The 65,838-nt window shown below is 62.6% G+C and overlaps 6 protein-coding genes across 6 annotated transcripts; 2 read left to right on the plus strand and 4 right to left on the minus strand.

Moving 5' to 3' along the window:
• Positions 1-2,433: 2,433 nt before the first annotated feature.
• On the minus strand, positions 2,434-12,558 carry TMPRSS13 (transmembrane serine protease 13). Its single transcript, XM_074162395.1, has 13 exons — positions 12,538-12,558; positions 7,765-7,936; positions 7,299-7,400; positions 6,402-6,524; positions 6,191-6,320; positions 5,810-5,902; positions 5,677-5,720; positions 5,238-5,397; positions 4,970-5,142; positions 4,446-4,544; positions 4,016-4,158; positions 3,728-3,880; positions 2,434-3,599 (listed from the first exon to the last, which is right to left on the minus strand). The coding sequence occupies exons 1-13, from the start codon at positions 12,556-12,558 to the stop codon at positions 3,585-3,587; spliced, it is 1,428 nt and encodes a 475-aa protein (XP_074018496.1). The 3' UTR covers positions 2,434-3,584.
• A 3,871-nt stretch (positions 12,559-16,429) lies between these two features.
• IL10RA (interleukin 10 receptor subunit alpha) lies at positions 16,430-20,193 on the plus strand. The gene is made up of 7 exons (XM_074162507.1): positions 16,430-16,496; positions 17,450-17,570; positions 17,694-17,872; positions 18,142-18,308; positions 18,612-18,762; positions 18,948-19,072; positions 19,201-20,193. The coding sequence occupies exons 1-7, from the start codon at positions 16,430-16,432 to the stop codon at positions 20,191-20,193; spliced, it is 1,803 nt and encodes a 600-aa protein (XP_074018608.1).
• A 3,495-nt stretch (positions 20,194-23,688) lies between these two features.
• On the minus strand, positions 23,689-26,678 carry SMIM35 (small integral membrane protein 35). The gene is made up of 4 exons (XM_074162418.1): positions 26,484-26,678; positions 24,380-24,496; positions 24,039-24,072; positions 23,689-23,819 (listed from the first exon to the last, which is right to left on the minus strand). Exons 1-4 carry the CDS (start codon positions 26,497-26,499, stop codon positions 23,714-23,716), a joined length of 273 nt encoding a protein of 90 aa, XP_074018519.1. The 5' UTR covers positions 26,500-26,678; the 3' UTR covers positions 23,689-23,713.
• A 3,240-nt stretch (positions 26,679-29,918) lies between these two features.
• TMPRSS4 (transmembrane serine protease 4) lies at positions 29,919-38,356 on the plus strand. The gene is made up of 13 exons (XM_074162419.1): positions 29,919-29,927; positions 33,471-33,501; positions 33,585-33,698; positions 33,861-34,013; positions 34,137-34,266; positions 35,337-35,438; positions 35,557-35,597; positions 36,175-36,337; positions 36,588-36,754; positions 36,932-37,027; positions 37,161-37,300; positions 37,854-38,007; positions 38,142-38,356. Exons 1-13 carry the CDS (start codon positions 29,919-29,921, stop codon positions 38,354-38,356), a joined length of 1,515 nt encoding a protein of 504 aa, XP_074018520.1.
• Positions 38,357-41,702: 3,346 nt separating this feature from the next.
• SCN4B (sodium voltage-gated channel beta subunit 4) lies at positions 41,703-47,460 on the minus strand. The gene is made up of 5 exons (XM_074162503.1): positions 47,346-47,460; positions 43,375-43,538; positions 42,452-42,677; positions 42,041-42,170; positions 41,703-41,924 (listed from the first exon to the last, which is right to left on the minus strand). Exons 1-5 carry the CDS (start codon positions 47,383-47,385, stop codon positions 41,831-41,833), a joined length of 654 nt encoding a protein of 217 aa, XP_074018604.1. The 5' UTR covers positions 47,386-47,460; the 3' UTR covers positions 41,703-41,830.
• A 6,888-nt stretch (positions 47,461-54,348) lies between these two features.
• Positions 54,349-58,074, minus strand: SCN2B (sodium voltage-gated channel beta subunit 2). The gene is made up of 4 exons (XM_074162476.1): positions 57,904-58,074; positions 55,315-55,481; positions 54,748-54,958; positions 54,349-54,548 (listed from the first exon to the last, which is right to left on the minus strand). The coding sequence occupies exons 1-4, from the start codon at positions 57,971-57,973 to the stop codon at positions 54,349-54,351; spliced, it is 648 nt and encodes a 215-aa protein (XP_074018577.1). The 5' UTR covers positions 57,974-58,074.
• Positions 58,075-65,838: the final 7,764 nt, after the last annotated feature.

Raw genomic sequence — 65,838 nt, forward strand, 5'->3', positions numbered from 1 at the left:
GAGGAGGTGAAATCCGTGGCAGAGCAGCCGGTCCTCCATGCGCTGAAATGGCACCGTTACCAGGAACATAATTCCGGCAAGATCAGCTCTTATTAGGTTCCAATTTTTGTTTTCTTCTCTCTCAAAAGATCTGTTTCTCCGGCGTGCCATGGCAGACGGCAATGAAACGTTATGAGCTGCTGCTCGGTGCTGAGCGCTGTGACTTTTGTGAGCAGAAACCCCGAGATCCCGGAGAGCCTTTGGACAAACGCGAGCTGGGTCTGTAACTTAAGCCCCGCGGAGTTCACAATTTAACCAGACCAATGTAAAATGGGGAAGTCATGCGGGGCCCCCCCCCTTACTCTGCTCTCAACCGCTTTTTGTTTGTCAAAACCACGTTACCTTCTCCACCGCACATGCAAAGGGGTCAGCAGAGACACGGTGCCTCTGTGTGCCAGGGAGCAAGAGAGCCCCCGTTCCTCCCTGCTGTCCCTCCTGTGACCGGGGGCAGAGGTGGCACTTAGTCCCTTACGCAGGGCACAGATTGTGCCTGGGTCACCCGTGGCAGGAGCCTGCATCCATGGTACCCGGAGGGAAGCCACCACCGCCGCCGTTCTTCTGCTGCCTCCGAGCCGGACGTGCAAACGGGTGACAGCGAGCGGTGCCACCAATGCACACCGAGCCACGTGGCTGGCAACCCCCGACACAGCACACTGGCCGGGGCAGGAATGTCCGCTTCCCCGAGGCCGGAGCCCTGCAGCTCCTCAAAGCCACAGAAAGGGGAGGCTGGTGGCTTTGCCACCCGCTGCAGGTCGGGCACCAGCCTCCCCGAGTCACCCCCTCTCCTGAGGAGCCCCGTCCGCAGCGGGGCACCCCAGCACCCCACCTGGGGAGGACGCTGGGGCTCACCGGAGCCCCACCAGCACGGCAGCCCCACCTCGCACCCCGTCGGACCGCAGGGCTGCTGCAGCAGGTCTGCCCTGGCCCTTTTCACACTTCCATTTTTAGCCGTGGTTTCCAGTGCTGTTCTCACAGCACCGGCAGCTTCTGGTCTGGCTCAGCGTTTTCCCCTCCGAGCAGCCCCCCTGAGCCCATACCCTGCCCAGCCAGCCCCTTCCCACCCCCAGGAAGCTGAACCAGCCTGGCCGTGACCCCCCCGCTCCTCCGGCCTCGGGATTCACCCCAACTTGGGGCAGAGCTTTAGGGCATGGTCTGCGCCCCTGCACAGCTCTGCAGCTGAGCACGATGGAGCTCAGCACCTGCACCTCCCTGCACCCACGGGCTCCGCTCTCTCTCTCACTACCGCCGTTAACCCCACAGCTTCTAGCAGACCATTGCCCCATGACAGTGGGGAGCCTGACCAGGCTGAGGTTTGCCCCACAGCTACAAACCCCCTCCCCAGCCTGGGCTACGGGCAGCTTGTTTGTTGCCAGCAACAAGTTATTCCCCCCCCCCGAGCTCACTGAGCAGCAAAGACCTTCTAAAGCAAAAGCGGTCCCTTGGCCTCTGCACCACCCCCCTTCACGGGAGGCTCGCACACGCCGTGGGAGGTTTCTTGGTTGCTTCTTTGAAAAGCTATTTGAGGTCAGGCTGACTCAGTGTTTCCCAAAAGGCAACAACCCCTTATTGCCTCGGTGCAGGTCTCGAGCAGCCGCCAAGCACCGCCCTGCGCGCCGGGGCCTGATCCCAGTCCATGGGAGAGGCAGGCGCTTTCTGCCCATCCAGAGCCGGACTAGAGCCGTTATCCCGGAGTTCAAATGCTTAACCGCAGCTCTCTGCCTGCGGATAACCTTTCCCACAGCAGGCGGGCCATTCTGGGAACGCGGGGGATGCTCCCAGGAGGTGAGGAAGGGACGTGCCCGGGACAGCCGACGCACCCCGACAATTTCCCATCCTCACTTTGCAGCTCCAGAGCCCGTGCACGGTTGGAGATGGCACTCGCCAACACACACTTATGGGGAACGAGCTTTCCCGGTCCAGAAAGAGCCCAGTGGCCTCACTGTAAGGGATACGGGCCAGAAACCAGGCTGCCTGGTCCGTGCAAAGCCCAGTACTCACATCATTTGGGGAAGTGATGTTCCCAGTCCCTCTGCAGGACACCACAAAGCCCTCTGCTGGGGTTTGCCCCCCACCCCAACCTCCTGCCCAAGGAGGCAGGGGGAGGCTGCAGCGGGTGGCCATCCCACTCCCGTGCCGGGAAGAGAAGGGGCCACCGTGGCTGGAAGTGGCAGAGACAGACTTGTGAGGCAGCTTCAGACTATTTCAGAGACAGCGAGTGAGCTCCCCAAAGCACCGGTCCCTCCTTTAATGTTTCCAGCTGCGAGAAGATGGGTTACAAAGAACCAGTGCCAGTAACCTTTCTTCCTCCTCCTCCTGAGGAAAATTCAAGGCTAAAGGCTCATTACTGCCATTTCGCTAACGTGGGGCAATTGCAGAGGCTGTACAGCCTTTCTTGGGAAAGTGTTTTATTCCGGTCCACAGCATTCACAAGCCGGATTTTGCTACGGCTCTCCCCTGGGCTCATGCCCATGGATTCCCACCCCCCCAGGAGGCTTTACCCCGTACAGCTCCATCCCTACATCACTTCTGCTGCCAAGCTTCTGCTACCAATCATCTACTGCCAAGTGCCCACAAGACCTAAACCACCCCCTTTTCTCCGAGTCATGAGCAGCAACCCAGAGGGTGAGGGGCAGGGAGGGCTTTTGCAGAAAGCCATTCCATCACACGCGCCCACGCGAACGGCAGCAGCCGCAGAGCAGCTCAGGAGCGGGTGTGCATCGGGGTGCTGGGCAGGCGGGGGAGCCCAGACCGGCTACAGGCGGTCCTGGGGGCAAGTGCTTGCTCAGTGCTTGACCACAGCCACGGCACAGAAAAATAGAAAAAAATTTCTCGGGGATTTCTCTCACAGGCAGGAACACGGTTTAAAAGCTGCTTCCTAAGCCCATCCACAAACATGAGAGCGGCCACTGCTCCTCCTAGAGCGTGGTGTAGCCGTATCTCGGAGAAACCAGGGAGTGTGGCCCGCCAGGACAGCTGCACCGTGCCAGATAAGCCCTGTCCCGCGCCCTGGGCATCATGGCTGTGACCCAGCAACATGCAAAGGAGAGCTCTCCCTCGCCATGGGAACCCCACCACATTCCCGCTCCTCGCTTCCATCCGCAACCTCCTCCGGACGGAGGGGGAGCCCTCGCAGCCCCTCGCCCGCCGAGTGTGCCGCACTCCTGCCAGGAAGCACTCACAACACCCCCGGTCCGGACACGTCTATTTACACGAGGAGAACCACAGACACAGGGCGAGGAGGCGTCTGCCAGCCGGCACGGCCAGCCGCCGGCACAGGCTACTGCCTCCTGCGCGCTGCAAGCCCGGGGCCGGCTGGGTGCTGTGCCCAGCTGCCACCAGGCCACCTCCCTGGCACTGGGCAAGGGCAGAGTCACTTTGCAGACACTGTATTTTCAGAGGCCGGGGCAGCGACATGCCCCTGGCTGCACGGACAGTCCAGAGAGAGGTGAGGGGATCTGCTGGGAGCATCGTGCCCTGGTGGCCTCCGAGGGCAGGAGCCCGTGCCAGCCAGAGAGGCACAGTCCGGGCAAGTCTCCATCCCGGTCTTAGTCGTTCTCACTCTGCAGGGGAGAGAGGGGAGAGAAAGGGTGAGGTGCCATGGGCTGGGGGGGATACACCCCCCTTTGATGCACCCGAGGCCACCCGATAAATCTCCCTGCCCCAGCACAGCCCTGCCGTCCCACCTCACCTCCATTTTGCTGTATATCCAGCTGAGGAGCTTTGTCACGCGTGTGTAAACACCGGGCTTGTTCTTCTGGCCACATCCTGTCCCCCAGCTCGTCACCCCGGCCACATACCAGCGGCCGTTGTCCTCGCAGACCAGGGGCCCTCCGCTGTCACCCTGGCAGAGGGGGGCAGAGCAGTGAGGAGACAGGAGATGCCCCTCTGCCGGTACCCAGCCGACACCAGCGTGCTGGAAAAGTGGCCCCGCTGGTCCCACATCACTTGCTGGTGGGACCGTGTGCCCCCGGCTCACCTGGCAGGCATCCTTCCCCCCCTGCAGGTACCCGGCACACATCATGCGTGGGGTCAGGTAGCCCTCGTACACCTTGTCGCTGTTGCAGATCTTGTAGTCGATCAGCTTCACCTCCGCCTCCCGCAGCTTCGGGGACGTGTTATCTGCAAGGCAGGAGGAGCCGTGGGGCAGGGTGGGCCTCGTCCCCACACTGTCCCCCAGCCCCTCCGCAGCACCAGGCGCTTCTGTGGCAGTGAGGAAGAAAGATGGAATTTCTTGGAGGCCTTAATTCTGCAGAGCCGTACAGCCAGGAGGGCAACCACTGCCAGTCACCCCTGCGGGAACGGCCCTCGAATACTGCAGGAGAGCCACGTTTGCTCCTCGTGCTGCGTTCGCAGGTCAGGCTGTGGCTCACAGGAGCTGCCTGCAGAGAGCCAGCATCCTCCCTCACCTTCGTTCTCCCTGGTCTTCCCGAAGCCGGTGATGAAGCAGGACCTGCCGGTCTGGAATCGCTGGCCGTACATGGGGAGGCAGGCTGGGCGAACCTGAGCTGGAGGGAGACATGATGAAAACCAGGCGAGGAGAGAGGCATGAGTCACCCAGGAGCAAAATAGCCACTGAAGTCACCAGCCCTGTGGCCGGGGAGGAGCGTGGTGGGCAGGAAACCCTCCCCTCTGCGCCCACCTGGGTAGGGTCCCTGCCAGCCCACCACCATGTGGGGCACAGCGAGCGGCACGATGCCGGCTGCACAGCCGAGCCCGCGGCTGTTTGCATGCTGGGCCAGCTCCCGACCACAGGACAGGTAGAGAAAACCGGTGTGGTCATAGCAGAGCAGGACGCTCCAGCTGGCAGCAGCCCCAGGGCTGGTTCCGTGGGGACCCGAGCTGCCATTTGGCTCCTGCCCATCCCCGGGTTCTCTCTGTTCCCCCACACACCAGCCCCAGGCGAGCGGCACGGCGAGCCGAGAGGTCTCACCTGAGAGCGTCAGGGGCCTGGAGAGCTTCATGAGGGCGATGTCATAGTCATCATGATCGTCGCTGTAGTTGGAGTTGATGATGACCTGGGAGACGGGGATGCCCTCTCCGTGCTGTTTCAGGTCTGAGACCCCGCCGTACACCTTCCAGTCGTCGAGGATCTTCATGCTGTTCCTGGGCAAAGGGAGAGGTGGTGACGTACTGTAGCGGGGGGGGCAGCAGGGAGTGAGACGCGGGGCACGGGGCTCAGGCTGGATGGCAGCACTCACATGAAGAAGCAGTGGGCTGCGGTGAGGACCCACTGCGCGTCGATGATGGTGCCGCCGCAGATGTGGATCGGCCCGTACTGCACGCTGACTTGCCAGGGCCATTTGTTCACCGAGGTTTCCTTTCCCCCGATGATCCGGCCGGAAATCCTCTGCCCGCAGGCTGGAGGGGAGAACAGGGATGAGAGAGGAGCTCAGAGAGGAGGCAACGCGGAGGGGGGCGCACGCAACGTCCCCGCCACCCGCAGGCGCTGGCGGTGCTCGGTAGTTCACAGGGGCCAGTGGAGACCAAGCAATCTTTACGGTTTTCTATTAGCCAGAAAGTTTGCTGGAAAACGCCCTATTTGCCCAACCCTGTGCAAAGAAAGGAGGAAAGTGCTCCCGAGCCTGTGTTTGGCCTCGCCCGCCCTCGGCCAGGAGCCCTGCCGGCCAGCCCCCTTACTTGTGCATCGGAGGGAGACGTACTTTCCCGTGAGACACTGCGAGCTGCGGGAGAGAAGAGGGAGACGCAGCCTCAGCCCTGTCCCCGTGGCACCGGAGCAGGGCCAGGGCCAGGAGGTGACGCCGCCCGGTACCTGTTGAGGCTCTGCTGGATGGTGTCTCGCTCGTCGGTCACGGCGAGGCTCTTGCCGGGGAGGTGCAGGGGGATGTATTCCGTCTGCGATGCACTGGAAGGGGAGAGGAGAGAGGCAGTGAGGGTCCCCCCTGGCTGGGCACTGTCTGCCTGGTCCCTGCCTTCTATAAGGGGCTCTACACCCTAAGCCTGGGGGACACACACACACAGAAAAACGCCCAGAGCAGCGCTGGACACACAGCCTTCCACCAGAAAAGCACAACGTTGGAGGAAAAAGCACAGTGGATTGTGCAGCCAGCCAGGGCAGGAGGGCCAGAGCAGCGCCCAGGGAGCTGGCAGGGCCCCAGCGCCCGAGCGGGATGACGCATCCTCAGGGAATTACTTCTGAAATCCCAGCTGCCGGCAGGTCTTTCTGGAGAAGGAGTCGTCCCAGGCGCTGCTGCACACCGGCAGCCACTGGCTCTCCGCGCTGGAGTAGACGTGGAGCAAGGACTCGTCGGATGCGAAGCGCACTGTGGGGATGGAGCCTGCGGGTCAGTGGTACCCAGCGCCCCGGGGGGCTCCCATCGCTCCCACCGCCCCCGGTGCCTCACCGCAGCCCAGCTCGTCGCTCCTCTGGGAGCAGTCGACGACGCCGTCGCAGCGCACAGGGCTGTCCTTGCAGCTCTCGGCGGGCTCCTTGTACACGATGCCGGTCTGCGACCGCCAGAACATAACTGGAAGCAAGCGCACGCCGCGGTGAGGCCGGGGTCGCTGGCAGGGACTGCGGTGGGCGCGGGTGCTGCGACCCACCCCGACGGGAGCCTGGAGGTCTGCCACGTACAAGGGCAGTCCCGAACACCAGGCTTGGGTGCAGGGCTGCCGTGTGAGCCGAGGCTGAAGAGCTGCGGGATGCAGGGCTGAAGGAGGACCAGCCAGCCCTGAGCATCCCTCCGTGGCAGCCCAGCAGCTCAGCTGCTGCCAGCCTCTCGCTTAACCCCCCTCGGGCTTGCCCCCGCAGAATGATACCTCCGGCCTGCCCAGTGCTTCCAGCCCAGCAGCTACAGGAGCTGGAGAACCCCCAGTTAGATGTTACCAGGACTAAAGCCGTTCCCCCGGTGTCTGTGCCTGTTCCATCTATGGGTTTGACGGATCCTGCTCTCTACCCCTGCACCTCAGGGAGGGCGAGGGGGGGTGCTCCCAGGGGCGTCCCACTGCCCACTGAAGCCAGCCCAGGAAGAGGAAAGCACCGTGCGGCCCCCCCGCCCCACTCGGGAGCGCAGGGAGCCCCAGCAGCAGCTCTCCTTTCCCCAGCGATCCTGCTCCTGCGTGTCCACCAGATGTCAGGAACACTCAGGAAATGGGAAGAGCGCATCTCTGCCTGTCACCTCCCGGGCCGGGGCTTTCCCTGCGGCACTTCCCAGCCTCGGTGTCCCCAGCCTCTGCTGACCCCCAGCCCCTCATGAAGTCTCCCCCCGCCCCAGGGAGCCCCAAGCTGGGACCTCACTCACACAGCAGGATGAGGGCGATGAGCAGCACGATGAGGATGGAGACGCAGAAGATGAGCGCAAGCCGTCGCTGGCTCATGCAGGGAGCTCTGAACATGGAGGATCCTGGCGGCAGGACAGAGGCAGGGTTAAGGGGCGCGACTGCCTTCCCGGGGTGCCCAGACCCTGCTGCCCACCAGCACATACCAGCAACTCCCCAGTTCCCCACACGCCCGGTTCTCCACAGGACCCACAAGACGTGAGGGAGCAGAGCCATGCACACCACACACCTCCCTGTGGTGTCCCCCCGTCCTACCACGGTCACTGTCCTCTCCCTTGCCCCTGGCACCCCTGGCACCCCCAGGGAAACACCAGCTTGTGCCCAGCAGGGGAAACAGGCACCCACTCCCCGCCTCCCTCCATCCCTCTCCAGCCGGGGTGGGACCAGGGTCAGGGTGGCCAGAGACCACCCTCAGCCCCATCCTCTTACGTGTGCTCTCACAGGTCGTGCAGGGGGTCGGGGCTGCGCTGGACTCTGGGCTGTAGGGCTTGAAGCTAATGCCGAGGACGCTTTCTGGAGGCTGGGGAGGACGGGCGCCGAAGATGCTGCTGACTATGGAGGCATGGAGGCTGGGGGGGACGCTGCTGGGCGATGCCGTGGTCTGTGAGGAGAGGACCATTAGTGGCAGTAACTGCTGCCCACCAGAGAGTCTCCGCAGCTGCCACCCACACAGCCATGAAGGCGAAGGCGACGTGAAGCCGAGCTCCCCAGCACGGCACCAAGCTTCCCAGCACCCCCAGTGATTGCCGCTGGTGGCTATTCCTCCACAGCACCCTGAGCCGCATGGAGTGCCCCTCTCTGTACCACAAAACTCAAGCCGTACCCCATCTGGGACAGCCGAAAACCTCTTTGTCGCAGAGCTTTCCCCCTTTAGGTGGCTGCTGGCCAAATCTCCCCAACTGATGGCTTTGATCAGAGCAATCAGCTGGGTATTTGGCATGGGGTCAGTCACGCTGTGGCCCACTTCCGCGGGGCTAGTGCCCCAATTTATGCATCTGTCCTTAATTAGCCATTTGAAAAATACAGTGCAATTTCCAGCTGTTATTTAGTAATACTTAATAATCAGTGTTTTCCAAGCCCTGAAACGTCCTGCACCCTGGAATGCTGTTCTGCAGTTATGTCACTCCTAATCCATGAATTTGCAAAAGAATATGCATTTGTTTCCTTTCCTCAAGGGACACTCTTCCAAGCGCTTCCATCAGCTTCGGAAGCGAGAGCCTCTCGCCTTCCTTCGGAGGGGACCTGTGTACAAAGCCTGCAATAAGCGCTGTCTCCTCTGCCGTTTGTAAAACCCCAGCTACGCCTCTGGCCATAGGAAACGGCTGCGTGCCTGACGGAAACGGCGAGGGCATCGCCAGCCAGCACGCGGCCAGTCGCCCCCTTCCAGCCGGATTTTCTCTGCCTACCCTCGCGCTTCCTGCCGGGAATCAAGGACCCTAATGAGCACGTCGGGAGCCTGCTCAGGCTCATGCTTTGTAAATACGGCTGTGCCCTTTCTTGCAATGCGGTGGTGTAACTTCCTGGGCATTATCCCGTGAGTCACGCACCCCGGCGTGGCCACGCGTGCTCCCCGCGTGGGGTCTGCTCCAGCCCCAAGCTGGACATCACAGGGGGACACCGCCTCTTAGATGTACTAAAGCACATCTCTCTCTGGGCCTTAGTAACCGCTGGCAGCCCCGGCGCATCGGCCGCAGAGCCGGCCGGCACAGCACCCCGGGCTCCCTGGGGAGGCTCCCTGGCCACCCGCCCTGGCCAGCAGCGGGGTGTGCAGGGCCACCCCCCGGCACAGACCTCCTCCTGCCACCTGCGGGGACCTTGGCACAGGCACTGCTAACATCTCCCGGCCATTGAAAGCCACCTCCCCGGGCTCCTGCGAGCGAGCGTGGGGAGGAGCGGAGGCAGTTCTGTTTCACAGCATCACCCACCCCTTCCCCGCCAGGCAGCCGTAACAAGCCTGAATTCACTCAGCCTGCAGCCAAAGGCCACCTTTCCCTACGCCTGAACTTCACAGCAGCCGCGTGGGCAAGCCCAGGGCGGCCGGGCTGCAGGCTTGGCTTCTCCCGTCCTCCCCCAAGGCGTCCGAGCAGTCACAACGACGGGATTCAAGTTCTCACAGCAAGTATTGCACACCCGCACCGCCAAACATCCCCGGGTACCCTCAGTGCCTGTTGTTAGAAATCACACACAACCAGCAAGGGAGCCGGAGCTGCAGCGGGTCCCGCACTGCTGCTTTGCAGAAACAAAGCCACAAGCGGACGCCAGGAATTTCTCCTAGGAAAAGAATGCCTCCTGTCTACGTGTAAATGAGGTTTTTGTAAATGCCCAGACAGTATCACTGCAGTGGGCATTTGTATGCTGTCTCCACGCGTCTGATATTTCACACGCCTCGCCCTGCAGCAAGCGCAACCCTTCGGTTATCAGCCCAGCAGAATTACAGCGCTGTTAAAGACAAACCTCTCCGCTGTGCTAGGAAACACAGCCCAGCTTCACCAGTAAGCCAGTGATGGTGGATATGAAAGCATTTCTACCTCCAGCGTACAAACATTTCAAACTAACACGCGAAGTTCACTACAGGTTAAATTGTTCTTATTATTCCTTAGCAGGAAACACATGCCCTTTCTTACACTCGGGAGAACTATTAGCTACTTATTTCCTTAAAAGTCTAAAGTCCAAGTATTTTTCTTTCTTAAGACTATGGCAGAAGCTAACAGCTTTTACGAGGGGCTCCCGGTAACCAGCACAACTGGTTGCTGTTGTACAGCCCCTGGAGCAGAGAACAAACAGCAGCAGCAGCTTCACGAAGATATTTCGGTTAAGGAGCGCGTGTTACCCCGGTGAGTGAACTGCGACCTCTGCCCACAAAACCTTTACTCATCCTTTGCTGGCTTTTGAGCAAAAGTCAGACCCGGAGCCATGCCTCTCTCACACGCGCCGCTGCGGTTAAAGCCTTTCTTCTGACGTCCTCTCTGCAAAGGTCCCCGCAGCCGCGAGAGCGTTCGGTGCCGCTGTGGGCTGGCGCCTGAAAGTCAGGCGTGGGAAGGGGGGGAACACAACCAGCCCTTTGGGTGCCAGGGCTGACTGTCACACAACAGGGGAGGAGGAATGCTGGGGGATCCTGGCCAGCTCTGCTCGCTTGGGGGGTGAGCAGACAGTGCCCACCTGCAAGTTTAGCCCTTTGCTAAACTTGCCCTGAGCATAAACGCCACCTTGGTCCACCTTCGCTCTGCTCCCAGGCTTTGAGCAGAGCTGGGAAAAGCCCCAGAGCAGCACCAGAGAAGCCCATCCCCTTCACCCCGTGAGCTGCCATGTGCACTGACCTCCAGCTCCAGTCCCGGCGGCAGAGAGAAGGCCACCAAATCTATGCCAGCAGAGGGCAATCACCAGGGAAAAAGGCAGTGCGGGCCGGGTTGGAGGCTCAGGATCCAGGCGTGATGGGGAGGGAAGGCAGGGAAACCAGCCAGAAGTCACCCACGGTTTCGGAGTGGGAGGGAGAGAGGAAGAAGCCAGGCAACACCTGGGGTGTTGCAACCAGACCCAGGACCCAGCCGTGTCTCGGAGCAGCAGAAGGGCACAGCAGCTACCCAAAACTTGGAGCATCGAGAGGGGAGAGAAGCGGCCTGGCTGAAATAAGCTGGAAGGAGCTGCCTAAAGAGGTGATCATCTTTCCGAGCTGAGCTGGGCAGCCCGCCCCTCACAGCCAAGCGAGGAACTGGCTCCTTCACCTGGCTGTGGAGCCCTGATTGTCCACGGCGGATTAGCCCAGCAAGCACACAACGGCGACGTGGTCCTCACGCTCACCCGGGGCAAAACCCGCCCAAAGATGTGAAAGCCCCCGTTTCCTCCTGCTGACACCCATCCCGCTCAAGCGTCACAGCCTCCCTGGGAAGGGACAGACGCCCAGTCCAGGGGACAAACCAGGCAGGAGCTGCAGGAGGACGCTGCCGAAACCCAGATGCTGCAAAGGGGCAACACACGGGGAAGTGAAATCCCAAAGCACGCCAGGGCCATTTTGCAAACGCAGGTGACAAGCCACATCGATTGAGTCAGCCCCATCTGGCCAGGGACAGGTTGCCCTATGCCCGTGTGAGCAGCCCTTCAGGCAGAGATCAGAAAATGTTCCAGGGGGGTGAGTAATCGCCGCTCACCCCATTCCACGGACGGGCAAACCAAGGCGCAGGCAGATGAAGTGCCTCTCGTGCAGTTGCAGAGCCGAGGGTGGCACCCGGGACTCCTAATGGCCCAGTTAATCCAAGCGACAGAGCCGAGGTGGCCCAGTGGGGATGCCCAACGTTGGGTAATTCTCTCCATACGCGAGCATCCCAGTTCCTCCCCTGCTGTCACCAAGATGCCGTGCCACTGCCCGCTTTCGGGGCCACCCAGAGCCGGGGTCACACTGCAAAGCAGCGCTGGGGACAGGCTGCCCTCCATCAGGACCTGGCACAAGCCCGCTCTGCCCCTGCTCCTGGCTGCCTCCAGGGCACCCGCACAGCAAGGGGCAGGAAGAGGGTGGCTTTTACAGCTGGTCCTGCCTCCTCTCGAGCCCCATCCACCCCATCCCTGCTGGCTTTGCACATCCCGGACGTCGCTGGCACAGCCGGCAGTGCTGGTAATTACCTGCTGCCTCGCCCGGGCGGGCTCAGCCCGGTGCCCAGCCGGGGATGGATGTTTTCCTCATGACAAGATGCTCAGTGAGGCCCCACGGCTGAGACTAAGCAGTCCCTGGTCCACCCGGCCCAAAAAGAGCACGGGGAAAACTGCTGGGAGAGCGGGCGAGGGAGAGCAGCGGGGGCCAGGGCCACCGGCGTGCTGTCACTGCTGCCAACGTGCAGCCCCATGGGTGCCAAGCGGCACCGGCTCCCACCAGCAGCACCAGCCCACCCCACCAGCCGGTCTCCCCGGTTCCAGCACGGAAAAGCAACGGTGCTGGGATCCCTGACACCTCACAGGGCTGAAGCCGGGCGTGCTGGCGGCAGTCCTCCTCCTCCCGCGTGCCGAGGGGGTGCCAGAGGCAGCAGCCCCACAGGCAGCTCACCCCAAGTCCTTCTCCCCGCCGGCAGCCACAGGCTGCTGCGAAGGCAACGCCCCAGAGAGCAGGAGGGAGAAACCGGGCCCTCCACCAAACCCCCGGGAAAGCAGGTCCGTACGGCCACAGGACAACCCCCGGTTCTCCCAGCAGAGCTGGGGGAGCTGCCCGCGCCTTACCGGGGAGGCTTTGCCGTCCATGGGCCGCTGCAGGGCTGGGCTGGGATCAGAGGTCCGGCACAGCCATCCTTCGCTGCGCAGAGCCAAGTCAGGTCCGCGGGGACGGGGCAGAATCTGTTTGGCGAGCGGGCTCGTACGTCAGTGCCAGCGCCGGGCGCGGAGGGAAACCAGTCCGACCTGCCGCCCGGCTCCACCGCTGCCTTGTTTCCCAACTGCTCCAGGCACAGCATGCAAAATACCTGCTGCCGGTGGCCCCAGCCAGGCACTGAGGAACGCCGGGCAGGGGCAGCAAGATCCTTGGTTGTGGCCACGGTGTGGGAGAAGGTGAGGTCTGGCCCTGGGGGAGGGCAGTATCCCTGGCACCGGCGGCTCCTCACCGCTCTCCTGGCTCCCTGCCTGCCCTTCTCCACCGTGTGCCCACCACACGCTCGCCCACATCTCTCCTGCCTCGGCCAAGGGCAGCGAGCACCAGCTGAGGATGGGAGAGAAGGGGATGCGCAACCACGTCCAACCCCAGCAGAAACCCTCTCATGCTCTCCAGGTGACAGAGAAGTCCAGAATGCCCTGTTTCAAGGGAAATGAAATGCCCTTTACCTCTAGTTTCTCCAAGAAGTTTTTTCACTCCTCTGCTCATGGAGTGATGCTCTCGCACTGTGCAAGGAGAAAGCAGCCATCTCCCTCTTCCTCTGTGGGCGTGCACGAGGAGATGCTTTGCTTAACCCAGAACTGCACATTTGAGATAAACGGGTGAAAATATCCAGATTAAAAGGCCCAGCTGCACTGTGTGTTTTCTGATGTCCAGACCCCTGGACACATGCCCCTCCGAGCCCTCCTCGCCGGCTGGGGCTGCACCAGAGTCCCTGCTCATCACTGCCCGGCAGAGGGGCGGGAGGGTTTCCCAGAGATGCACCCGGTGCTTCACATAACCCAGGCTGCTCCCAGCTTCGACCGGTGTCCGCTGCTCTGTCTGGCAGCGTGCTGCCTCCCGTGAGCCCCATCCCGACATTCTATTTTCCCGGCACATTTCTCCCGGCATTATTCATAGCATAAGTCCCTTATTCATCCGGCTCCCCACCCACACCGGCTCATCAGAAGGGCAGGAGACAAGCAGGGCCATCCAGGCTTGGAGGAAACCTGCTTCAAGGCTGAAAAGCCCAGGATGGATCCCTCCAACCTGCCCCAGGGCTCCCCGTCCCGTTCCTTCCCAGAGGGGTCAGTTCCTGCCCTTCTCCCACGCACATCCTGCGGCCAAACCCAGTCAGCCAGAGAGGGGAACCAGGGAGCTCAGAGGAGGAGACCCGAGTCCATCCTGATCTCGGTGTTTACTCCTATTTTCTTCTGGCAAGGTCATTGTCAAGCCCTTTGCCTGCCTCTCTCCAATGAGCCCACCCAGGCCCTGGCAGGTCCAGCACCTGCACTTCACTGCACAGGGCAAACACTTCCCGGTGGTGGCCACAAGCCAGGCCACCTGCTCGGGGGATTTCCCTGCTTCCAAGGGCGGTTTCTGAGCCAGCCCTGGCTCTGCAGCACACTCCTCTCTAGCTTTCACACCCAGGGCTAACAGCATTTTGTTTGCTTTCTGCAGCTGCCCTGTGCCGCCGGGGCTGGGCGAGCAGCGAGCTGGGTCCCTGGCCACCCCCGAGCTGGCCTTGCCCGCGTTCCTGCGCGAAGAAGCCACGGCCTCTTCTGCGAAGGGATTTTCCGAAAGTAGCTCCAGGTGGCAGCTCCAGGAATGATTGTTTGCTGATGCTTCTAGAAAGCCACCAACGGAAAGCAAGTTACAGAGAACTGTGTGCCTGGCCTTGACCCCGGCAACCTGATGGTAAATGTCAGGTGTTCACAACACCTCCAGGGTGAAATCCTCGCACTTTCAGGCTGGTATTCGCTCCTACGAGCCCTGCTGCACGTCCCTGCATCCCCCAGCTAGCAAACCGAGGTGCTGATAACACACAGCCGGAGCCGGCACTGCCAGCCCCGCAGAGCCCGGCGGCTCCTCCGCTCTCTGCTCCCACCTCCAGGCATGAGGGGATCGGGAAGGGAGGAGGGTAACACAGAGGAAAGACCCGCTGTGAGGTTCTGACCCGGGTGATCCACGGGTTGTTAAAGCCACGGCTACTCCTATTCAAAGATTATTCCATTATTTTGAAGATGAAAAGGAAAACTCGGCGGCATTCTCCGCACACTGTCCCGGCACCCGCATCCCCGCAGCAGCTCGGGTACCAGCACGAGCATCGTGGAGCGCTTGCCCTGCTCACGATCTGAGCGTTCAGCAGAATTGTCATTTCTCCTCACACCTGTCTCATTTTCCCCTAAATTGCCAGCCATTTCTCCCCAGCCTCTGAACCGCCTCACCCACAGGACCAGCCCTGCGGTGTCTTTTCCAGAAGGCTCCCTCCTTCCTCATTTTCGGTCCCATTGCTTTTGATTTTCACTCTTTTACCTGAAACGCGAGCTGTGGCTTTGTGGGGGATGAGGTTGTGCTTCATCTCAGGACTCCTAAACTCAGTGGATACTCAGATCTGACTCACGAGCTGAGAACAGTGACAGGACATCACAAAGAGGGAAGAATAAAGCCAATTAGGGGTGAAGCTGGGGACGGGACCTTCTATAGGTCCCGTCCCCCTCTCCCTGTCCCTGTGGCCGACCCTCAGCAGAGGGAGAGCCTCTCCCCGCTTCTGGGCGCCCAGAACCCCAACCTCATTCCCTTATTCCCCATGGCCCCAGGAAAGCGGAGTCCCTGGCACGTGTCCCTGGGTGCCACGAGAGCCAGGAATGCCACCGTGCCGTGCCCGAGGTCCTGCCGCCCACCAGGCATCAAAGGACGGCTCGGTGTCACCGCTGGACCCATCCTCTGGATGACAAATGTGCTGGTGCTCAGGCAAGGCTGCCAGTTCGTGGAAGCCTGTGGGCTTTCGCAGGAAAGATGAGTCAGGGGAAAAAGCAGAAATCTCCTACTTTGGGCATTTAAGATGGCTCTTTGAGGAGCCATTCTGCTGTGGCAAAGGGATCTGAGGTCCCATGCCTCTATGCCCACCGAGCCAGGGACTGCTCTGAAACTTTCTGAGGCTGTCCAGAGCCCTCTCGGTTTCTCTTACTCTTTTTATCTCTGTCTTTTCCACGAATTCCCCAGTGGGAAATTCCTCTTCTCAAGAAAAAAAAAAAAAACAAAAAAACCCACTCTTCATCACATGAGGGCCCCCAGGTTCGCACAGGCCCCAGGAAAGCCCTCAGGCAGCAAGGCTCTGCTGTAAGGTAGCCTGCCCGAAGGCGAAGCAGAGGGCTTGCAGTCTGCTCGGCGGCAATTCAGGTCCTAGCACCTGCGGCCAGCACCACCAGGACATCGCCGTGGGGCCAGAGCTGCCAGAGCCCCGGGGACAGCGTACAGCCTCCTCTGCTGCACCCCGCTTCGGATCTTCCAATGCCACCCAGATGGCTTTGGAGAAGGCACTGGCCCGAGGGGACGCTGCCGGGCGGGTGCTGCGCTCAGAAAAGTCCCTGAGCCGGGTGGTCCTCGGTGCTAACGCTCGGCCCCTGTGCCGTGCTTCTAACATCTCATTTAGTAATGACACAGCCATGGCAGACACATGATTTACTCCTATTTTCCCTTTCTCAGCAGTGTACCGTTTTGTTCAGAAAAGCCCCCAGAGCTCTTCCTTTAAGGCTGCTGGTAGGAAATGCCCGGGCTGGGCTGAGAGATCACCGTCCACCCACTCACCCGCAGCTAAAGAAAAGTGGAAGTCGCTACGCTGCTACTTTCCTCCCACTGCGCTAACGCCTCCGAGACGTCACTGAGCCAGCCCCCGGGGGAAAAACAAGCCTTCGGCAGCCAGCCAGAGCAGAGCTCGGCACCCTGCTCACCCAGCCCGGCGCCCGCGGAGGATGCTGAGCCGGCATGGCCCCCTCCGCCTCAGCCCTGGCACTGTGCGCCGCACTGCTCCTCCTCGCCCGGCGGACGGACGGTGAGTCTCTCTTGCCCACGCTGAGTTGGCTTTCGGCTCCCCTGCTCGCTGCGTCTGAGCCTCGCAGCTCCTGGGGGGTTGCTCTGCTCCCCTCCCCACCCAAAATCCCGTCGCGGGGCTGGGGACCGAGATGGGGGAAGGCGGTGAGAGGAGCTGCTGTGGTTTGGGGTTCGGCTCGGACACCTTTGCTGGCCGGTCAGGGCTCAGGACGGCGGTACCCGCCAGCTCCTGCCTGCTTGGAGCGGGACACAGCTCCCTGATCACCGCTCACCTTCCTTCGCTGTTTGGGAGCCCGAAGGCTGTGTTAGCCCACAGGCATCAGCCTCGCTCGCCTCTCCCGGCGTGGACCACGGTGCCTTGTATCGCGGCCAAATGCCCCGGGGGGTGCCCTGCTGACAGCCCTCCTCCCCTGGCGTGGCTTCGCGTTTGCCGTCAGAGCGCGGCTGCCGAGGAAAGCGGCAGAGAAAGGGTGCCAGATGTTATCTAGCGGTGCCTTGCTGCAGGTGACAATACCGAAAATCAGGCAGGAGGTGTGAAAAAGTCTGTTCCTTCCAGACAGCAGATTATCAAAACAGGAAAGCTGAATCCAAATAGAGCCGCTAGCAAAGAGCAGGGGCCATCAGGGACGCAAACGAAGCAGGTTTTCAATCCTTTCTGGGGCCAGAAAAGCAGGGAGATCCTCCGGTTGGGCTGAGCTGGGCTGTTCCCAGAAGAGAGAGGAAGGGAAAGCGGGGCATGAGCAATCACCGAAACTGGGAAGCGAGACAGGGCTGGGAAAAGCCTTGAGCCAGGGCTAAGCCCGCAGCTTTTCGGGTGGGTGGCTGCTGAATACACGGGGTTGAGCTCCAGGTGAGCCATCGAGGAGGCAAACGCTCCTGTGGGTCCCAGGGGGACGGGACAGGACAGGATGCCACAGAGCCCCGGCTAACGCTGGCCTTGGGTCCCGGGGGCAGGTGAGCGGCTGGCGAGCCCCAGGCACGTGCGCTTTGCTGCGGAGATGGCACATCACCTGCTGCGGTGGGAGCCGGGACACAACCCCCCCGGAGATGTCCTCTACGAAGTGGAGCACAAAGTGTGAGTACAGCCATGGGGGGGCACAGGGAGGGTTGGCCCCTGCCCGAGATCACCGGCAGCGGTGACAATGGGGTCCCTGGCATCAGCCAGCACCGCTTCTCACCCCGGCGCTTCTCCCTGCAGCTACGGCACAAATATGTCCTGGACAGCCATTCCGAGATGCATGAGGATCTCGGGGCACTCCTGCGACCTCACGTACTACACCCTGGATCCTGCCCGGCGCTACTACGCACGGGTCAGGGCCGTGTCCAGAAACCGCACGTCCCCGTGGCAAAGGACCAACTCTTTCTCCCCACAAGAAGGTAGGTCTGGTGTCTGCCTCCACCCCGCGGGCAGGAGGCTTTGAGGATGGCAGAGGTGAGGATGCCACACTGCTGGGGAAGAACTTTGGGACAGATGAGAGCAGGGATGTCTCTTCATACCTTTCCGGAGGGCAGCCGGGCTGCGGGATGGGATGGGATGGGACAAGCCTGGGACAGGCGGCACCGGCTGCGAGGGACAGTCACAGCTCAGTCCACTGCTGCAAACAGGAGAAAACCCTAACGTGCTCATCCAACTGTCGTGTTTCCAGCCAGCCTGCGCCTCTCGGGCCAGAGCCTCTCCGTGACGGGCAACACCATCCACGTGGAGCTGCAGCTGCTCCTCAAGGAGGACAACCTCACCGTGAGATTCGAGGACATTCAGAGGCACGCGAGGCTGTACCGGGTGTACGTCAGGAGGGTGCAGGACAATCGGACGGTGAGATGAGTTGCTGGTCCCGTGCTGTCCCCATCCGTCACACGCAGTGCTGCTCAAATTGAAAAACATATTTTTAAAGTACGGCCTCCTGTAAAACTTAATACGGAGCTTTCTCACAGCCACAACATTGCAGAGAGATTTCTCTGAGTGTTTTATTGCAGTAGGTTCCCCAACTCCTGCGGGGACGTTGAGCCTAGCTGCTGCCAGCTGTATTGCTGAGCTCCCTGGGGACAGTGGGGGAGAGGGGAGGAAAGCACGGGGCTGGGGGCTCTCAGGTACCAGCCCGCACTCTGGTCATTGCAGTACGAAATGGTGGAGCACGTCCCGGAGTTCAACATCAGCAAGCTCTTCTGGAACACGGAGTACTGCATCAGCGTGGAGCCTGACGTGGCCAGCCGACACATCAGCGCCATACGCACCGACGAGCAGTGCATCACCACCGGTGAGAGAGACAGGAAGACCTGGAGGAAGAGCCAGGGAAGGGGGCGGACCTTGTGGGATCCGGATCCTCCTCATCCCTCCTAACCCTGGGGGTCCGCATCAGGGCAACCGCTCCGTGCCCCTGCTGTAGGACCTTCGTGCGGTGAGCACCGAGGGCTCTGCCTTTCCTCCCTCACCCAGGCACATCCTCTCCCGCAGGGAGCGCAGAGCTTGCCCTGAGCATCGTCAGCTCCTCCTTCATCACCGTGTCATTCCTGGGCCTCCTGGGGGCTCTGCTGGTCTTCACCTACATAAAGAAACCCATGAGGCCACCATCCGTCCTGGTAAGACAGCCGGGCACTCAGCACCCTTTGCGTCCGGCATGAGGTTGCAGGCTTGGGTAGCTGTTGGGAGAGGGAGGCAACAAGCAGGGATGAAGCACGGCTCACCCCCTCTTTCCTCTCCTCCCCAGAAGTCCTTCATAAAGCAGAGCTCGCTCTGGGTGGAGCAGGAGTCCTCTTCCTCGGGCAGCCCGGACACAGACTCCGTCCAGCAGCTCTTCCTGTGCCAGAAGGAGCCCCAGCAGGACAGTGGCCACAACGGCAGCGCCGGCACAGCCCAGCTGTCCCCAGAGAATGGCTGGAGGCTCCCAGCATGGCCCGAGGACCGGCTGTGCCTGCTGGGGACGGGGAGCATGGGGAGCGGAGACAGCAGCTGCACCAGCACTGACAGTGGCATTTGCCTGCGCACCTCCTCCTCCTCAGAACTGAGCTGCTCCTCGGGCCCCGAGCCCCAGGGCTACAAGCAGCAGCTGCCCGTCAGCGACGACAGCGGGGTGGGCTTGGAGACCCCCTGCCTTCACCCAACATGCTCCTCCAGCAGCGGGAACGCCAGCCTGACAGAGACCAAGCAGCCCCATGGAGGGGAGCTCGGGGTCCCCCCCGCCACTGGCCAGGACAGCCAGCAAGACCTGGAGTTCCGTGGGTACCTGCAACAATCCAAGGGCACGGTGGAGCCGAGCCAGGACCCAGCCACGGGGACGCTCTTCTCGGGCTGCACGGGATCGCTACAGAGCCCAGGGAACACTAGCATCGTGCTGGATGTAGAGTGCACCGAGCTGGCTGTGGCCAAAGGGTATCTGAAGCAGTCCTCTCCCGAGCATCCCCGCAGCCACGCACAGGACCTTGCTGCGTGGGGCGCCCCTCGGGAGCCCACCGCCTGGGACTTTTCCAGCCAGGCGGGGCCCCAAGCTCCCACTCCGCTGAGCTATGGGGCTCCGGCTGCTCCCTTGGCCTCCAAAGCCGGCCCCGAGCTCCTGAAAGCTCCCTTCGACCTGAGCATCTTCAACACTGACCTCCTGGGGAGGCTGCCCCTCGTCTCCAGCCTCAGCAACAACGAGTGGCTCACGCTGCAGATCAACCCCCTGAGCCTGCTCAACGGGGACAGCAAGGACAGCCGCCTGTGAGCCGTCCCCGGGCTGGGGAGCGGGGCCAGCCCCGCACACTGACCCATCTACCTCTTCTAGCCACTGACCACAGGGAGCAGCTACTCACATAAGCTACCGCCGAGCCCCAAACGCATCAACCTGAGCGGTGCCGCGGCTGATACTTGCCCGAGAAGCACCAGCTTGGCTACCTCTGGGGCTGCTTTGGCCCTGGTACAGCTGTGGCCAGCCCTGCCCCTTCCCTCCAGCCAGTCTCTGGCATAAAGCTAACAAGACACGGGGACGGGCAGCACTGGAGGGGCTTGTCCCCCCTTCCCTGGCCACCAAGCCCAAGGCTACACCCGCAAAGGGCGATCCCGCCTTGTCCGCCCTCCCCAGCAGCCCAGCACGGGGTACGCAGCCCCGGGGCTCAGGACCGGTGCCAGCCCTGCGCTTCTCCTCTCCACTTCCCCCTCCCACGGGCAGACGCGCGCCTCCTCCAGCTGATGTCTGTGCCACCCGTGCCGTCCAAACCTTTCACAACACAGACACCGAAAGCGAAGAGCAGCCTGACGTCAGCCATCCATCCTGCCGCTGGGAGCGTGGACCTCTCACCCTGACTGACCTCACTGGGAGGAAGCGAGGGACTTTCCTGACCCTACAGAGACCCTATTCAGCCCCTACGGCAGAGACCCGGGGCGCTGGCTACCTCCGACGGGGTGCGGGGCAGCACCTGCCATATGGGCGCAGCACGAGCCAGGGCAGCCCTGCCCACACTATGGCCCGACGTTCTGCCACTATTGCATACCGACATTATTTATTCTATTTAATTTGTAAATACAGAAAGGATGCGGTGTTATTTGTTTGGTCCATTCATTTGTACATCCTCGTCTAAGGTCAAGCTGTGCTTTCCGGTTTCAGATGTGGACTTTCCCCCATGGCAAAGAGCAGCTTTGCCTTTGCCTCACACGGGGAAGAGCGTTTCCACATCACAACTAGGAAAAAAGGGAGAAAAAAGCCAGCCATCTGAGAGCTCCACACTCACCTGAGGACCAGGGCAGCCGTCCCAGGCGAGGGCTGTGTCGTGGGAGCACACGCCGGAGGAGCAGGAGGGAAAAGGACCTGGGGAGCTTGCGGTGATTTCACAGGGGTGCACTGGTGCGTGTGTCCCCCCCCTACCCGGGGACAGGAGCATCTCCAGGGCAGAGAGGAATAAGTTAAAACCGGGCAGGGGAACAGTTTCTGTCAGAACGGAAACAAGCAGGAGGTGGGAGCGACTTACCGTGGACTACTCTTGGCTCCTGCCAGGTCACCGGAGAGTCTTTCCAAAAGTCACTTAGTTTCAAAGAAACTTCACGGGGGACAGTTCCATTAAAACTGTTGGTGGAAACTCAGCTCGGGCAGTACGTTTTTTCGGGTGAAAGCATGAATCACCGCAGCCAGGCGAGGGGTTGCTGATGTACTGCTGCGTTTCATTCTGCTGGGTCTGACGTCGCGCTAACTCCTGGCACTGGAGATGCGCTCCTCACGTCACGCGGAGGGACCGGCCGCTGCAGCAGCCCCGCCGATGCCAGCCACGTGCATCCCTTTTCCATTTCCACCATCCCTTCTGCCACTGGGTATTTTGGGGGTTGAGGCTTTTTACTTTCTTTTTTTTTTTTTTTTTTCAGCTTCCTCTGAAAAAACAAGAGTCATCAAAATTAACCGTGACTTTTTTTTTTCCTTTTTTTTTTTTTTCTTTTTTTGTTTCTCTAACACTGCTGACGTCAAGCTCTGTGGCCGGATCCCGCGCAGTGCCGGGTGCCGCCGGCTCCTGCTCGCTGTGAAAGGCTCCAGCCGGCGGCATCCAGGGGCTGAGAGAAACGGTGATTTCTCCCCCTCTCCATGAGCCGCCAGGGCTCTCCGTTCAGTGAAACCCAGATGAGTTTGCCAGAAAGCCACACACCACACGTTTTGGCTTCGATAGCGGAGAGAACGGACCGTCCCCTCCCATTCTCTGGAAATCCCAGATGCTCACATTTTCCTGAATTAAGTCAAAGCCCGATGCACGGAGGCCGTTCGGCTCCGACTCCTCCTGCTCCTCCTGTCCCAGCGAGGGGCTGCCCCCACGCAAACACCTTTCCTCCCCCGGCACCGGCCCGTGCAAACATTTCCAATACATTTCCAACGCGGCACCCACAGAGCCCCCAGCACTGCTCAGACCCCGCGAGGAGCAGCAGGGTGGGCTCGGGGAAGGAGAAGGAAGGGGGCTGCTGGCCGGCCATCAGCTCGGGGTGCAGAATGGGGCTCTCCGCTCCATCCTCCCCGGTTTCCCTACACACAGCTATGCGGTCTCCTGAGTTTCTCTTCCTTTTCCTGCTCAGAAAACAGTCTGCAAATAAATATTCCCAAGCCCCCCCCGCTGCAGCAACTTTAGAGGGCTGCTCGCCTGCTCCAGGCGCCTCCACGGCCGGTTGCTCTGCCGAGGTTGAAGGCGGCCGGCACGAGAAAGCCCACGGGGACTTTCTGAGTTGTTTGCTTGCATTATCAGTGCAGAGGACAAACTTCCACACTGATCCAGATATTTGACGGAGGAGGGAAGTATGAAGCCTGAAGCGGTCTCATTTCCTTACGGCATTTTCCCCTGTTGCACAAAACGGGCCATCCAGTCCCTGTGGCTCATCGCCATCCTTTTTAGCCGGTTCCCTGCACTCCCACTGCCCTGTTCCCCAACAGCCTGGCCCAAGGTCTCCCGGAGCACGCACTCAGCCGGTGTCTCCGGGCCATAGGGATCCGTGGGGAAAGCGGCTTTTCTCTCTGGGATGTGTGCTGAGGAAGCTGGGGATAAGGCAGCTCTCTCCTCCTCCAGCTCGAGCAAGGGGAGGCTGAGCCAGTGCACTGGCACAGGGATGGCAGCCGGCCCTGGGCACCTTCCAGCGCTGCCCGTGGCCAGGGAGGGCCAGCAAGTGAAACGCAGCTGCAGGGAGCGAATGCAGAAGCTCTTTAAAAAAAAAAAAAAGCAGAAATCACATTGTTTCAATTTCAGTGGAAATCCAGCATATTTAGGGGCTGTTTTTTAAAGAAGCAAGAAGAGAGGAGTTCCCCCATGGCTGGTTTCGGTTGCTCTTTCTGCTGCCGCAGGACGGTGGGCGGCAGGAGGGGGGAAGGAGGCAGCGTGGGGAAGCGCGGCCGGGAGCACACGGGCTCCAGCCCCAGGCACCAGCGGCTTTCCCCCCCCCGGCCACACACCCAGCCCCAGGCCGGGGACAGAGAGAACGAAACACAAAAGCAGAGCCACTGGGGGGGAAATAAAACCCGAGCCCAGGGAAAGCCCCTGATGGCCCACAGGCATGGGGAGGACTTTTGCAGGAAAAACCTTGGGACTATCCCAGGGAAAGCTGCGATGAGCAGGGGCTGCGAGGCAGCTCGGAGGCTCCGGAGCACAGCGCTCTTGCTCAGCACCTGCAGCCCTGCTGCGGTGGGCTCTGCTGGGGGACATCCACCACTGGGGACCCGCTCACCCATCACCAGGCAGGGGGGAGCAGGGTGATGTCCTACCTGCAACGCCAGCCCGGCTCCCGCCTCACAGTCCCCGGTCGTGGAAAGGCAGGTAGCCTCTCCCCGCCTCGCTCAGCGAGCCGCTGATGCTGAACGGGGGCACCAGCTCCACCGCCACCGACCCCAGCCCGCTGCGGGGAAGGCAGAGATGTCAGCGAGATGCCTGTCCCCACCTCCAGCCCCTGGGATGGGGACTGTCCCCAGACAGCCGGGGCTCCCCAGGGCACCTCTGTCCTGGGCAGGCAGCGCCTGCAAACACTGGGTTTGGGACTGGCGAGGGTGTGTGACACCTCGGCCCCGTGCAAAGGGAGCCCCCAGCCCACCCCAGGTCCCCACACGGTCTCACTCACCAGGTGTGGTAGAGGTTGAAGATGAAGTTGGGCCCTGGGGAGGCGGTAAGGAGAGGTGTCAGAGCCGTGCAGTGCCAGGAACGTGCCTTTGCTTTGCTGTGACTCTGTGCATCGGCGTGGGGATGGGCAGGACAGCCGGTAGGACAGCCAGCCACACTGGGATATCACCGTGCATGTCCCCTCCTGCATGCCCCCACCTTGCCCCAGAGCCACCCTGCACATGGGTTTCCCCAGCCCCCGGGGACCAGCAAATATTAGGTGTGCTCCCTCCATCCCAGGCCCTGCAGCCCTTTTCTTTTGTGCCCTCTCGCTGCCTGTCCCCCGGCTCTGCCCGTACTCACGGCGCCAGCATTGGCCGCTCTGGTACCACCGGACGAAGGTGTAGCCAAAAAGCACCAGGATCAGCAAGGCCAACCCGACACCCAAGACAATCCCGAGCATGTTGATGGGCTCTTGCCCTGTAAAACAGAGGGAGAAAGGGCTCTGCAGACAAACACCTCTGGGAGGCTGAGGGTCCTGATCATCCCCTGGTGGGGACAGGACTGCTGTGGGGCTGGGACACGTCCCCCCACCCCGTGCTGTCCCTATGGCGTGGAGGGACTCAGCTCTCTGAGGCTGCTGAGTGCTGTGGCTTGGAGAATTTTGCTACCCCCAAAGCCCCATGCTGGAGACCGGTCGTCTCGGTCACCAGTGGTCCCCAAGCGAGCTAGGAGGGTGGGATGGTGACTTGGGAAGGGAGCCCAGAGGGGGAGCGTGGGTGACAGGCTGCCCTCAGCCTAAACAGGAAGGGACCGGCTGTAAACAGGAGCCCACGTTCCCCGTAAGCTGGATCCCCTGATATTCCCGCTCCTGCGGCTGAGGAAACACTCGCTGGCTGTCACCTCCCTGCAGCTCTGGTGCATCTTCCCAGCCATGCCCCGGCAGCACTGGCCGAATGGAGAAGATGCAGAAGAGCAGCAAGGTGCCCCCAGCTGCGGCACCGGAGCTGGCTGCCCCAGTGCTGCCTCCCGCAGCCGCGCAGTGCCATACCCCGGGCCGTCCCCGCTGCCGGCCCTGTGCAGCCGCGCAGACCCATTTCTGGACAGGCAGTTCCCTCTAGAGGACGCATTTGTCAGGGCGAGCAGCCTCCTGCTGCCAGCGCCGGGCCGGGACCGGGTGACAAAGCGGGGTGTGCAGGACCTGTGGGGGGGCTCTGCACCCTCTCCGTCCCTCCCGTCCACACCGTGGGGTCTGGCGAAGCCCAGCCCCGGCCAACACTCCCGGCATTGTCAAGGGGACACCTCGGCGCCCAGGCGCAGCCCAGCCGATGAGCAGCCGTTTCTCCGCAGGTTGCCTGCTGCACGGTGCAAACCCTGTGCCCTGTACGGCCCAGGGCTGCTAATCACACCCCTCTCCAGCTGCTGCGCTGCCAAACCCCTCCACAAACGCCACCCCAGACCCCCTGCACCCCCACATCTCCACGAACCCGCAGGGCACCACCATCAATAAACCATCCAGTCGGTCCCAGTATGACCCATTAGCAAAGCGCAGGTGATGTGGTGGTGGGCACAGCTCTGGGGGCTGCTGTGCCCAGGAGGGGACAGCGGGGTTTGGCCGCTGCCCCGGAGCGTGGCCGGCCACGCAGCGCTCCCCTGCCTGCCCACAGGGCTTGGGGCAAGCGCCCGGCACAGGGACGGGGTGCTGTGCCTTGCAGCATCGGGAGCGAGGAGGCAGCGGAAAAGGATGACCTAACAGCAGCTAAATTTAGACAGATGCCGGTGGAGTGAGAACATTTCCCCTGTGGTCACAGTGTTTACATAGTGAGCAATGTCCCGGGTCATCCTGCAACCCGCAGCACTCGCTCGACCTGACGGGAGCCGGCAAACACCCGGGGAGCCGCAGAGCATCGCGCTGCCAGCTCCCAAGGTGCGCCGCAGACGAGCAGGACCAGCCTGCCCTTCCCTTCTGCAGGGCTCAGGAGGCCAGGAAATGTGGGAAGCCGATGCACCCTGCTCCCGCTGGGCCAGGGGTGAGGCAGGAGCCCCGGGACCCCAGCACAGGACGGCGTGGGTGAGGTCAGGGAGTCTGCCACAGGAGTGACTCATGTGGCAGGAGCTGCAGGACAGGAGGAGCGTGGTGCAATAGCCTCCCTGAATCAGCCGGCTGCCGAAACTGCCCTCTCCCCACACCTACCGCTGGTGGGAGGATGACGGCTTCATGCCCAGCCCCAGCCCCGTGCTGGGCCGTGCGTGGGAGGTGCTCCCTGCCCTGACACCCTCGGGACCCAACGTCCTCGCATCCCGGCGAGATGCCTCCGAGCAGCAACGCTCGAGGCAGAGCCACACCAGCAGCCAAGCCCCAGCTCCACAGACAGCAGAGGGGAAGGAAAGGTTACAAAGCCACTACCTGCGCTATAAAACACACCCACCTCTGCCCCATAAGAGGACAAAAATGCCACCTACTCACCCGCCCGGGTGTCCATCTCCTGGCACCCAGTGTCGTGCCACAGGAGCTGCTCAGTGCTGGCCCAGGCTGGGAGTTGCTGCAGCAGAGCCCGGTGCGTGCTGGAGCCTGGCACTTCCTGCCCGTCCCCTCCTCTCCCGGTGACACAGACACCTCACCGCAGCGAGCCCGGGCACTGTTCCGCACCCGCCAGTTCTACTGGTTCCCAGGGGAGAAAGCAGAGGAGACATCACTCCTCGTGCGATGGAGGCACATCGCCCGTGCCCCGGCCCGGGACGGCTGCTCCCAGCCCATTCTTCCCACCCGCACGGGGTACGTGCGATGCCTGCCCGTGTGGGCAGTTCTGTCCTCCCGCTGCCGGCAGGGACAGGCAGCCCGGCAGAGGCTGAACTGGGAGCCCGAGGGGCAGGGAAGCCCAAGCAACATGGGTGTCCAGCTCTGGCAAGGTGCCCCAGTGGCTGTGCCCTCTGACTGCCACCTCCTGGCAAAGAGCAGCAGCCGGGAGCCGGGGACAAGGTCCCACACAGAGCCCAGGCTTGGGCATTTGGGGATGCCCACAGAGGTTATGGCCCCGTGCAGGGCATGGGCACCCAGGGCAGGACCTCAGGGTGAGAGGGCATCCTCCACCCACTGTCCCCAGTCACAGACACCTCCCAGTCCAATGCACTTACGGCTGTATTCGGTCGTCTTCTCAAAGCTCACAGGGTGAGGTGGCCATCGCTGCCTGCTTGCAGAAGGAGGAGGAAGGCATCTCCCCTGGCTGCAGGTAAAAGGTAGCAAACAGGGATAACCGTTACCAGCTTGGAAACCGGGCAGCCAGGGGCAAAATCCCTCCCCCTCTGGAAACCTCCTCTTTGTGCATCCTTTGCCAGCCTCCGATGATACTGTGCCCCAATGCAAGTGGCCAGGGCAGAAGTCAAGCCCTCCCCAGGAGAGAGCATCTCAGCACCAAGACCCAGGGGTGATGCCTGGGACACATGGGGACACTGGCGGGGGGGAGGGCAGGATGGAGAGCTGGCGGGACGCAGAGGGAACGATGCACACTGCAGACCCTGTGGGGCCGGGACTGCCCCTTGTCAGGCAGAGAGGACAGGGACATGGCGCGTGCCCATGTGGGCTGGGGAGGCTGACAGCAGCACAGAGTCCCAGGCCATCTCTCCCTGGCCCCTGCCTGACCCTAGATGGAGCCAGGGTGCCCGGAAGCCTGCGTCACCCCAGGGTTCCACGCACAAGAGGCCAGGGAAGGGTGATGTGCTGGAAACGCAGCCGCACTCCAGGAAGCAAAGCCCCAGCGGCGCGCGGAGCCGTGACATAACATCTGCAAACCTCAGCTGCTTCCTCAAAGCCTTCGCTTCACCTCCGAGGAGGAAGAGCCGCCCCTCGCCGTGCCACCTCCCACCCCATGGATGCTGCCGGGCTGCTCTCCCACAGCAGTGGGGTCAGGCCTGGCCATGGGGTGTGTGGGGCCGGCACTGGGATACTCTGGGAGGAGAGCTCGCACCTCGAGGGGGTCTCTGCGGCACGGCACCGGGCTCCAGCTGCGCAGGTGGAGCTGGATGCACAGGACTGAGCTCGTGCCCAGACTGGAGAGAAGACCTCGCTCCACCGTGCTGCATCTCGTGCCGCGCCAGGTGCCCACCCAGCCATTTACCTGTGCTGCCCCAGCCATGACCCACCTGGCAAGCTCTCTGCCCAGCTCCCCGCTGCTGCGCGCAGCCCCTTAAACCGGTTTGCGAGCTGAAAGCTCCCGCAGTAGTGCTGGGCACCCTCCTGCACAACACGCGTGGCTGGACCTGCCCTCCCTCCATCCCATGGTCCCATCGCATGGACCATGCGGGCAGGAGCCGAGGCTGCAGCCTGTTGAGGTCCCCTCATCTCCCAAGGAGGCTGGATCCTCACCAGTGAGTGTGGGGAGGGTGTCCCTTACCTGCAGAGCCACACGCAGATGCCAGGATCCTGGAGGAGCTGCAGGAGGGATGAGCTGGCACAGCGATGGCACGGCTCCCCGGCCGAGGAACTGCTGGCCTGGGATGCTCTGCGGTCTCCCCACTGGCACGGTGCACACACCTCTCCCCGACCGTTGGCAAAGCCTGATTATAAGAGGAGGAGAGGGTAATTAGCCGCTCAGCAAATCCTGCACACCCACCACTTCCAGCAGGAGTCTGCAGAAGGCCAGGCAGCTCACAGCCTGCCTGACCCCAGCCCGCTCCCTGCACCGGCCGTTGCCCAGCTGGAGCAAGCGGCTCCTGCACCCCTAAACCTGAATGCCCATCCTGCCCGGCAGTGCTGCCAACAGCGGGCTAAAGCACGCGGCTCTTCTCCCAGAGCAGTTATTCCTGGACATGTAGCCCAGCTTTGCATCAGAGACACCAGAGCTCCAGGAGCAGCCTCAGCACCTGCCTACGGGCACAGCACTTTCCCGAAACAGGGCTCAGGGGGCTGTAAGAGCCCCGCTCCCCACCACCCCTGCCAGCTCCATCTTGTGAATTATCAATTAGCTCAATCAACACAGAGCAGCCACTCTGCAAAGGGATGGGGGGGGGGGTGCAGGAGAAGGGCATGGCCACCCCTGAGCTCACACCGTGGTGCCCCACATGCAGATCCAGCCTCAGCACAGAGCCCAGCGCATCCACACGGATAGCAGGACTCTGTGAATCTCCATAAGCGGCCCAGGAGCATCCCAGTGGGGTAGGAACGGGCAGCCAGCATTGCCGCAGTGCTGCTGTACCACAGCGGGGACAAAAGCCCAGGACATCAGCTACTCCCGCACAGCCGGACACCTGCACGGCAACCCCAGAGGGAAGCTGCCACGGGAACCCACTCGCTTTCCTTTTAACTTCACTCCAGCACTACCAGCCACGACCTGGGGCCACGCAGAGACACACAGACCGAGTGACCTGAGAGACGGGAGCATATCGGATGGCCCCGTAACCTCATGTGCAAACTCTCCAGCTTTCCTCCTCCACCTACTAAAACCTCTGTTTAAACACAACCCAGAGCAACGCGGAAGAGACGGACAAAGAGCGGGACGGCTGAGGTTCCTCTTATCATCAGGAGAGGAGCAGAAAAAATCCTGCTCTGTCAGTCAGTTCGCTCCTGATAAGGTATTTTGCGACAGCAGCCCCGCAGGTGAGTCACCCTCTGGTGGCAAGATGCTCAGGAGATTATTGCGGGTGATGGTGCTGCTGATAGACTGGTGTTATATTACAATACAAATCATAAATCCTGTTTCACAACTCCCGTCGTGGGTTTTAAGGAGTGCTTGGGCGGTCCTGCCCCAGTGTTAACACAGCGCGGGCAGAGCAGCGCAGGCAGAGGGGCAGCGGGAGCATCGCCGGCCTGGGCTCCGTGGGCATCGGGGCACCCACAGCCTCCCCGCGTCCCAAACCGGAGGATATTTGCCGGCTTTCTGCAGGCAGAAGACCACGCCAGAGCCGGATGGACATGGTGAGTTACCGACCGCTTCACCCGCCGCTCGGTCCCCTCCTGTCACGCCAGCCCCTCGCCCCGGGAGCCGGCACCCCACACACCCCGCGGCTGGCCGAACTCACAGCCCAGCTCTGCCGGGGCGGCAGATGAGCTCAAAAGAGCTTCTGCTGCCTGGCCCCAGCCCCCCGCAGCACCCAGGCAGGGAATGATTTCACCCGTCTCTCTCAACACCCCGCTGCGGCTGCCGGAGACGGTGCTTGGCTATCCTCTCGCTCCCACATCTCTCTCTGGCTTGCCTTGGTCCTCTCCTAGACCGGGGAGCAGACAAGTAAGGCAGTCTGTCCCGCAAGTCTGCTCACCAAGGGGAACGTCCCCTTCTGGAGCATCTCAACACCTTCCAAGAAGGGGCTGGTTCGTAGGCAATGCCTGGGCAAGAGCCTGGCACCCACTGTGGGACTGCTGGTCCCCCTGCTCGGCACAAGGGACTCGCTCGGCTCAGCTTCCCGCAGCGCCTTCTGCAAGCAAAGCCACGGCCACCAAACCCCAGCCTGGCATGCAGTCCCTCCCTAGGAGGAAAAGGCTTCCTTAACAGCAGGCAGGCACACACAGCCCGGCTCCCTGGGTACCGTAAAAACCTCCACCAGCGATACACCGGGACAACATCCCCTTCGGGGTGGGGAACTCGCCCCCCTGCACGGGGACAACACGCACCCGTGGGTTAAATCCCCCACAGCCGAGGAGTTAGCCCGGGATCCGAGCACCCGGCACCCTCTGAAGCTGGGGTTTGCATGGGAACATCCCACCTTCCAGCATTCAGAGGCAGCTGGCACAGCTACTTGTGGCATCACAGCACCTTCAGTCACTCGCCGCAGAGGGCAAACGGGCACCCCTGGCTGCCCCAGCCTGCTCGGATGGCAGGGGAGCAGAAGTTCATCAGGAGTCCCTGGCTCCCGGGCTGGCATTTGCACAAGCTGGAGCGCGGACCGGCCACAGCGGCATTAACCGGCTTCCAGAGAACACAGCAAGGGAGCTCAATTAGTTACGGTAGCCTTGAGTTCTCCAGGAAATCACGTGCCTCCACTCCACGCAGGAGCTGGCTCTTGCCTTGCTTTGAATTTAACCAGTGCAGCCCTTGTAGCGCGGTTTGGAGAGCAGGCAGGCGTGGACTGCTGAAAATAAAAAGAAAAAAACAAAAAAAGAAAAGAAGAAATCATCAACGGGCCGTAGCTTCTCTAGGTGGGAAGGTGGCCAGCACCACACATCATCCCTCCACCCGTGTTGGCACTGCCGCAGAGCCCGGAGGAGCCGTGGGGCCGGGGCCCTGGGACCGTTCCCGCAGGGAAACCGTTAGGATCCCATTATCCGGGTCATGCCCGGCCCAGGCCCACGGTGACACAAGAGGTCAGCATGAAGAAGGACCGGCCCCACGTGCCCTCGGCTGGAGGACGGAGGTGGCGTTCAGGAGCATTACAAAACTCCCAGGGCTCCTGCAGGCGCCAGAGAGAAGCTCTCGGGAAGGGCAGCCCGGATGGGAGGTCCAGGAGAGACGCTCCCCTTCCCACCCTGCCCTGCTGCTCCCTGCAGCTCCCCGAGTCCCTGCCACCAGGAGGGATGATCTGGAGCTGGGACCCCCTTGATACCTCAGCAGCGTCCTCACAGGAGCCAAAAAGACCGAAGGGGCTGTGCCGAGCCCATCCTGGGGCCGGGTGGTGGCCACAACTTGCCCGCGCTCGGCATCGGTGCCAGACAAGCCCTGTTGTTTGGAGAAAGGCCCTGGCATTTCCTGAAGAGAGGCAGACGGCTGCATGCTGGGGCACAGCCACATGCCCGCAGCCCCACCAGCACCGGGCAGGATCCTACCATCCCCTGCACAAGCCACGTCTTGTTCCTGGGCTGGGGAATAGCCAAAACCGGTGGCCCAAGACACACAGCAGGGCCCTGATGGGGAGGCAACGTTTCCCGGCTGGGCGAGGGGCGGCGAGGCTGAGCGAGCAGCACGTGAAACCCAAGCTATCTTTGTGTGTTAACCCACAAATAATCGCTCGGCGCCTGCCAGAAAAACCCTGCTGGTGCGTGGCTAAACATGCCCAAACACAGCGGCCCGGAGAGGGAGGGCTCCAGCACTCCCTCCTGCCAGCCTTGGGCTGGAGCACGGCCCCTTCGCAGCCTTATCGCATCCCGCATCTCCCCGCACCGCTCTTCTTCACAGCCCCGACCTCTGCTCCCGTTTGAGACGGCGAATACAGGCATCTCCAGACGCCCGGAGGAAAAGCGCGCTGCTCCCGAAGCTCAGCAGCCAAAGGAGGAAAGGCTTCTAAGCCCCAAACTCTCATGAATCTGCGGGTTTATTGCAGCGGTTTTAATCTTCCTTCCGTCTGTTGAGGCTCTGCAAAAAAAGCTGGTCTTACCTGTCGTGGTAGAGTCCAGAAGCAACAACGAAGGAAAAGAGCTCGCTCGGGGCCGGATGGGGATTCCAGGGAGAAGCAAGCGCGCTGCTTCCCGCCGCCTCAGCAGGGCAGGAGCTGGCTTTCAAACCCCAAACCGCCAGGAAGCAGCTCCGCACGCTTCAGGCACAAGCAGGGCTGCAAGACAGGGCGAGCGAAACGCCCGGCGTCCACCTGAAACCCCCCCAAAGGGGCTCCGACCTCTGCCCAGCACCAGCCAGCCCACCGGCGACGGGGACAGGGGCCGGCTGGTGCAGCTCACCGGACCTTCCCTACCGCGGCCGGGCATCTCTCATATGAGAAGCTATTACGGGAAAATAATTTTGAGGAGACGAAGCGGGAGCAATGTCTCATCCATCCCTCGCTCCGGCGCCGGCTGCGGCCGGGGCTGTGTTTACCCTGTGTCCTAGCAGCGGCACAGCCCTCCCCGCCGCGAGAGCGCTCCTTCCCATGGGCCGGGCTGCTTTCTCCAGGGGCTGCAGCAGTCTGGCGGGGAGCACTCAGGCTGTGCCGCTCGGTTTGTGACCCCGTGCCGGGCCAGCCGAAGAACACAAACCCCCTTGTCGTGACACGTCCGGGTGGCAGAGCCCTTGCAGGCACGTGGATTTTGACTCGGGGTTTCTCGGCGCATCAGAACGTGCCTCTTTCATAACGCCTATGACTTCTTAAGCCTCTGGTGCACCAACGGCAGTAACCCCGTCACACTGAGAGCCAGTTACTGGAATCGCACAGCTGGTGTCCACGGGAACAAGAGAGCCGGTGATCCCGGGCTGCAGCAGAGACAAGTGTTGTCACACCAGGACATGCCATCCCCCCCCGCTGCCGCCTCCATCCCCAGCAGCTCTAGAGCAACCCCAGCTGTCGGTTGGGGCAGTTTCCCTGCTAATCCTCCTGGGGGGACCCGGGCAAGCCAAAGAGAGGGCAGCCCCCCTGCCTGCCCAGGCTCAGCTCATCCTCCCCTTTCTCCGGGCTGCCCTCCCCGGGGTGGCTGTGCGCTTGGCGTGGGAATTGCCACGGGGCCAGCTAGCCCTGCTGCTACAGACCCTTCCCACCCCTCCCCAGCTGCTTTTTGGCTGAGGTTTCAGCTCGGTAACCGGTTCTCCCCTCTGGTTTGCAGGATTTAGCCTCCGAGCGGCTGAATGGCAGAGGTAACGCCCACGGGAGCGGGGGGCGCGGGTGCCGCCGGGCTGGGCCTGGCGACACAGGGCCCCCCCGCTCCTCTGTCTTGCAGGTCCCAGCCCGCGACGCAAAGGCTCCACGGCGCTGGAGTCCTTCAAGCGGATCGGCATCCCCATCCTGGCAGCGGTGCTCAGCCTCGCCTGCCTGGTTGCGGTGGGGTTCCTGGGTAGGGCTCCTGCTCTCCTCTCCCCTCTCCTCCTGCCACCGCTCGGCAAACACAGCTCTGGACCCAGGGCTCAGCCGGGACCAGCTCTGCCACCGTCCTGCTGAGCCCCCGAGCCTGCCCGGCGGCACCAGCTCAGCGCTGAGCTCCCCCTTCTCCCTCCAGTCAAGGTCTACCTGGACTACCACTACTTCTTCTGCACGCAGCCCCTGAAGCTGGTGTCCCTGCAGCAAGTGTGCGATGGGCACGTGGACTGTCTGCAGGGCGAGGACGAAGCCAGCTGTCCCCAGTGGGTCCCTGAGGGGCCACCGACTGGTGGTGAGTCCGGGACAGCCTGCTTGAGCCGCGGGGGGGGGGGGGGGGGCAGCTGGGCTGCTGCAGCAAGCCTCCTCCGCCCGCTCAAGTCGCCTGTGGCAAAGCTGACTTTGTGTGTGTCCCCAGCCCGTGTTTCCAAAGACAGATCCATCCTGCAGGTGCTTAACAGAAACACCGGAGCCTGGTCCTGTGTCTGCCACGACCACTTCAACCCGGCGCTGGCGAGAGCAGCCTGCGAGCAAATGGGCTACAGGAGGTACGTGGCGGCTCCCTCCACGCCTCCCTCGCCTGCTTTGCCTCTCCCCCTCCCGTAAAAGCTCTTTCTGAGCGGGGCTCTGTTTACCTACGAAGCGCTCGGAGCTCTGCGCTAATGGTTTCAGTCCATTCCGCCCACGCGGAGCCACTCCAGGAGCTGGTTGGCCTCTGTGCTGGAAGCCCCGGCAGCTTCCCACGTCAGCACAGACCTCTGCCCAGCATCTCCTGCTCCGGCCTCGGCCCACGGGCACCCTGCCCTGCTCCCACCCCTCACCTCACCCCCTTTACTCGCTGTCCCCCCCGCCGTCAGGGCTGCCCCACAGCTCCCAACAGCGGGCACGCACTCACCCCGCCACAGCAGCCCCTCCTGGGGCAGGAGCAGAGCTCAGCCCAGGTCCTCTCTGCCGATGGAGCTCTCCCAGAGTGGGATACGTGGCTCCACGCTCCCCTTTTAAAGCCCCCGGGGAGCAGCAGCTGGCCGGAGGGGTGGATGCAGCACAGCTGTGGCCAGGGCCGGGTCCTTGCAGCTGGGATGATGCTCCATAACCCCTACCTGTGTCCACCTCCTGCTGCTGCCCTGAGCTCCCTGCAAGTTTGTAGTGCTGCATTCAACTAAATCTTAAAGTTTAAAGCCGGGATGTAGGGAAACGGCTTGCTAGCCCTGCGTGTTCGGTATCAGCCCTGGGTTAGGGGGGAAAGTTTGAGTTAAGTTAGGGGGAAGGTGGGTCCCTGTCCCAAGGAATTCCCTTTTTCTACAGAGTCTCTCTCTCGCTCACAGGCACAGGGTTCACGTTCTCTTCCTAAGCTCCTGCTTCCTCCCTATCCGACCAGCTCTTGGCCACGGGCAAACATCTAGGACCGATTTGTAAAGTGCCAATGCCTAAAGTTTTAGAACTGGGTTATACCACCTTTGGCTCAATCTGAGCCAAAACCATCAAGATTCCAGTCTCCTGGAGGTTTCAGACACCAGTGCCTGTCTTCTCCCAGTATCTGTGCCCTGCTGGTAGCATCCCTGGGGCTGTGGTCCCCAGGCTGCGCTTCCTGAGCTGTGCCCCCCCCCATGTCTTTCAGCACCCCCACTTTCCAGCCAGTGAGGGTGGGTGCAGGGCAGCCCCTGCCTCCCCGCGAGGTTGTGCTGGCCAACGGCAGCCTCCAGATGCCCGAGCCGGGCAGGTGAGTGGTCCAGCGGTGGCCGCCGTGCCCCTCACCTTGCACGGGAGCCTGATGTGCCTGGCCACTGAGCCAGAGCCTCTCCCCGGGCTGAATGCAGCCCTTTTCCTCCTTCTTCCAGGAAATGCCTCTCCGGACTGCTTGTTTCGCTCTTTTGTTCCAGTAAGTATCGTGACGCTGGTCACACCTTGTGGGCACGCAGAGCCTCGTGCCACCCCAGGTCCTCGCTCCTGGCATGGCCCCGGGTGCCACGCTATGGCCACAGGAGCTCAGCTCTGGCCCTGGCCCTCCTTGTTCCCGCACTCTTTGCATGAGAAAAATTGAATTTAATTACGGTTAACCTTCCTGTTAAGCCCATATAAACCTCCCAGAAATGAAACACCTGAGAGAGGTTTAACCAGCTGCCTGAATGGGTTTACTTTTGCTGATGAATTACCCTGATTAAACTAATCCTCCTGGTGGGCTGGAGAAGGCGAGGACCGGCTGAGCCCATTTCGGCGAGCCCGGGGAGGATGTGCAAACAGAGAACAAAAGGGGGTGTGCCGGGTGGCCCCCCCAAGGGGTGACGTGGGCAGTGTCACCGGGGGTGAAGCACCCGGGCCACGCTCCCCTCCCTGGGAGGCGCGGGAGCCTCCGTCCCCGCTCAGCCCCGAGGATGGAGGAGGGCAGAGCGGGTGCTCTTTCTCTCCCCGCCGCCGCAGCTAACGTCTTGCTTTGCCGCCGCTCCGCCGCCGGGCAGAGGAATGCGGGGAGAGCATCAGGACCCCGCGGGTGCTGGGCGGGAGCCCGGCCGCCATCGAGTCTTGGCCCTGGCAGGTCAGCTTGCAGTACAGGAGGGAGCACATCTGCGGGGGGAGCATCATCGACCCCCGATGGGTCCTGACGGCGGCGCACTGCTTCAAGTGAGTGGGTGACATCCCCGCTGCAACGTACCTGTCGGCCAGCACCGCCGTGCCCGGCTCGGCTCCTCGAGTCCCTCTGGGTTTAAGCCACCTGTTGCTTAAGTGTCCCATAATTAACACGCCTGGCCGGGGCTTTGTGCCCCTCCGTCCCGCGCAGCTGGGTGACGCTCAGCCGGGCAGGGTGCAGGCAGGGCTCTGCTGTGCGTCCCTGGGGAAAGCGGGGAGCAGTAACAGACACCTCCGTGCACAGGAACAACCCCGTCATTAAGAGCTGGCGCGTGAAGGCCGGCTCCGATCTCCTCTCGGGCGCTGCCACCCTCGCTGTGGAGAAGGTCTTCCTCGCCGAGGTGACGCCCGCGTCTCCCAAGGACAACGACATCGCCCTGGTGAAGCTGCGGTCCCCCGTGCGTGTCTCAGGTGAGAGGTGGCGCACACCTCCTCAGAGCAAGAGCTGGCAAAGGCAAAGCTTGCCGGGCACCGAGCAGGGGTGCGGAGGGGACCACGTGTGATCGAGAGCACGGAGGGTGCCCATCCACGGTCACCTTCCCCACCAGCCTCCCCAGACACCTCCTGCACCTCACCTTTCCCTTCCAGACAACCGCAAGCCCATCTGCCTGCCCTACTTCGATGAGGAGCTGGAGCCAGGCACATCCCTCTGGGTGATCGGCTGGGGCTACACGCAGGAGCACGGTGAGCGGGACAGCGTGGGGGCGAGCAGAGGGTCCCCCCCCAGCATCGCTCACAGGAGGAGATGGGGCCGGTGGGCTCCCTGCTGGCACAGGGCTACTTGGGGGACCCCTCTGAGCAGCCGCGTTTCGCGCAGGCAAACTGTCAGAGACCCTGCAGCAAGCGGAGGTGCAACTCATAGACAACGAGAGCTGCAACCTGGCCGGCTACCACGGGGAGGTCACCGAGAAGATGCTGTGTGCCGGCCTGCCCCAAGGCGGGGTGGACACTTGCCAGGTGTGGGGGGGTCCGCACCCATTGATGAAATAGCCCCTCTTCAGGGGAGAGCTGGCCTCCTGGAAGATGCTGGGAGGGCTGGTGTAAGGACAGGCTGAGAGAGTTGGGGGGGTTCAGCCTGGAGAAGAGAAGGCTCCGGGGAGACCTCAGAGCCCCTTCCAGTCCCTCAAGGGGCTCCAGGAAAGCTGGGGAGGGACTCTGGATGAGGGAGGGGAGACCTAGGACGAGGGGGAAGGGTTTGACACTAAAAGAGGGGAGATGGAGATGAGATCTGGAGAACTTCTTTGCTGTGAGGGTGGCGAGAGCCTGGCCCAGGTTGCCCCGAGAAGCTGTGGCTGCCCCATCCCCGGAGGGGTTCAAGGCCAGGTTGGAGGGGGCTTGGAGCAACCTGCTCTGGTGGGAGGTGTCCCTGCCCAGGGCAGGGAGGTGGAACAAGATGATCTTTAAGGTTCCTTCCAACCCAAACCATTCCATGATTCTACGATGAATGGCCGCAAGCCGGGGGACAGGCAGGGGGCTCCTCAGCCCCCACTCAGATGGCTTGTCCCCGCAGGGGGACAGCGGCGGGCCCCTACAGTTCGCAGGCAGGCACTGGCAGGTGGTGGGCATCGTCAGCTGGGGCCAGGGCTGCGGGACCCCCAGCACGCCCGGCGTCTACACCAGCGTCCGTGCTTACCTCAACTGGATCTACGCCGTCCGGAGGGTCAGTGTCGACAGCGCTGCTCTATCTCCCAGGTTTCGGGGGGCGGTGGGGAAGGGGAAGGCTCAGGGCCCCCCTCGGTGGCTCCGTGTGAGAGCTGAGCCAGCTCCTTAAGGACACAACTCTGCCTCCTGGTTCCAGCCGCCCTTCAAAGCTTGCCACCGCTTCTCTCCCTCTCTCTCCTTCCAGTCGGAGCTCTGAGACCTGCCGGGACGCTTCCCTCCCCTCTCCCCAAGCCTCCCTCTCCGTCCCTCCGCGCCCGGCTGTCTCGGCTCCCGCAGCAGCTGGGAAATGGATCTCAAGCCACGGAAGGTGAGCGGTGCCTCCCCAGCCCTCGCTGGCAGGCTGTGATTTAGCGCGCCAGAGGCCAGCCGAGGAGGCAAAGGGCGGCTCGGAGCGACGGCCACCGATACCCTGAAGGAATCTGACCGGCTCAAGCTCCCTTCCGGAGAGAGATTAATTTATTGCCCCTGTGCCGACCCTGCTGCGGCAGGAAGACTCCTGTGGGGCCAACCTGATGTTCGCCAACTACTGTTATACAGAGAGAAATTATGTTTGTGCTGTAGAGTATCCCCATTAAAAGAAAGTATTTGTTTTTTCACACGGCCTCTGAAGGCTTTGTCCCCCTCGGGTGCAGGGGTATTTTAGGCAATACCCTGCGCTATACGCCTAGGCTGCTTTCCCAGTGCAAGGCGGGGTTTATGTTCACAGGTTCTGTGAACAAGCCGTTCCTGTGCCCAAGGAAGAAAGTGCCACGTGGACCCCAAGCACCCTGAGAACAGTGTCCCTGCAAAGGCAGCACTACAGCCCCATCCTGTGGCCCAGAGCCCCTGGGCTTGAGTGGGAAACGACACCCGTGGGCGCTGGGAAGCAGCCCTCACCCCGGGTACCCGGGAGGGATCGGCAGGATGCAGGCAGAGCGGCAGCACTCGTCCACCCGAGACAAGCAGCTGCAGAGAACGGACACAGCCCGCGCTCAACACACAAGGGAAACGAGACGCTGCTGCTCTTTGCCTCGGCGCAGGGCTCGCGATGCAGCATGCGCACCCAGGGGGGGTTCACGACGAGCCTGAACAGACACCCCCCAGCAACCCAAGCCGCAGCGAGTTTCTCTAGTAAACATAAACTTTATTTCATCCAAGGCAAAGCTAACTAGACCTCTACAGTGCAAGAAAAATGTGCTGTTAAGTCATCATCACACAGCATGTCGTCCACATCCTGTGTTTATTCGCAGGTAATCTCCTACGTGTATTTATATATGCTTATACACATACGTGTCTGTCGCAGCACGCGCCTCCGGCAGGGCCTTCTCCCCCAACGTGCCCCAGCAAGCCTCTGCAGAGCCCCCAAAGCCTTTGTGGCAGCAGGGACCCCGCAGGAGCCAGCCCGCTCCCCCCGAGCCCCCTGCGCCGCGAACAGCACCCGCACACGTATGTGTATAGAGTTACACTGCAAAAACTGGTTATGTTGACTTTTTCCATCAAGCCAGAGGAGTAATCCATGCATAGTACAGCATTGCATATCCTGTGGTAAGTGGATCTGTGTCCAGATACCGTCTAAAAAAAGGCCAACAGGTTAGGACAGCTAAAAATAGTTCTTTAAAAAAATCCCTTCCTCCCCTCACTGTCCTCTCCCACAGGAGGTCTCCTCCAAGGATGGGCTGGGGGGGGGGCTCTCGGGGCAACTGGGAGGTCTCACGCCTTCCTGCCCAGACTCATGCAGGACAATGGTATGTTAACGATACTTTGCGTTTACAGAGTGCCTTTCGCCCCAGGATCTCGGAGCACTTTGCAAAGCGATGCAGGGAGCCTCACACCTCCTGTGAGGTAGGTCAGAGTTACCGTCCCCATTTTACAGACGGGGAAACTGAAGCACAGAGAAGTCAAGTGATTTTTGCCTGAGGGTCCTACAGATCCTCAGAGAGGGGACCGGGATCCCGGGGACCCGACTCCCACTTGTCCGTCCAACCAAGGAAACCTCTCTGGGGCCAGGTGCCTGTACCTGTCTCCTGTCCCAAATGCACGGCCCCGCTCTGGTGGGTGCCCTGAGCCCAGCCCAGGGTCGGCGAGCCAGCCGTGCACCCGGGAGAGGGCTACGAGGCGGCCCCCACCATCCCCACAAGTGGGCTGGTGGGGCCCAACCTCTCCCACAACGCTCTCCACAGAAGGTAGCACCTGAACCTTTCCTTCTTCACCCTGCCCACCAAATCCTCGCCTACCTTCCGCTCCGGCACCACCGCTGGGGTGCAAGCCCCCGCAACCGGGGAAGTCACGGCTTGGCTTTGATTCCCAATTTCGAGTGGGGATGGGGGAGCTGCCTGTCCTGCAGCTTCACTGACAGACACCCCCACATAAAGGAGAAATAGGGAACAAATCACATTGTAAAGGACATGGTTGACTTCAGTTGTAGGATCGGCTCACTCCCTTTGTGTCTCACGTCCTGATACAGCCCTCGGGAAGGGGCTGGGTTGTCCAAACCCCCACTGCAGGTGCCCTCACAAAGACCCTCTGGCTTTCTGTGGCACCCCTCATCCCAGGATCCCAAAGCACTTTTACAAATGTTAGCCAAGGAAGCCTCACAACAACCCCTGTGAGGTAGAGCAGTATTATTATCCCCATTTTACAGACGGGGAAACTGAGGCATGGAGAGGCAGAGCGACTTGCCCAAGGTCACCCGGGGGGCCGGTGGCAGGCGCAGGAGCGGACTGGCACAGCCCCAGCCCGGCTCCCCTTGCCGGGGCTCGACCGTGCTCCCTCCCTGCATCGCGGATGGAGTGCCACAGCCTTCCTCGGGTGAAAGGGAAACGCAATCTGCCGTTTTCCCACTGGAGTCTCATATAAAAAACATCCGCGTAACGAACGAAGCCTTGGCAAGTCAGCATCCAAAGCATCGCTGCTCTGAGTGCCCAGCTTTAAGAGGAGGGGAGGAGGAGCAAGAGCAGCAGCAGCACAGACCCAGGGAGCACCCCCTGAGAAGGCTGCTGTGGGGAGAAGCCCCCGCTGCCCCTGGGGGATGTCCCTGTGCAGGGGTAAAGCGAGTGTGAAATGTAGAGCTTCACCCAGTGAAGCCAGCAGCGACCTGGGGACACGGCCAGCCCTGGCCGCTGGTGCCCCCAGCCCTGCCACGGGAGGAACCGAGGGACCTCAGGGCCAGCCTGCCCCACGGAAGCGCCCAGCCCCTGCTGGGAAGAGATGACAGCCCTGACAGCAACGGGCCCTTCCTCGATTTGCTTCCCGAGTGTGCTTAACAGGAGAGCTGAAGCCAAGCCCCACCACGACAGCCCTGCTTCCTCCCTTCTTCCTGTGCCGGACCCACGAGAAAGGCAGCGTGGGCAGGAGCCTCCATCTCCACGGCACGTTCCGTGCATCCCTGCTCCGCTCCAGAATCCTCCTGCGGGAGGCTGCTGCCCGCCCCAGCTCAGCATCGCCAGAGTCAGAAAAGACGCCCCAAGCTCCTCGCAACCTCTACCCTCCCAGGCACGCCGGGACCCCCCGCCGCCCACCACCCCGCACCCCCGGGATCGCAGCACCCACGCGGCTGCAGACCAGGGTACCCCCCAGCACCCGGCCCCTTCCCTGCCCACCCAGCACCCTCTTGCCTTCGCTCAGAGCGGAGCGTGCGGCTCTCCCTGTCCCGGCGGCGTCCGAGTCCGCAAGCAGCTCCCAGTCCCCAGGGCAGCCGAAGTCTTTTCCGAGAAGCAGTGCAGGTTGCAGGCACGTGTGTAATAGAAACATGTCTCAAGCGTTGGCAGTTTGGAAAGAAAGCAAAAGGGAAAGGCTCGGCCCCCTGCCCACCCTCCCTGCTGCCGGGCGGGCCAGGGCTCCGCTGCTTCATGCCTTTGGTGGTGCTTTTTGCTCTGCCTTGGAGCCGGCCAAGCCGTTCTCGGTGTTGTCGTTCCCTGACGAGCTGACGAGACACTCCTTCCTGGGGGAGAGCACATGGCCAGCTGACAGCCCCCGGTCCCCCCCCGGCCCCTCTCACCACGACCAGCCCCACGGCAGCACCCGCCCAAGGGTGCCGGGAGCAGCACCCGCACTCACTTCCCATCCTGGGTCTTCTTGATGATGAACAGGACAACCCTCTTGATAAGCATGAAGAGGACGAGGAGGCCGATGACCCCCCCCACAACGCCCACAATGATGACCGTCAGAGTGTTGTCTGTCTCCACCACTGCAGGAGAGAAGGTGCTGAGGGGCCTCAGGAGGGAAGCAGGGTGCTCCCCAGCCGCATGGTACCCCCCCCGCCCCCAAAAAGCGGCGACCCCCTCCGCCAGCCGCTGGCCCACAGCAAAGAGGGGCAGGAGGCCAAGCCTTGCCCCTCAGGGATGCCAACCGCCTCCAAGAAGCCAGGACACCCCGTGCACCACCGCTACCATGAGCCAAGGTGGGGTCAGCACGGGTTTGCACCCCCCGTGCCACTCACGGGGCACGGCAGCCCTGACCGGCACTTACTCTTCTGGACCACCGTGAGGAAGATGGTGGCGTTGTGCTGCGCGTTCTTCTCCTTGGGGTTCTTGACGTGGCAGGTGTATTTCCCGGCGTCGCTGAAGTCCACGTTCTTCAGGACGATGGAGATGTTGTTGTCCTTGCCTGTCGTCGAGCCGACGAACTCGACCCGGGGGTTGCGTCCCACGAGGAAGGGCTCCGAGGCTTTGCTCTTTATCATGCCGTGGTAAATCTGCAGAAGCAGGGATGCAGGACGTGGGCTCAGCTGGGCTCCCGGCAACCCCGGGTGAGGGAAAGGCTCGAGTTCTCCTGCCGGTGCCCTGCCTCGTCTCTGCATGCAGAGACACGCACGGCCAAGTGTCCCAAGCACCCCCAATTAAAGCAGGAACGGCCGGGGAAGCAACAGATCAATCTAACTCGCCCTGCAGCAACGTTCCAGGCCACACAAAAGAGCAGAGAACCCCAGGGCAGAGAGAGTCCCTTTGCTCTGGGGTCACGCAGGGGGACAGACCTGCTCCAAACCAGCCCTCCTGCTAAGGAGCTGAAGAGCAGAATATTCCCAGCAGGAAGCAAATCTATACAGAACCTTTGGTATTTCAGAGCAAGCGCAGGAGGAGAAAACCAACCATATTTTGCCCAAAGTGCAGGCTTGCACCTGAACCGCCAATTTCTGAGCGATTTCCGAAAAGAAACAAGCCGGCGGGCAGCAGAAAATCCAGAACAGCTTTGTGCCCAAAGCACAGATGTGCCAGGGTATTGAGTCCCCCCCCCGCACAGCCGCATCCCCCCAGAGCCGGGGACGCTCAGAGGGACAGGCATCTTGCAAGAGGAGAAAGGGAATTCTGCGAGAACCGCAGTGCTGGTCTGCACTGGGAAAGTACTGAAGGACCTGGCAAGAAAACAGAGGCAAAGCCCAGAGAGCCACCCACCAGCTCCGTCGAGTTGAAATACCACGTGAAGACCAGGTTCTGAAAGCCTATGCAGGTGGTGAAGGTGCAGGGCAGCAAGACGTCGGAGTTATTCAGAGCCATCACAGTGTTGGTCTTCCCCACCGACACCTCCAGGGCGAAGACGATGGCGAGGATGTGCAAACCTGGCAGGGAGAGGGGAGGAGAGAGTGAGGACACGGTGCCTGTACGCAGCCCATCCTGCTACAGCCCCTGCTCCTTCCCGGGCATCAGCCGCAGCGGGGATCCCCTCCCAGGGAGCACGTGGGGGGCTGTGCCCCCCTCTAGGTCTCGCTCCCAGCTCCGCCGCGGACCCGTGGCATCCTCCTCCTCCCCACAGCCCCCGCACAGGGGGGCACGACCCCAGCTCTCCACCCCAGGGGGGGGCCTTATTACCCCTCATTCCCTTTGGCGTTGCAGGAGCAAATGCGCCTGTCCCCAGCCCCGGGGACAGCTCGGCAGAGATTCCTCCTCCCGCTCCTGGAGGAACAGCAGGGGCTGGCTGGCACCCACAGAGACAGCGCGGATTCAAAGGGAACCATAATATCACCACGAACAAAGTATGCAAATGAAAGCCCTGATCTGAATGTTATCCACAAGGCCTTCAGCTAAACCTTAAAGGGAGGGGGGGGAGGGGGGGAGGGAGAAAGCAGGAAAAAAAAAAAAAAAAAAAAGGCAAAAGCAAAGCAGAGCTCTGTGTTCTTCAAGCAGGGAGCTGGAGCGCTAATTAGCATTGCTGTCCTGGCCGCCTGCCACCGCGCCGTCCCCCAGCCCAGCCAAGGGCTCTCGCAGCCAGGCGGTGCAGCAGGCTCCTCGCAGCGCCGGTGCGGACCTCCGGAGCGGCACCCCCTCGCACCCGCCTTGCAGAGAGCCTCCTCTCCCGCTGGAGCTGACAGATGACCTTCAAACTGCAGAACGCCGCCCTCCCGCTCCTCTCCTCCCCGTCAGCGGGGAGAAAGGCATCGAGGAGCAGGTACGAGCGCCGAGGGCATGCCTGAAAGCTCCTGGGGTCCCACGCTGGGCCAGCGGTGCCCCCAGGAACCCTTTCCAGGGGGCACAGGGATGCTCTGGCTCCGAGCCAGGGGAGCAGCCTCACTCCTCATCCCCATCACACCAGGACCCATCCCACTCGTGTGATGCGGTACGGACAAGACACGATACAAGCCAGCAAAGCGTTGTCCTCCCCTTTCCCAGACCTCGGCCACCAAAGGGATCCAGCCACCCCTACCGAGCTTTCCCTGGGCACTCCGACAACCAAAATACAGGGGGGACAGCTCTTCCCACAGCTACAAGCCGGTCCCCAGCTCCGCCGACACCTTCACTTGGATTCACTGCCCTCAGCTTCAGGTCTGCGTCTCTCTGCAGCCGCTTCGGATGCCGATTTATTCTTCCACACATGCCCGTGCTAACAACTCCCCAGGCACGACGCAGCCCCAGCCAAGCCCGAGAGCCCTGCATCCTGGGCTACGGGCCCTGCTGCAGTGCTGCATTGCAAACGCTGCAGGGAAGGAGTTACTTAACTTCACGAAGAAGCACTTTTCATTTTGCTTGGGAGGCTTTAGCTAACGGCAGGGAGCGGTTCCCACCAGATGGAGGTTCTCCTGCAGTTGCCTGGCTCAAAGACCAGCCCCGGGGATGCTACAGAGGGGACCTCACAGCCAGGAGTGTCCTGGGGGAATCATGCTGCTACCTGGACTTAGCAGAGGGATGCCTGGCGCTGCAGGGATGCCTGGGCAGGCAGGGCACCGCGAGGGGCCAGTTACTTACAGGAAAGACGATTCCTTGCAGCTTGTAACGCTTTTAATCCTGTCTGCCACCGTTATAACGTCATGAGCGCAATCTGAATTGAATGTGGGGGGTTAACGGAGGCTGATCCTGTTCCTGTCATGCTGTGGTCTCAGGAAGACAGAAGTGCTATGTTACCACTAAATAAAGCACGCGTTGGGAGATCACTGACTGAACCTGCCACACCAGCTGCCACCAATACTTTGCCGTACGCCCGAAGCTGCTGCCCTTCACACCATCGGAGCCCCAACCTTCAGCGCTCAGGGCAAGCCCCTCCGGGGGCTCCCGGCTACCTCCCACGCCTGCAGGCACAAGCTTTCCCCAGGAGACAGGGAAGGGGGAGCAGCCACTCTTGCTGCTGCCAGAGCCTTGGCTGCCTGCCCTTTGCTCTCGCAGTGGGTCAGCCCCGGATGAGGGGTCCCAGAGCCCCCGAGCTGGGTGTGCAGCCAGGACTCAGCCTCAGCGACAGCAGCAACATCCCTCCAAGCCAGGCCAGGGCCCAGAGCAAAACGTTCCCCCCGCAGGCTTCTGGCAGCCCAACCGTGGAACCACTGCCCTAATGGAAAGGGCACACGAGATTCACCTGTAAAGCCACAGGACGCCTCCACCATCTGCGAGAAAGCTTCCCCATAAAAACTTTCATTGCTCGTAAAACTCAATGTGACCTCCTGGCACAGAGAGCAAGCCGTGCCTGGCGGGCTGGCCGGGCTCCTCTCCGCCGAGGTCGGGAGAGAGGAACTCCCAGGCCAGCCTGAGCACAGGCACGATGTGCTCTGGGACAGGACACCCAGGCCTTGCCCTTCCTGCAGGCGCTGACGGAAGAAGCTGTGCTGTGGCTCCCTGGTGCAGGCGGGAGCCCGCCGCTACTCCCTGCGGAGCGCGGCACCCCCGAAACGCAGACACGGAGAGACCTGCCCAGGAACTCTCCCCCTCCCGGCTCCCAGCCCGCCCGTGCGACCTGTGGGACAAGGTTCCCACCGCCGCGCCCCGGACCCCCAAGAGCCCTGCTCTCCAGCATCTCCGAGTCTCTCCTACCACCCGCTGCCAGCCCCGTGCCAAAAGCAGCTCGCGCTGCATCGCCCTGAGGAGGCACCTTCAACCAGGGACCAGCACCCAAAGCCTGCAGGGAGCCAGGTACTTACATGTCCGTCGTGCCTCCAGCTCACTTAAAACAAACTTAAGAACTGCGCCCTCCAAAACGCCTCTCGAGGGAGTTTCCCAGCAGCGAGCGCTGCAGAGGCAGCCCTCGGTTTCGGGCTCTCCGCGCCCGAAGGATGCCCCGCGCGAGCAGAAGCGTCGCCGGCGTGCGAGGGCCCGTGCGGGTGGCTCGGAAGCAGCCCCCGGGGCCGCAGCGGGGAGGGGGCGGCCGCAAACCCCTTCCTCCCCCTCACCCCGCAGCCGGGGGTCCTCGGGCACCCCCGGACCCAGGGGGCGGGCGTCCGAGCGGCGGCCTCGCAGCGCGGGACCGTCCCCGCGCCGGGGAGAAGCGCACGCGAACGGTCGTTTTACCAAAGGGGCGGTAAAAAAACCCAAAAGAATGACCTGTCGGGCGGCTGCGCCGAAGCAGCGCGTCGCTTCCCTAGGGCTATTCCCCCGGTTGACGGCAGCGGGCAGGCAGCAGCGGTCCCTGCTCGCCGAGCAGCAGAGCGGAGCCGGGCAAAGCGGGATGCGGCCGCGGCGCTCCCGGAGGAAAGCCCTGCCGATGGCAGCGATGGTGCGGGCGGGGCGGGGCGGGGGGGGCCGGCGCCGGGACTTCAGAGCCCGCTCTCGGACCCGGCTGCGAAGTCACCTTGGACAAGCCACTTATCCTCAGTGCTTCGGGCTCTCCGTCTGCAGAGCAGAGACAATTCGTTGCGTTAGCGCCCGCGGACGGGAGAGTCACCCCGGCGGCGGCAGCGTCCCGTCCCCTGCCGTGCGGGCGGGCCAGGCGCAAAGCGGCTGAGCGCGAAGGGAGGGCGGCTTAGCGAGGGTCACCCCGCTCCGGGAAGCCGGGGGGGGGGGACGGGGACACGGCTGGAAGCCGGGGGCGGCCCCGCCGTGCCACCCCCGCACCGCGCCGCCCGCGGGCCCCCGGGACAGGGTCCCCGCCGGAGCCGGGGGGCGGCCGGACACGGGCGCTACCCGGGGAGGAGCGGGTCCCCGCGGCCCCCCCGGCCCCCCCCCCTTACCCAGCAGCGCTGCCAGCAGGCGCGGCGAGCCCGGGGCCATGGCTGCGGTGCGGTGCGGAGCGGGGCGGCGCCGTCCGTGCTGGCCCGCAGCGGCCGGGCTCTGGCCGCCCCCGCGGAGGGCGAGCGGCGCCGGGCGGGGCCGCGCTGCGCCCTCCTCCGCGCCCCCCCCCCCTTCCTCCGCGCCGCGCATCCTCCCACCGCTCCGCCCGCCCGCGGGGGGGCTCAGCCCCGGGCTGCCCCGCCGTGTTCCCCCCCCCTTGCGCACCCCGGCACGTGCCCCCCCCCGCTCAGGCTGGTGCCCCCCCCGCACACCCCCGCGGGTCCAGCTCCTCAGCCCCCGGGGATCGCCCCTTTTCCAGCCCCCGGGAGGGGTTTGGCCCCGGCGGGGTGGGCTCAGGGCAAAGCTCCCTGCGGGGGTGGCCCGGGCTGGTGCCGCCCCGGGGTCAGCTTCGGGAAGGGGCAAAGTGCCGCTAAGGCTGGTGGCTTCCCCTGCTGCTGCTGCTGGGAAGGGGACAAAACGGGCCGAGGCTGGGGCTCAGCTCCCTGCCCTCCGTCCCTGTGGAGCGATCAGAACCCCTCTAGGACCCCAAGGCAGACACCAGACAGCCCTGCAGCCGCAGACGGGGGCACACAGAGCCAGGGGAAATCCGCCCGGCGCCAAAGGCAACACTTTGGAAACTTATTTTTCTCACCGTGAGCTTGTTGCGGGATAACGGGCTGCGCGTAAGCTCAGGTCTCCACAACCTTTTCCTCGCCGTCACATCCATTAGACCTAACCTTCGGCAGACCACATCCAAAAAGGGGGTGGTAGGGGCCCTGCTAATGGAGGCCTCCGATGACGCAGCGTGCCAAGATAGAGCTCTACCTTTGTGCCCAGGTCCATTAGACAGCCAGACCCCTCTGCGGAGCAGCAATTTGCTGGAGGTGACGCATCCCGAGAAGAGGCTTGGCGGGAAGGGAGAGGAGGTGCTGCCGTGCTCGCAGGAACAGCACTGCCCGTTTCTCCAGGCTGTAGCCCTTTACCGGCACAGGGCACGGGTCCTGGCAAAGCTCCCCTGGGGGCCAGGCGAGGCTGGACCTCCCTTGCCGGGTACAGCGCTACAGCATGGCTTCCCTCAATAGGAGTGCTTCTTTTTGGGTGTGAGAACAGCTCGCCCGCAGGGATACTGCCTAGAGCCCTGCCTGCACATCAGGGTGCCATGGCCTGTCATCTCCAGGACGCTTTCAGAGACTCCTCAGCCCCGCTCCAACCCCCTTTGCAGCTTTCTCTCCTTCCCACCCGGCAAGGGGAAGAAGCAGGAGGGAAGAGGGAAAGCAGGAGGCTTCGCAGGATGCAGGGGCATCCCAGGCGACCCCGAGAGGATGCCGGCAGCGCCTGTGGGTTGAGGAGTTAGGGCTGCAGAGCTGGCAACCAAGACAGGAAAAGTATAGGCAGAGCGGGCTGGGCAGCGCTGGCAGCCGGTGCCGCGGGAGCGGCGTGGAGAGTACTGCTGATGCAGCAGAAGGTGTCTCGGCGGGCGGCTGTGATGGATACAGCTAGGTGACGAACACGGCTAGGTGATGGATATGGCTAGGGGACGGATACGGCTTGGTGAGTGGAGCCCCAGGCACTGGCGACCTGGCAAGCGGTGTGCTGAGACAGGAGGAGGAGGGCTGCATCTGCTGGAGCCTTGCTAATTGGGCGGGACAGGAGGGGAGGCACACCTCCGAGGAGGTACCCTGGTGCAGGGAAAGGTGTGGAGGTGTGGAGGTGTGGAGGACTCCTTCCTGGGATGCTCAGGTGTCTGCCACGTTTTCTGCCACGAAGGCGGGTGAAGTTGGGAAGGCTTTGGCTAAACTGGCGTTGTGAATCCCTCCAGCAGAGCCCTAAATCCTTTTGGAGGCTGGGAAGAGCAGCACCACCCAGCTGGGAGGGTCGGCCAGTAAGTAGAAAAGGGCTTCTCTGGGCACTGGCACAAACCGGGTGCACTGGGCAGGCGGGTACCCAGCTTCTTCCTCGATGACATGCCCCTGCGGCCACTATCTCCCTGCTGAGCATCTCTGCAGCGGCAGGGCTCCGCAGGCCTGGCTGGGAAGAGGCAGCGAGCCTGGCACCGTGCTGCCCACTCCCGCTGCACGCCCGGGGCCAGCCGTGCCCTCCTGGCCACGCGGCCCCGGGGCTCGGAGCGGGACGCTGCCTGTCACGGGAGCCTGATGGAGCTGTCACACTTGGCAGCTCTGGCCAGCCTCCTCGGCCGACTGCTCTCGTGAGACATCTGCCGCTGCTGCGGGCCGGGGAAAGGCTCTGCTGTCCCGCAGCCCGGCCTCGGTGAGCGATGTGTGCCGTGGCGGGGAAGGGCACTCACCGCAGCTGGCCCCCGGGGGGTTTGGCACGATGCTGAGATGTCCGGCATGGGACCCGGGGATACTGCAGCTCAGCGGAAACTTCTTCTGCTGAGTCCAGCACAAGGCTGCCCGTGTCTGGTTTCAGGGAAGGCGAGCACCCTCTGCTCGGGCACCGTCACCTCCCTGGGGGGACAGGAAGAAGGGCTCCGGAGTCCTGCCAGCTGGCTCGCAGCCTGCTGGGGGGATGACTGTGGCTGCCAGGCCACTCCTCATTCCCTCTCACCTTGCGCTAATGGAGCTGGGAGGGTTAAAAAGCTGCTCTCCGAGGAGGGCTCCTGCTTCCCTCCACGTGGGTACCTAGTGGGGTAGGGCTGAGCAGAGCAGTTGGGCTGCAGCCTCCCAGCTCAATGCAGCAGGCACCGCACTGGCCCCGGCCGCCCTGGAGCATCCTGCCAGGGACAGCCCTGGCCCCCTCCCAAGCCCCCCACAGCCAGGGGACGCTGGGCTCCAGGAGCAGGCGGAGCCCTCCTGCCGATGGAGGAGGTGGCGACGCTGAAACAGAGCTTCCCATCAGCACCTTTATATTTACTGCAAGGTCTTCTGGCTGTGACCTTTAAAAGACAAGGTGGCCCGGCAGCAGGGGAGCTGGCAGTGGGCAGGAGGCGCTGGCAGCGATCAGAGGCTCTGCAGGACAGTCCCAGGCTGGGAGCTGAGCGAGAGGTCCCGGGCACACCGACTGCGGGTGAGTGCTTGGCTGCCTTTGTCATTCTCAGCCCTCCCTTCCCTGCAGCTCTCCCTCAGAGCAACGCTTTCCCCTCTCCCTGCCTCCTTCTCCCTGCGCAGAGCCATCCTGCCCGCCGCCTCCTCGCACCCTCCAGCAGCGCCAGCTGCTCTCCGGGATGGGCAGGCTCCTCGCCCCCTTTCACTGCCCCTTTAATAGAAACAGGGAAAGAGTGGCAGTGTCCCCAGGCAGCCACTGCAGAGGCACCTGCAAGAAACACCGAGGACACCGTCCTGCGTCCCAGGAGAAAGTTTCTTCCTGACCTGGCACAGCCTGAGGCCACCTCCACCAGACTCTCCCCAGCCCCAGTCTCGGCTCTCCGGTGCTGCCCTTCACACCCCGCAGCTCCCCGGAGTTCAGTGCCCCAGCCTGTCCCCTTTTCCAGGTCCCCCCTCATTACTTCCCGGCCCCAGGAGCAGCGTGGCTAGGCAGCGTGGCAGGGACAGCAGCTCTGGGCTCCCACCGAGGCACCCCGGTGTCCCCCATAGCTTTGCTCAGCACTGAGCAGAGGTCTCCCCAGCACCGGGAAGACCCTCCCAACCCCTTCCCCGAGCTGCTCTCTTGCTCTTCACCACCTCTAATCCCATCTGGTCCAAGGAGATTTATGCGGTCTGTAAAAGTGACTGTCCCCGCCTCTGGGGGATCTGTGAAGCCCCGGCGCTGGGCGTCACAGTCACTGCTCGGGGCCCTGGCGGTATGAGAACATACCCTTGTCGTGTCCCGTGGGGCTCTCCTCCACCATCCCACAGCGCCTGCTTTCCTCTTGAGTTTCTTCCCAGCGGCTCTCCCAGAGGCATCCCCAAACTGGCAACCTGTGGGTTCCCTGTGCCCTTTGCCTCGGGCTCTATTCTCCCCTCCGTCGGGCTGACTCCCTCCAAAGCTGGGTGGCCAGATGGCCACGCGCCCTCCTCCAGAGAGCCGCAATGGCAAAGCTGTTCCCTGCCATGGGCCACTGCAGCCTGGCTGGGCTGTACCCCCCACCACCAGCCCCGGGGGAGGAGGGCAAGGCAAGCAGTGTTAGCCCAGGACAGAGGTAGCCTCAAGGTGCAGTGTGCTGGCCAGACCTTGTGTGCGGACTCGGGATGCGCAGGCATTCGGCGGCCCCGGCTGAAGGGCAGCTGGGAGAGGCAGGGCTGAGGGCGGCTGTCAGAGCTCCCCTCCGTCTCCACGGCGGGTAGTGATGGATGTGCCTATTAACCGTGCCCCAGTTGTGCCACATCACTCCGGCACGGCACTGCTGGATTGCTAAGTCGGATGGCAGCCCGGTTACGGGTGTCGATCACCCAGTGCGTGCCCCGGGCTCCGCTGGAGCCTGCTGAGCCTTACCTGCCGTGCCCCGAGCAGCAGCCCCGAAATCTCGGTGCGTGAAGCCTCGGGCAGCCCCGGGCACCCTCCCACCCCCAGAACCCCCGGCTCGGCGGCAGCTCCCCGGGACTGAGCTGTGGAGGCGCAGGCTGTCCCCCGGCACCCAAAGCAAACCTGCTGCCGCAGCGGGACCGAGCTCCGGGCACACAGGAGCCCTCGCATCCGCCCGGGCAGATGCAGAGGCAGAGCAGAGCCGAGGGAGCCTGTCCTGCCCCCTCCAGCAGGCAGCAGCACAAAAGCATCCAGTGAAAAGTTTGCGTTTTGTTGTTCTTTTGTTTGTTTGACCCGTACAAAGAGCAATAAAAACATCCTACTGTCAGCAGTGTTTGGCGAAACAAACCCATCAGAAGGCGCAACACCAAAAGTCTAGTCACGACCCATAACAGCGCCTCCTGTGTGTGTACATTTATATATTTGTTGAGATTCTCTCTGTTGTGTACAGCTATGTACATACAAATGCATTGGCAAGTTGCAATCCAAGGATAGTGCACGAAAGAAATGAAAGGCAGATGCAAGACTGGTCCATGTGCAACAGTCAGAGGCCCTTTGGCCGCAAAGTCGCCAGCTCAGTCCCGCGCGGAGCCGCTCACAGCCCAGGCTCGGGCAGCAGGCAGCCCCGGGGAACCAGCCTCGCAGCCGGCTCCCCGCTGGCACGGTACGGGGAAAGCCATCCGGCAAGGGGGTGCGCGGGGGGCAGGCAGCCTCAGCCCAGCCCTCCCCGGGCAGGAAAGCCCGTGGGAGAGGGGGGAAGGCACAGCGGGCAAGACACGGCGCATTCCTGCTTGCGGAGGAGCGGGGTGGAGAGGGCAGGAGGGGCTGGGGCAGAAAGCGATGGGGGCAGAGCAGGGAGCGCACAGCCGTCCCTTCATCCCCGGGGACTGACGGCGCTGTCAGGATGGCACTCACGCAGGGACGTGGCAGCACAGGGCAGTGGGTGGCACGGCGAAGGTCTCCCTTCTCCCCTGGCGGTGCTCCCCGTGGGCGACAGGGGACCTCCATCGTCATCGGGCAGTGTCCCCTGGGGCTCTGTGCACTGCCCCTCTCCCGCCCCAGGAGAAGAAAAGCCTGGGCACGGTGGGGCAGGGGATGCTTCCCTGGGTCATTATCCCTATCTGACCCGCAAGAGGCCCCAGGGCGAGCTCCCCGCACGCTCCAGCCAGCCCAGGTCTGGCCCAGAAGGCAAGGAGCTTGCCCAAAGCCAGGGTGGCGAGCCCGGGGCAGGCAGGAACCCCGGGTGCTAGCCCTGGGGCTTGCTGCATCCCCCTGCGCCACAGCGGGCTGGGACCAGCCAGCATCACCGCTTGCTCACACCTGCCCTCGCACCCTGGAGCTGCCCTGGCCGCTGCTCGTAACGAGCTGCGGAGGATGCAGGGCAGCTCCCGGGGTGCACGGAGGGAGCTGCCGCAGGCAGGGCAGGCGCTGGACCGCGGAGGGGGCTGGGGCGGGCGGCAGCCGGCACTGCGGGGCCCGCGGCTGGGCTGGCAGTGCATTGCCGTGGCAGTTACGGATTGTGCAGGGCCCTGCAGGGAGGCCGGAGGAGGCAGTTTCAGCATCACGGGGTTGCTCGGGGGGGTTCCAGAGCCGCCCTGCCTCTGGGCCCGTGGCTGCGCCCAGTCCTTCCCAGCAAGCGCCCAAAGAACTCCCAGCAGCTCTTCATCCCTAGCAGCCGTACCCCGCCGCTCCCCGCCACCTCGGTTTGGCACGTCAGCAGAACATTTTCCATTAGAATTACCCTCCCCAAGAAGGAAACGAGCGCAAAACAGTCAGCCCAGCGCCTTTGGCTGAGACGCTCAGGCCCAAAAATAGCCCGAGAGGCAGAAGGGTACATCCGTTACACACCAGGAGCCATTAGCGGCTCCAAAACCCAGCAGAGCTCAGAGACAGCGTGTGGGCTAATGGTCATTACCCAGCCCTCGGCTTCCGAGCAGGCTGGGACGGTCCCCGAGGAGCATGAGCTTCTTGTCGCAGCACCCTCAGCGCCGGCACACGGGACTGGCAAGGAGGAGACGGGCAGCTATCGGGGATCCCTTGGGGATGGGGACACCAGTGCCCGTGCCCCAGGGACAGCAAGGGGTGCCTCGGGGGGGAGACGTGGCCCCGAGGGCAGACGACTGCTGGCCCCTGCTCTCTTTTTCTAGAGGGACAGGGCGCAGACATCTGGGCACGGGGCTGCCCGGCCCCCTCTGCCCCTCCTGGCACCCCCTGCTTGGGGACCGCGCTCTTCCCCCCTCTCCCACGCCACCCTGTCCCCAGCACCTCCCCACGCGGTGCTCGGGCACTCAGAGCAGGGGACAAGCCGGTCCCAGCTCAGCCTCGGGGGCAGCCTCGATGCGCTTCAGCCGCCCTCCCCAGCCCTGCCCGCTGCGGCCAGGCTCCGGGGACCTTCTCTCCGCGCCCTGCTCCAGGCTGGGGTGGGGAATCTAGATGGAAGGAGGGATGCTCTGGGGAGACAGAAATCCTTGCTCTGGGAAGCACATCAAAGTGGGGTCACGCTGTACAGGGGTGCAGAGGGAGGGGCGGGCAGGGGGGGCGTTACTTGGTGCCCTCGTCTGGGTTGCCTTCGCCATCTGTCTTCCCTTCCTCCTCCGTCTTCTGGTCGTCCGTGTTCAGCCTCTGCTGCTTTTTCCGGCGCACGCATTTCACCACCATCAGCACCAGGATCACCACGGCCAAGAAGCCGCCTACAGAGGCGCCCACGATGACGGCCACCGTCGAGTCGTGCTTCGGGGGCTCTGGGGAGACAGGGCACGGGGCTCAGGGCAGTCAGTGGGAGCAAGGGGGAACAGGCAGGGCTCAATCCCACCGCCGGGGAGCAAACCCTGCACAGGGAACGCAGGGTGAATCATGGAATAGCCTCATAGAAGGCAGGGCAGAGAGCCAGCCTAGCACCCCCGGGTGCCCGACAGCAGAGGGGACCCCTCTACCGCTTACCTTTTGTGAGCACCTTCAGGCTGATGCTGGCATGGCCCCGGTGCCGGTCGGGGGGGTTCAGGACGTAGCAGTTGTAGGTGCCCTCGTCCTCCAGCTGCACGTTTTTGAGGGTGAAGGACACGTCGTACTTGGTGGGGTTCCCGGTGAACTCCACCCGGTTCCCAAAGCGGTCCAGCTGCTTGTTCATGATCTTCGTCCGGAACTGCAGGAACTGGGCAGCCCGCGTGGGAGAGGAGGTGAGACGGCGTTTGGCACCCCCTGTGCTTCCCAGGCAGCCCCCCTCCCTGCACATACAGCCCAGCAGTGCTCGCTCAGCTCCCCGAGCAGCAGGGTCCCTCCTCAGCTCTGCCCACCACAGTGGCCAGGGACAGTCTCCTCGCGGTGCTTCTCCCCGCTCTGCCCTGCTTCTTTAGATAGTCGGTTGCTAATTTTCCCTATGGTAGAGGAGGGCCAGATAGCAGGAGCATACATGAGGAGAAGGCTCAGGACCCCAAGGAACGCACACGACTGCTTCGAGCTGGTCCCAGGCACCCTTCTCAGCAGATCCCCAGCCCCAAGAAGACTCACCAGCTCCTCAGAGCAGTTCCCGCACTCCTGGTAGGTCCAGTTGAGGGAGAACTGCTTGTTCTCCACCTTGTAGCAGGAGTTGAAGGTGCAGGAGAGCTTCACGGAGGAGCCATTCAAGGCATTGATGGTGGTGGGAGCCATGACCTCCATGCCCAACCCCGTGGGCGCTGCCACAAACACAGAGAGCAGAGACACAGATGGGTTAGAAAGGGCTGAGCCGCTCTCCCCATCCCACCTGCTCGCCAGCCGGCCGCACACAGCTTACCCTGGGGCCTGGGACTGCCCTTCGGGCACATCCAACGCCATGGCCAGGCAGGACCAGGGTTTCCCCGGGCAGAAGCGCCAGGGGGACAAGGAGGGAGCAGCCCCCAGCCCTGGCACCGTCCCCTTGGCCCTGCTCTGCAAGGGCTGATGACCCCTCTGTGCCATGCCTCGCCTGGTTGCGCCCGGTGCTCGGTTCTGCTGACTCCAGGCCAGCCCTGCTCCTTTGCCACTTAAACGAGGCTTTCCCGCTGCGGAATCGATGCCGCTGTGCAAAGGGCGGAATGCAGCATCAGCATGCAGGGCTCCGCGCCACAGCCGCGGAGAAATTTATGGCTGCGCTCATCAGATTTCCTTCCCAGCAGGACGCGCTACGGCGGCGAGGGCTGGGATCTGCCACGGGCCAGCCCCTGGGGGCTGCAGGGGGAATGCAGATGCTCCCCCCACCCTGCCCAGTGGTGTTCACGCAAGGATTCTCCAGCTGGGAACGACCGGGTCGAGATCTCGGTCACCCCTGGGGGGACAAGGCTAGTCCCTGCACCTCCGCCTTGCTGTGGCAGAGAAACGAGGGCAGCGATGGGGTGTCTGTGCCCTGCTCCCTCCTCCACTCCTTTCCTGCAGCTCCCCTAGTCCCTGCTGCCCCAGCAGCCCCCGAAACCCAGTGCCTGCACCCAGCACCTTCTCCCCAGCCTGCAAAGGGGAGGGTGCGCGTGTTGAGACAGGCTCCTGCGCAGCCGTCGAGCTGCAAACTCCAAGGCTAAGCCCCGGGAAGCACAGGGATGCAGAGCCCTGGGAGGGCTGCTGGGATGAAGCTGTAAAGGGGGGGCTGTGGCACCCCACAGGACAGGGACACTGGCAGCCGGTGCTTTCCCAATCACCTCACCTCTCCCCTCTGGCTGCCGCTCTTTGCTCTCAAATCCTCTTCCCGAGGTGCTCCTGACTCCAGCCCTGTGGCCAAGCTGGGTGCATGGCTGCTCCGCTGGCTAATCCGCTCCGTCTGCAAGCAGGGCAGGAAAGGGGCCAGGCTCTGCAGCCAGGGAAAAGAGGCTTTTCCAAATGGCAGGTCTAGCTGCAAGGTGCAAACCGGCAGCACCCCGAAGCCCTCTCTCTGGGGGCAGAGGGCTGCCCTCTGGGTATGGCAGCCGTGGGGACCACCCTCCATCCAGCCCCACCGCACTGTGCCCTGCGTGCCTGCGGTGGGGTGGCGTGGCTTTGTGCCACGTCCTTGGGGCACCCCAGGGCTCTGCAGAGGGCTGAGAGGCCACCAGGAGCCCTCCCAGGCTCCCCAGCGATGGGGCAGCTCTGGCCGGGGCTTTGGCTTGCCACCGGGTCCGGCAGGACCATACCGCAGGCGGAGGGTCCTCACGGGCAGCCAGGACATCGTAACATGTGCCACCGGAGCAGCTATGTGCCCCGGTCCAAACTCTGCCACTGTCCCGGGCACCCAGCACTGGGGGACAACAGAGTCGGGGAAAGGAACGGCTAAAATCCCTGGGGCCCACTGGCCAAACTGTGTCCTTGGGCGCTGCGCACGCTCCCAAAGGCTCTGTCGCGCTACTCCCTGCGCCCGGGAGGCAAAATGACACGCAGCCCCCAGAGCAGACCTCGCCGGGGCTTTTTCTCTCCTCCGTTTCCCAGGCTCTCTCCCAAAGCGAAGGCAGCCCACCGGGAGCTCCAGGACAGTGCGAACAGCGCTTCAAAGAGGCGATGCGCTCCCGTTTCCAATCGATACAGACCCAAACCTGCTGACACACGCTGCTGGCGGCGGGGCAGGGCAGAAATGCGGAGACCGGGGTTGCCCCCCCCACCCCAAGCAGCACCGCCAGCCCAGAGCCCGCCGCCCCAGCAGCCAGCCACGCACCGCAGGACGGTCACAAGCCACCCGCAGCCCACCAGCCACCGCCTCCCCAGCAAGGCAAAGCCCCCACTGCAGCCCACAGCCCTGCCCGGCACGCAAACAGCCCCGCTCCTAGGGGGAACCTCCAGCAAGGGGGATGCATGGCTTTTTTCTTTTTTTTTTTTTTTTTTGAAAAAAAGAGAAGATGCAGTTGCAACATACCCCCTCCCCCCCCCCTCCCAGCCCCATCCTGCCTAAAAGCAGGTCACCCTGGCTGGCGGGTTTTGGGAAGGTGCATCTCGGACCACCTCCATCCCCGACCCTGCGGCACAGCATCTCCGGCTGGCTCGCTGCATCCCCAGGGACAGGAGGGGCTTCTCGGGGCTGGGATGTGGGGAGGGGGCTCCTGGCCAGAGAGGGTGTTTCTCCCCAGCCTGGGTGCTCTCCCCTGGCAGCCGTGTGCATGCAAGGGGGTCGGAGTCGACACTTACCCAGCGAGAGGAGCAAGCTGAGGCCAGTGAGGAACAAGGTGGGCTGCGGGAGCCAAGCTTCCGGGCTCATTTTGAAGGACTTTTTGTGTGTGGAGAGGACCTGGTGTTGGTGTGGATTTTGGTGGTGGTGGTTTGCTTTTTTCGAACGCCCGGGTTATTTGCAGGTGACATATAACATTAGAGCTGCTTTATTTCCACAGCCTAATATGGCTGGCTGGAACCCTGCTGGATCGAAAAAAACCCGTAAATGCTATGGTTGGTGGATTTCTGCAGAGGAAGTGGGAGGGCAGAAAAATTTTCCCCTGAACGGGAGGCGAAGGCTGCCGGCGCTCCGGCTCCGAGGTCCAGTCGTGGGCTGCTGTCACCCACCGTCTCCTGCAGCGTGCGGAGCCTGGGGCAGCCGAGGAGCAGGTTTTTGCTGGGAGTCCCTCTATCCCGGCAAACTTGCCCTTGGAGCAAGCAGCACCCAGGGCTCCTCTTCCCCATGGGAGGCCAGGATCCAAGGGACTTGACCCCGAGGGCTCCCCTGGGCCCCTTCAGCCCCCCGGTTTCAATGGGGCCATGCAGATGTGTCACCTCTGCCCTGCTGGAGGCTGGCGACCAGCCCCGCTCGCCCCATTCGCAGCAGCAGTTCCCATTCCGGAGAGCCCAGCTGGGCCCCAGGAACATCCGAAATGCCCTCCTAAAGCCAGGCAGAGAGCAGAGGGGCTGATGTGGCCCGGGAAGAGCAGAGGGGTCCCAAGGAGGCAGCCTGCACGGTGTGCCCCGGCGGAGGCATGGCCAGGGGCAGGCAGCCTGCAGTGGGTAGAAGCGTTCCCGAAGCGCCTGCCCACTCCCACGCTGATGCGAGGGCAGCCCCCTCACGTCCCAGGGGTCCTGGACTCCGCCGGCACCTTCTCCCTTCCCTAGCAGCACACTATCCCAAGGCAACACCCTCTCCTCATCCAGCCCTTGGGATGGGGACACCCTGCCCAGCAGTAACAGGGCTAGAGAAGGTCTTTGGACCCCTTCACATCATCGGTCAAGGAAGCCTTTGGGCCGTGGACTCCAAGCCTGGATTCAGGCTGCAGAGATGGGTTCAGGAAGGAGACAACACGTCACCTCAGAGAGCCGGTGACGGCAGCTGCTCAGCCCCATAGTTCTCGTGCCCCGGGACGCAGGATGGAGGGGTTGCTGCTGCAGCATCAGTCGGGAGATAGGCGAGGGGTGCCCTGGAGCCAGAGCACGTCTCAGTTCCCGTGCCCTGGGGAGGAAGGGACGGGGCAAGGGGGAGGCAGGAGGGATGCAGAGGTGCTCAGCTACCTGACCAGCTTCAGGAGGGGAAATGGGGCAGCCAGGAGAGCAGGCATCAGAGAAGAGACCGAGTGAATATGGGAAACCCGCTCAGAAAACAGGCTCATTGCACACACAGCACAGTTTCCCACCCACGCCGGGCAGGCAGAGCCCACGCTGCTCTGCCGGAACGGGGCCCACGACCCCGCAAAGACAGCAGAGGTGGCGTGTAAACCCTCTCCTTCCTCCCCCGACACCCCAAAACCGGCTCCGGGTGCCGTTTCTCCCCACAATCCTGTTACTTGGCTTCATCCAGGAAAAGAGAGTAGGGTGTCAACGTGAAACCAAGGAGTGCAGCGGGAGCGAGCTGCGCTGCAGTCTCCCATCCAGCCCAGGCGGGTGGGAGGTGGTCCCCAGGCTCCCTGCTGCACCTGCAGGTGTCAAACATCTATATATAGTGCCGGAAAAGAGCCAGAACGCCCCGAAACGCTGCCTTGGAGGCCCGGGAGGGGGTTGCTGGACTGCCCCCCCCCACTCCCCCGGCCACGGCAGCCTGTCCCAGATATAGGGTGCACGCAGAGATGCCCACCCGTGGGGAGCGGTTGGTGCAGGGGAGACACGTGTGAGCAGATGCACGTGGGGGACCCCGCTCCCCGCCATCCCCTGCAGAGCCAGGGCCGCGGGGGGGGGGGGGCTCGGTGCAGCCCAGGCAGGTCCCTTCCTGCTGCAAAGGGAACCCCTTCGTGGCCCTTTTGGCTCCACTGCTCCCCGGAGCCAGCGGGGCAGGCGTGGGTGCCATGTGCGAGGCTGCACGTGGGTGCGAGGGTTCCCAGGCCCTGGGCCAGGCAGTTTTTGGCACACTTGGACATCACACGCTTAAGCAGGAGGCAAAAGGAAGCCAGGAACAGGCTAGACTCCCTGAGTTTTATTGTCTCAGAAGATGCCATTGGCACGTCCGCACAGCTCCTGCTGCATCTCCCCCTTGGTCCCCCTGCCAGGCTCTCCTTGGAGATCCCTCTCTCGGGACCTGGAGCTGCATGGGCCAGGACGAAAGCTAGAGCGTGGAGGCTGTGTCCCCCTCCAGAGACCAGGGGACAAGAGCCAGGGAGACACGTCTCTGTCCCGGCAGACAGCGGGGTGGGACGTGCCCCAGCAGTGGCTCTGGCATGGAGCGCACGGTGAAGTGACACCGCTTCTTAAAGGAGGGGCTGCCGGCAGCAGAAGGCTGGCCTGCCCCAAGGAACAAAGCCGTCTTGCACACACCTACTGGCTCAGGGGCTCACATCCCCCTATTTCCTCCCCTCTGAAGCCCAGGGAAGCGTCACGTCTGGTAGGCTGTAGGGTTCCTGGCTTTGTCTGCCCCCCTGTCTCCCCTCTCCCATCCATTCTGCCGGGATCACCCTCTTGGCCAGCTCCACGTAGACGCCGTTCTCCTGGAAGGGCGAGGAGCGCTGCAAAGAGGAAGGGACAGGGCGTGAGTCTCGCCGCAGGTACCGGAGCTGGAGTGGGCGGGAGGCAAGGGCTGCACGCTGTCGGCGTGGGGAGTGAGGGATCAGGCCCTGGATGCCATCATCCCGGGGGGGCTGGTGGTGTAGGGGGTCACAGCAGCCCTACGGCTGCCCACCCTGCCCACCCCTGCCACAGCTCGGGGTGGCTGCTCGCCTCCTCACCATGGTTACGTAGGTCTCCTCGGCTCTCCTCTTCTTCCCTGCATCCTGCTCAGCCTTGGGTAGCTCAGCTCCAGGGATTGAGGAGTAGAGTGCTTCCTATGAGAGGGAGATCGGGACACTTGGAACCGAGCAGTCCCCAAATACACGAGGGCCTTCTTACCCCAGTCACAGGACTAGCACCGCGAGCCACGGCCGTGGCTGGCCAGCGAACGGCACCTCGTGCTTGGCCAGTGTGGGATCCCCTCCCTCAGCATCCCCAGTCCTACACCCCGTACACCTCATGTCAGCGATCCCTGTATCCCGAGGATGTACAGCCTTAGCTAGCGATGAGACAGCAACCGTCCTGTGTAAGGATGAGCCTGGCCCAGGACCCCATCTCCCCCCCCGACAATCCTCTCTGCTCCCGGGGTTCCAGCGGCTGCAGGAGCATTTGCTCCACCAGCGCCTCCTCTTAACTGCAGACCAAACAACACGGCAGGACCTCGGGCTCATCCCAACCACTGCCCACGCACGCAGCCGGCAGCACGGCAAGGAGCCCACAGCTCTCCTGTGTGCGCCACGTCCCTCGCTGGGGGCGGGTGGTGAAGCGAGGGCACGGCTCCGTGTGTGCACAGGCGGGCACGCTCGGCATCTGCCCTGCAGCCCTGCGGCGCCCCATCCCTCCCCTTCTCCACCTCTCCTCCCTCTCTCCCCTTCTCCACCTCTCCTCCCTCTCTCCGGTGTCCCAGGGCAGGGCAGGGACACCCTCCCCTCCACACAGCTCAGCCTCAGCTCTCACCTCTGCTTTGTTCTTGCTGCCAACCTTTCCAGTCCTCTCCAGGGCCGTGTTGGCTGCAGACCTTGAGGGAAGGCGACAGCAGCGTCATCTCCAGCAAGAAGCATCACCTACTCCTCCTGGCCCTGCCCTCCCTTCTCCTGGGACACTGGGATCCCCTTTCCACCTGCCTCAGCCAGGCCAGCCCTGCTGCTGGCACACCGGGAGCCCAGGAGGTTTGGGGGCAGAGAGGGGACCAGCCAGGGCAGTGTGACACGGGAGGGCAAGAGAAGCCTGCGCCCCAGTGTGGGCAGTGGCATTACCCCGGGGTGATGAACCCTCTGGTTCCCGCAGCTCCAGCCCTGCTCGGGGCAGGTCAGGCTAACGCTTGGCCAGGGAGAACGGTGCGGGAAGGATGTAAGGAGGTGCTTTGCTCGGCCCCACGAACACACAGCTAGAGCTGGTACCTCTTCCTCAGGCAGAGTCCAGCCAGGAAAGCCAGGACAACAGCCACGCAGCAACACCCCACAATCACAGGCCAAAACCAAGCGTCTCCTGGGGCTGCAGCATCCTGGGCACGTGCTGCTCCTCGTTCTGCTGGGGAGACACAAAGGCAGGGGATGGTACACACAGGGACCCCCGGCCCTACTGCAGAAGCACCGTGGTGGCAGGTCCAAGAGCCCCCCGGAGCCTCTGCAGCCCCTCTGCGTGGGGCTGAATGGAGAGGGGAGCAGTCCCAGGGCACATACCTCTCTGTCCCATGGGGCTGACGTGCAGCACCGTATAGTTCTTGAAGATGCTGCTGTTCTCGAACAGCCGGATCTCGCACACGTACGTGCCGCTGTCGTTCACCTGTACGTTCTGCAGCTGGATAGAGCCATCCCAGCGGGAGATGTCCCCTTGCCACTGTACCCGGTCACGGAAACGGCCCACAGGGACGTTACGGTTGCTGTAGTAATAAAACACGATCTCCTCCTGCCAGGGCAGAGACAGCATCAGGTGAACGGAGCCCAGTGGAAGGGCACTGCTCGAGAGCTCTCAGATCCATGCTATCTCCCTCTCCCTCCTCTGCACACGAGAGCCCAGCTCACTCCCACGCTCTCGGAAAGCCCCAGGAGGCAGCAGCCAGAGCTGTGCTTCCCCTGCGGTGCAGCGCCACGGGGAGCGATGGAGATGCCCCGCCACCATACGGGGGAACCTCCCGCCTCTTGTGGCCTGGGCCAGGCGCACGGGCTTCCCCGCAGCCTCCCGAGAGCAGCAAGGCTGCCCGGCTCGCCCTCCCCTGCCCTGCTCCACCACCCACCCCCTGGTCCCGACCCACCTTCTGTGTGCCGGGTCCCGCCATCCGCAGCCAGTCCACCTTGTCCATGGTCCAGCCCTCGGCCACCGGGTCTAGGAAAAGGCACCGCAGCAGCACGGAGTCCCCGGCGCTGGCTCGCAGCTGAGGCTCCACAAACACCCAGCCAGCCGACCCGCTGCCTCGCTCTGCCAGGGACAAGGACAGCAGGATGAGTCCAGGGAGGATGGCCAGATGCAGGCTGCCTGTCCCCATTGATGTCTCCTCTCCAGAGAAACCGGGGGCTAACGCCACTGACCAGTGCAGAGCGCAACGGGGAAGCCCTGCTCCCTGTGCGGGCAAAGCCTCTCCCCGACCCCTGCTTTTGGCGTGCCTGGGATGCGGGGCAGCACATCCTCCCGGCCGCCGGACCGAGGGCTGCGGCGCTCGCTGAACCAGCCAACGCAGAAAGGAAGTGGGGAAGCACAACCCCAGCCCTCCGCGTCTGCGAGCCAAGGGCTGCAGCTCCGGCGGGGTTGGTCCTGTGAGTCACCGGCTGGGAGAACCAGCGCCGCTCTCATCTGCGCCAGGCCAGGGGCAATTCAACCACTTCACATGAATTTCAGTTCCTCTTCCACAACCTGCCCATTTGGCTTCCTCACCGCTTGCTCACAGGGCTCCCGACCTGGGCTTGGACTTGTCTGGCCACATAACTAGTGCTTAAGGTTTCTAGAGAAGCCGGACAGCGGGTAAAAAACCAAAACAAAGCAGAGGAACATCAAAGAGCACAGAGCTGACACAACCAGCACGAAGCAGCTGCCGGCACGGCGGGCTGCAAAGCGTATGGCAGGAAGGGGAAACAAGAGGGGCAGAAAACATCCCAGGAGCTCGTCAAGAGAAACCCTGCACGCCCCAGAGTCCGCACGGGCAACGAGAAGAGGGGCTGGGGCTCTGGCAGTTGTTTGTCAAGAACTGGGTGAGCCGATTCAGCAGGGAGCTGCTCAGACAGGTCGACTTTTCCTGGTGGCTTAGCCACTCTGCTCACTCCGTCCACAAGCCACCGAGGGCTGGGCCCTGGCAAAGCACCAAGTACTTGTCTGATGCCCTGTAACTAATAAATGCAACACGCTACAGCTTCCCAAACAGGTTTCTTTGGGTCTTGACCAGCTGTGGAGCTGAAAATGACAAATATTTGCCAGCGGAGAAGACCGAGAGAGCCAGTTGCCTCCAGGCGAGCCAAAATCAATACCTTGGAAACCCTTCCCTGTATTTAGACTTGGCAAAGCAGTTCTAGTTCTTTCAAAGCCTCGGAGTCTGGCAGAGTAAGCACAGGATTCCATCCAGGGATGCCGTTGCAATTTGAAGCCTATAGATGCGTGAGCTCTGCAGGAAGGGAAAATGCAGCACCCAGAGAAGTCGCTGGTACCCAGGAGCCCACTTACTGCTGCCAGCCCCGTGCGCCTGCGAAACCCCAGGGAGTTCTCACCGCAGGAAGAGAGAGACGATGGGTCTTTCGGCAAAAGGCAGAGGGGAAAGCAGGCAAGGGCAGTAAAACCACCAGAATGACTTACAGCTTACCCAGCCATATCAGCACTAGCGTCAGGCTCAGCAACACCTTCATCTTACTCAAGAAAGAAGAGCAGAGGTGATGGGCGCATCGGTTTTCCCCAGGGCAGGACACCAACAGCCTGCAACCGAACTGAACCGCAAGATCAGAAGACTTCCTTCAGTCCTTCGGAGAGGGACAGGATCTTTGCTGCCTGGATTTTAGCCACTATCCCAGCCGGGAGCCTGGCAGTCAGTGAAGCACAGACCTCAGCTGTGCCTCTGGTTTGAGACTGCTCTGAGCCCTGGAAAGGAAGAGAGAACAGGGGGGAGGGCTCAGCACCTCTGCATTTTCCCCCAAGTACTGAATCTTTCCGGTGGTTTGGGGGTCGAGTCTCTAGCATCTGAACCGAGGCGTTCATAGATGTTAACTCTGCCCAGAAAGCAATGGGATGTTTTTTCTACTACGTCCTCAGAGAAGTTTGGTCCTAAAAACCACAGACCCCTTGCTCTAGAAATAACCCCCTTGCTCCAGGGTGCTGCACACGGTGAGAACTTCTGCCGGAACCCTTCAGGGTCTGTTCAGACAGTGCCAGGTTGGTCACTGTATTCAGTTTGACCTGCTGCACCACCTCTCAAAAGAAAGGCAACGTCTCCTTTCTACACGTTGTAGACAGACCCTGCAGCCCGAGGAAGGACTGGCTGTTACCATCAGGAGCGCACCAGCCAGCGGTCACGCGTGGATCACAGGAGAGCAAAAGCCAGCACCCTCTTGCTGTGTCTCTGCCCCATGGTTCAAAGCTTTGCTTGTTCAAAACCGATAAACGTATTTAGGGGCAAAAAGTTATGGGGAGAAGCCCTCCCGCACATCGCAGTTGAATTTGAGGCTGCCGTTACCAGCACTTGTTTTCCAATACGTACGTTTGTGCTGCTGAAAGAGAAAGCCAACGAGAGACGAGTCATCTCTGAAATCTTGCTGGCTCCTCTCGTTTTTCCTCCATTGTACAAGTCAGAGGATCTCTAGACCACCTTCAGTAAGGCTTGGAAGGGGAAAAGGTGCCGCATATTTCTCCCCAAGAAACAGCTATGAAAGGAGTTGGAGTAAATACAGAAGGTAAACATCTGCCACTATTGCTATCACTCTCGGAGATCCTTCGGCGCCGCGGGGCAGAGAGCCACAGCCACAGATCTGTGCTCCCGGGATCCCAGGTTTGCTGGGGCAGCACCGACGTCCCCGGCACTCCTCGCAGAACCCATGGGGACAATAACGCCAGGCTCAAAGGGCAGCAGGGAGGTGAGAGGGGACGTGCCAGCTCCCCGCACACACCCTGGAGTGGCAGGAGCACAAACAAGGAGCGGGGAAGGCCTCCCCTAAGAAAGCTTCCACCTCTTTACGTGGCCAGGCATGTTTGCTAATT

This window comes from Numenius arquata, chromosome 22, assembly GCF_964106895.1.
Source record: "Numenius arquata chromosome 22, bNumArq3.hap1.1, whole genome shotgun sequence".
Lineage (NCBI taxonomy): Eukaryota > Metazoa > Chordata > Aves > Charadriiformes > Scolopacidae > Numenius > Numenius arquata.

Excerpts from the sequence above, each read along its gene's own strand:
- TMPRSS13 (XM_074162395.1), bottom strand. The coding sequence starts at position 12,558 with ATGGACGGCAAAGCCTCCCCG. Across the intron at positions 6,321-6,401 it reads GAGCGACGAGCTGGGCTGCG|TGCGCTTCGCATCCGACGAG; the intron begins GTGAGGCACCGG and ends CCATCCCCACAG. Across the intron at positions 4,159-4,445 it reads GAAGACCAGGGAGAACGAAG|ATAACACGTCCCCGAAGCTG; the intron begins GTGAGGGAGGAT and ends CCTGCCTTGCAG.
- IL10RA (XM_074162507.1), top strand. The coding sequence starts at position 16,430 with ATGGCCCCCTCCGCCTCAGCCCTGGCACTGTGCGCCGCACTGCTCCTC. Across the intron at positions 16,497-17,449 it reads CCTCGCCCGGCGGACGGACG|GTGAGCGGCTGGCGAGCCCC; the intron begins GTGAGTCTCTCT and ends TCCCGGGGGCAG. Across the intron at positions 17,873-18,141 it reads CTCTTTCTCCCCACAAGAAG|CCAGCCTGCGCCTCTCGGGC; the intron begins GTAGGTCTGGTG and ends TCGTGTTTCCAG.
- SCN4B (XM_074162503.1), bottom strand. The coding sequence starts at position 47,385 with ATGGCCCCGGGCTCGCCGCGCCTGCTGGCAGCGCTGCTGG. Across the intron at positions 43,539-47,345 it reads CCTGCTGGCAGCGCTGCTGG|GTTTGCACATCCTCGCCATC; the intron begins GTAAGGGGGGGG and ends TCTCCCTGCCAG. Across the intron at positions 42,171-42,451 it reads CCTCACGGTGGTCCAGAAGA|TGGTGGAGACAGACAACACT; the intron begins GTAAGTGCCGGT and ends TCTCTCCTGCAG.
- TMPRSS4 (XM_074162419.1), top strand. Across the intron at positions 34,014-34,136 it reads TGAGGGGCCACCGACTGGTG|CCCGTGTTTCCAAAGACAGA; the intron begins GTGAGTCCGGGA and ends GTGTGTCCCCAG. Across the intron at positions 37,028-37,160 it reads GGGCTACACGCAGGAGCACG|GCAAACTGTCAGAGACCCTG; the intron begins GTGAGCGGGACA and ends CGTTTCGCGCAG.
- SCN2B (XM_074162476.1), bottom strand. The coding sequence starts at position 57,973 with ATGAGCCCGGAAGCTTGGCTCCCGCAGCCCACCTTGTTCCTCACTGGC. Across the intron at positions 54,959-55,314 it reads GGAACTGCTCTGAGGAGCTG|TTCCTGCAGTTCCGGACGAA; the intron begins GTGAGTCTTCTT and ends CGGGCTGCCCAG. Across the intron at positions 54,549-54,747 it reads CCTGAAGGTGCTCACAAAAG|AGCCCCCGAAGCACGACTCG; the intron begins GTAAGCGGTAGA and ends CTGTCTCCCCAG.
- SMIM35 (XM_074162418.1), bottom strand. Across the intron at positions 24,073-24,379 it reads GAGCGGCCAATGCTGGCGCC|GGCCCAACTTCATCTTCAAC; the intron begins GTGAGTACGGGC and ends CCGCCTCCCCAG. Across the intron at positions 23,820-24,038 it reads TTCAACCTCTACCACACCTG|CGGGCTGGGGTCGGTGGCGG; the intron begins GTGAGTGAGACC and ends CCTTCCCCGCAG.